The following is a 72,089-nucleotide window of genomic DNA, read 5'->3' on the forward strand; positions in this document are numbered from 1 at the left end:
TTTGTGTTGTGTTTTCTGGGTTTTCACCCACAAGTCACGGCCCAAGAATTATCAGAAACAATCCATAACTCGTCCCAGGTGGATTTGAGTTCTGCTTGCAGGTTTTGTTCTAAGAACATCAGTACCTTATCGGTAATGTGTTTCTAGTGCTGTACACTGTCCTGAGATCTTTTGATGAAGGGTGGTATATAAATTGAAATAATAATAACTAATAATAATAATAATGCCTTTGGGTTGAAGAAAGTTCACCACCCCTTACTTAAAAGGGTCAGGTAGTAGACCTTTCTTTCTGCTGGAGAGAAACAATGGGCTAAATGGCCAAGCATGTAAGGCCACTTCCTAGGCTCCTAGGATTCGACTCCAGGTTTTCTATGTTTGCAAGTGCTCAACTGTAATTGATGACTAAATTAATCATATTAATCCATTTAATCAATTAACCGATTATTCCATTCGAGCCAGGCACTGCTAATTGACTGGAAAAATCTATTGCTAGCCAAATATGTAGGCTCAGGGGAAGAAGAGGAAGGCCACACATGTTAAGCTTGTGGCGCCCCTCGGAATGTCTCATCCAGAGATTATTATCTTTTCTTTTTGAGGTAGGGTTATAAATATACTTTAAACACAGTGTTTAAAATGGTAAACAGATAAAATTCTACACTCAGATCTACAGCCTATCCCTCAGCTCCAACGGACTGTGGAATTGCATGTGGAATCTCCCATTGATGTGTGAATCTGAGAGGAGAATTTTGCCTTAGGGCTCAGTTTTCCTCTAAGATTGACATATGTATATAATCAAAAAAATTGAATAATTGAGGCTTCTGTGGCACTATCAGCATGCAAAGTTCTTTCTTTCTTTCGTCATTTTTTTTTTGTCTTCCCCGCCCTCTGGAAAAGGTTGGTCCAATGTTTTATGCTAATGCGGCATTCTTTCCAACCAAATTGGTATGTTTTATATAAAAACATTGTCCTATTCACAGCCCAATAATTTATGCCATCAAATATATGCATAATATAAGTAGCAACCCCCCCCCTCTCTGAATGTATGTGTGCATGTGTAATATTCAAATCTTTTGCTTATACATACATAGCATTTTAAATCTCCTCAAAATCTACCCTCCTTCCTATATAACAGCTTTTCAAAAATATCTCATTTCAAAACATTTGGCTAATTGGAAGTTGTCTGGCTGTACGTCATTTTCATAATAATATCAAAGATCAAAATGCAAACTCATTTGTATCACTCCTCAGAGGATTTCAGACCTATATAGAAGTGACAAAGTGAGTGGACTGCAATGAGTCATAAGAAGTTTACCCTCCCAGCTGTAACTGCTCTCATTTTGATGTAGCATTTTCTTGAGCCTTTTGAATTACACTGTACAGAGTCTTAGGACTGGACACTAAACCAAACTCATTAACCTCTTTAGTCTTCCACAGAGCAAGATCTGAATCCCCGTCTTCCCTCTTTGAATATACATTTCTAAAACAGGTCCTGGCCTTGCTTCTCTTTCTCCTTGCTCTCACTGCCTATTCACCACCCCTTTCTGAACTTGTAAGCACTAAAAAGAGTTAGGCGATAGAACAAGCACCCTTCACTTAGTTACCTTGTGCTCTCTCTCAAGTTTGTGGCGCAGACTGAGCCCAAATGGAGAGGACAAGTGAACAGGGAGCCACTGGTGTAATGTGTTGCCCTGGGCACAGACTTGTCAGAGGCGCAAAATTTAAACACCTGGTTCTGCCTTAATACAGCTGCATGCTTCTGTCACTGGGCTCCCTTGAAAACTGCTTCTCCATGCAAACCAGGAAGTGACCTCTCCAGACAGCAGAGCGACTCGTCTTTTCTTATTTTTGTGGCTGCGATCTCCTGGGGTGACATGGAGACCGTTAGGCAGCTGAATGCACATGTGTACTCCATCCATTTCACCCCTGCCTCCTACCTCTCCACGTGGCCCCGGACACTGGCAACCTCTGCTACGCCACTGCAGGGAGCAGCAACACTGGCAGGAAGGATTCATAGGAAGAATCCTGTTGCATCAGGCCAAAGGCCTGTCAAATCAAATACCATGTTCTCAAAGTGCCCCATCATTCAATTTCATTGGATAACCCCAAGTTCTCATATTATGAGAGAGCTGGAGAGGGAAATCTTCCTATCTACCTTCACCACAGCATGCACCATTTTATACACCTTTACTCACATTTCCTCTAAACTAAAAGCCACAAATGTTGTGACTGTGCCTCATGGGGAAGTTGCTCCAACCCTCAGAACATTTTGTCCCCTTTTTGGAAACCTTTTCCTGTGCCACAATATTCTTTTTGGGGTAAGGCAAGCAGAACTGTACACAGTATTCTGAATGATGTGGCATCATCGATTTGTATGATGGCATTATAATATTAGCAGTTTTATTTTCAACCCCTTTCTGAATAATCTCTAATTATTCAACTTATTATTGTTGTATTTTTACTCTCAAGGAGAGTGCTTGTGGGATTTTCTGTCTGAGGCACCAAAATAACTCAAGAGCCCTGGGTACTGTGCATCTTGGCTGGGGGTGGGTTTTTGTTGTCATTTTCTGTTCCACCTCAGGCAATGAAATGTCTTGAGCCAGTCCTGACACAAGACTGGCGTTAGCAAATTCCACAGTGAACACACTTTATTATATTGGCAGGACCAAAATTAATCTCAGTGATAGAAACACATTGAAGTGCAAGTCCTGAGCTGTAGAGCAACAAAAGTTGGGCCAAATCCCCTCTTGAGGCTCAAAAAATAATCTTCCATTCCAAAACAACGTATGAACGGCAGCTCATCATGTAGCAGGTATTCCAACATATATTTTCATTAAAACTTCATAAACCGAAGACACAGAGCTGGAAAGGTTTAAATCAGCCAGGGATAGCAAAGGAGATCCAACTTTCCAATTGTGTAAAGTTCCTTCAGGTCAGATGCAAAGTAGGTCATTGATTTGACAATCTTAGAACACTTTATCATTAAATTGACTAGTTAAGAGTTAGGGCTGCTTTTAATAATACTTTCAGTGCACTCTAATAGATATCCAAGTTCAAAACATGCGTGTCTACATCATGAATGGCACACACATGTTCAAACTGCTGTTTTCTCAGAAACACAAATATTATTGAGTCTAGTCTTTTTCTGATCATTTTTGAGTATTTTGCCATGAAATGCAGTGATTTAAAAGTGCATGTGCTGGTTCCAATATAAACAGTGTACATGCATTTTATATTCTGTCTTTTGCACTGACAATACATTGTAGGATCAGAAGCAGCTCTCACAGAACAGAGAGAACAAACTAATACCTTTCAAATGGAACTAAAATTTCATCCGATTGAAATAAATCCGGGAAGAATGTTAGCTAATCTATTCTAAAGTACTTATATAAAAATAAAAATAAAATAATTTTTTATATCTCCCTTCATCCGTAGATCTCATGGTGGTTCACAGCTTAAAAATACAAGATAAAAACACAAAACACATTTTGAGACTGTTCTGCTGTAAGGCATTTTGAGCCTCTAAGTTTGGACCTTATTGTTTTATATAAATCTGAATAGCACTGCATTAGCTTGAATGATAGATTACAGGTGAATATGTGTGTTTAAAGGAAGGCCACTATTTAACTAAGTCCTATCCCAGTATTCTTCATGAGGCTGTAACTTTACCTAACTCCACAAGCACACATTTTATCCCACAAATTCTCAAGAAAAATCAGTCGGTTTCCTCACAGTCTAAAGATAATAAAACTGTGTGGACTGGTATCCATTTTTCTTATTTACCAGTGTTAACAGACAGTAATTTCAATTCTTCAGATCCTTTTTACTGTCCATTCTCTCTTCCTCATCTTCATTTGGCTTCTCTCCTCTCTTGGGACTCAACCTTGTCAAAGGTCCAGTTTGTTCATATTTCAGACTGCTGGTCAAGGTAATGTTGCGACGTGCTGATAGATGGCCAAATTAAACTGCATTGCTACAGGCTTCCCAATCCATTGTATTTAATTAAAAATTATTAGAAAGCTCCACACACTCTAAATTGTTGTTGGAATGATTGCAATGCAAATATTATAATATTGTTTTTGTAGCGGCAGTGAAAAGTGGGGGGGGGGGGCAGCCATTGAGATGAGACAAATTACCTCACAACTTTCATTTTCCAATAGCAGAGGTGTTGAGTCTTCTGTTTGGTATTGAAAACCATTAGTTCTATTGACTATATAGTTACACTGATTCAGACCTACATGAGAATAATTAGGGATTTCAGACATGGGGGTGATTCATGAGATTCTGTTGCAAGCACATGGCTGGAACAGCAGTGTGACATGGCATTTATTAGGGTGCACCATTATAGACTGGAGGTGGGGAATCACATGTCTGAATATATTAAAAACTCTTTGTGCATAGAAAACTGATTTGACAGGGAGAAACCTAGGCTTGAAGTGAGTTCATAAAAACACCCAACAGTTAAATTCCTGCATCTCAAGTCACAGTAGGAGTATGCCTATTAATAAAGTTTAAGCTGCTTGATGGAGCTTTCCTAACTATTTGTAACCATTATAGACCCCCCCCAACCTATAAATGCCTCCAGGGATAGGGAACCAGTTGTTGGACTCCAACAGTGGCCCTTTGGATGTTGCTGGACTCCAACTCCCACCAGCCCCAGCCAGCATGATTAGTTGTCAGGGATGATGGGAGTTGTAGTCCGACAACATCTGCCATGCCATAGGTTCCCCATCCTTGCACTGAAAGTTCTTTTCATATCGTTGCTAAGGACATTTTTAATTAGGTTGTGGTAGAAGAAAATTATAGTTTATTTCAACTGGCATTGCCTTTTATGTTGCGTCATTTGCATTTATTATCTCTTCATGATGCTGTTTTTAATGCTGAGTTTTTAAAAGAGGGAATCACAGTTAATCTATTTCTTTCGTATATGGATTACAAAATACATAAAAGGGGATTAAAAGAGAATAAAAAACTACTATACCATAGGTTATTATTTTTTGTCAGCGATTGCCTTGTCCACAACTCAACCCAATGATAACGCTTCTGCTTGAGTTTTCTGTTAATTCCTGGATTGTCTATACCAAGTGATGCTTATTCACTGTAGAACTGAAAAAAAAATGTGACATGAAGAAATGGATAGTCAATGAGTTAGCTAATCAACCCTGCATAAATGAAGCCAATGATTACACTCCCAATGAAGAGAAGAATATTGGTCGCTGTAATAAACAGCTTGAGTTTATGGATTTCCTATCGCTGGCTATGAAAAAGGAAGACCCATGTTCACACAGAGTGAATGGGTGTCTTTCTGCTTTTGCAGGAAATCCATGCTTGGATTTCACTGGGAAAACTGGGTCCTATGTACCATAAATGCAGTGGCGTAGCGTGGGGGGTGCTGGGGGGGCCGGCCGCACCGGGCGCAACATCTGGGGGGGGGCGCGCTCGAACTCAGCTCTCTGCCCCTACCTGGCTCACGGGTTAGGGGGCGCAAATTACTTGCCTTGCCCCGGGTGCTGACAACCCACGCTACGCCACTGCATAAATCCAAATGTTCTGGTTGTGATTCAGCAGATAAATTTGTATTCCCAGTACTGTATCAGTAACCCAGTTTTTCAGTGAAATGTGAACCAGTTGTTTTCAGCCCTGTCAAACCACTGGAATTAGCATTAAGTTTAGGTCTTTAACAAAGAACATTAATTTAGGAGCTAAACATATATTTTCCATGGAAGGGCCATAGCTCAGTGGTCAAGTATCTGCCTTGCATGTAGAAGGCACCAAATCCAATCCTCAGCATCTCCAGGTTGGTCTCAGAATATCCCCTGCCTGAATATCCCCTGCCTGAACCCCTGAGGAGCCACTGATGGTCAGTACAAACAATACTGAACTAAATGGGCCAATGATCTGATTTGGTATATATTTACCTATTTGCCTAATGCCTCTGATTTAGCCTGCCCATCTTAAATCATAGTCCTTTGATTGAAGTGGCATATCAGATTTATTGCAACCCTATTCTCCAGACCAGATAATTTGTTTCACTTACGCAAACACGTCAAGTAAGGGCAATTAGGCATTCCCTATGTAGATTGTTGGGACGCAGGTGGCGCTGTGGGTTAAAGCCTCAGCGCCTAGGACTTGCCGATTGAAAGGTCGGCGGTTCGAATCCCTGCGGCGGGGTGCGCTCCCGCTGCTCGGTCCCAGCGCCTGCCAACCTAGCAGTTCGAAAGCACCTCCGGGTGCAAGTAGATAAATAGGGACCGCTTACCAGCGGGAAGGTAAACGGCATTTCCGTGTGCGGCTCTGGCTCGCCAGAGCAGCTTCGTCACGCTGGCCACGTGACCCGGAAGTGTCTTCGGACAGCGCTGGCCCCTGGCCTCTTGAGTGAGATGGGCGCACAACCCCAGAGTCTGTCAAGACTGGCCCGTACGGGCAGGGGTACCTTTACCTTTTATGTAGATTGTCTTATATGATTCTGAGTTTGGAGAAATCAGCAAAAAAGAAGAAGTTGCCTTTAGTAGTTTCTGTGGTTTGCAGCATGATTTGGAATACTCAGCTCACTGACAAATAAATGAGGTGGCATAGGGGAAAAACACTTAGCTTTATACAATACATCTGAGAGAACTGAAATGAAACCCAGGTGCATTCAACGTTCTGTCACCACTGTGGCGCAGGCAGAGTCCTGCTTCATCAATGATCCACTCTGTCCCTCTTCTTGCCAGCGAAAGAACGGGATGTGAAAAAATGAGAAAACCCTGCCAAATGTGGTCAGATGGACTTTCTATTTTTGTGTTAAGATACAGCAACACTATATGGAATTTACTCCCAAGTAAATGTGTTTAGGATTGTGGTGTTTAATCCAGTTGAAGGGACATGGGTGGTGCTGTGGGTTAAACCACAGAACCTAGGACTTGCCGATCAGAAGGTCGGTGGTTCGAATCCCCGCGACGGGGTGAGCTCCTGTTGCTCAGTCCCTGCTCCTGCCAACCTAGCAGTTCGAAAGCACATCAAAGTGCAAGTAGATAAAGGCAAGGCAAGGCAGGAAGGCAAACGGTATTTCCATGCGCTGCTCTGGTTTGCCAGAAGCGGCTTAGTCATGCTGGCCACATGACCCAGAAGCTGTACACCAACTCCCTCGGCCAATAAAGCGAGATGAGCGCCGCAACCCCAGAGTCGGTCACGACTGGACCTAATGGTCAGGGGTCCCTTTACCTTTACCTTTAATCCAGTTGATCTGTGATTAATGTGACTTTGTCTCAGATTTTAAGAGAAGTGTGTGACTGAAGACCACAGGGGTCATCTCTTATATATTTTGTCCCACTGAGGGCAGACTGAGATGGTGGCATAGTGGCCCTAATGGGACCAGCCTCCACCATTTAATGTTACCAATCAATGCTGTGCCTCCTGCCCTCTTCCTTCCATCCTAGGTCACGTTACATATTTTCTTCTCCATCTGCTAAAACAAGTGGGACATTACTGTTGCCTCATAGTACATAGAAGCAGATTGAAAGCAAGAAATGGGATCTGGGAAGGAAAAGTCCTGCAGCTGCTCCTGGTGCCTTGGTACCATTAAATATACAGGTATTACCCTTGCTGGTACCTTTCCTGGGAAAATCAGAGGCTCACTATGTCAGGTTCCTATTGGAAGACTGGATAAATGCTAGAACATTAGCAGTGGCAGTTTTTATCGGTGGTTGCAAGAACCAATGTTCCCTATCTTTAGGTCTGAACACAATGCTTGTTTAACCTGGAGGTAGGCTGTCTGAATTGTTCATTGCTTTGTAATGATTTGTTGGGTCTCTGGACCGTAATAAAGATTGATTGATTGATATACGGGTAGGCAGGATAGGCCCTGTTGTGTTGCAACCAGCATCAGGTGTCTACGTGATGGTAGATGAATGCAGGAACTGTTGTTGAATAGTGCGCCGAGGCTTTTAAAAGCAAAAGTGAAGAACTTCTTTCAGAGGACCAGATTCCATGGTGGGCAACCTTCTGGCAGCTGTATGTCAGCAGGGGGCAGGGCCAGAGGCATATGTGGGTGGACCCAAAGCTGCGACTCTTATCTTTCTTCAATAGGATATATTCCGGCCATATAGAATTCAGAGGTTTCTACATGTACACAGACACACACCATGCATCTCTCCATCCATGTGAACAAGAGGCATCATCTGAGGTCCAGGACACAATCTAGCTAGGCAAAGACAATCAAGGGAAGGGCTGGTGAAAGGTGCAGCTTGAGGAGAGTGGGCCTGGCTTGGGACTGGGCTTGGCTTGCATACTTACATCTCCTTGGTTCGGGGGTCACATAACTCCATACCCTCCAACATTTCTCCAATGTAAACAGGGATGTCCTAAGGAAAACCGAGACATTCCGGAATCAAATCAGAAACCATGACAGCTTCTGTAAATCTGGGCCTGTGGAGGGTCTGTGATTTTAAACATAACTTGACAGTGTTCTGGGTTTGTAATCTGGATGTCTAAAATCACCCTCCCCCCCCAAGTACTTTTTGCCTGGCCTTTTGTTAGTGTTGTATTTAAAATTCAGGAGTAGCCTGTTTATTTATATGCGTTGCTGTTAATCCAAACTGCCTGCTAAAGTAATCCCTTGTTAAAGTGAAATCAAATCAGTGATTTGAGATTACATAGCTAAAACAATAGCCCAGCCAGACATTGCACACATCTGTTTCGCTTTTCCGAACTTGCTTTGGAGTTTTCCTCTCACATTCTTTCACAGCAAAAAGTGCCACCAATTAGCTAGACTTTTCTTTTCTTTTCATTTTCCACTTTTGACCGAAGTCCTTTTGTTTTCTCAATCCTGGGTCGCCAATCACCGTGGAAACGTTCACACTTCTGATGTGTTTGTTTTCCTTTGCACTTAAGTATCCATTTTAAATGGGATAAAAATTTCACGCTTATTACTGGTTAATATGTTGTTATACTCCATTACCCAAATTTGGACCAGAGGTAATGCTGATGTGGGAAATGCCAAAATAATAAATTCTTGGAGATGAGATCTTAGACAGATATGGGGGCCCAAAGTAGGCTTTGATTTACTCATAGTCTGCAGGAAATGAAGCATTACTATGAATGTGGAACATCGAGATCCTTAGTGAGGATAACCTTATTTCCAGCTTTACCTGCTGCTTTGATTTAAAACGTTTTCACATCATCTAGTTTTTTATGAGCTTTCATGCATTTAGGTGTTTTTCCCCCTTGCCCTTTTCTGAAGTGTTTTCATTCCTCAGGGAATGAAGCCACATTGCTTTTCTCAGTTGGGTTGCCTCTACCCCCCTTGATCTTTTAAATAACAAAAGTGAAATATTTCCCTTGATGGCCCAATTCAGAAAGAGAGACATCCATGCAGAAGCAGATTCTGCACGTGGAAACTCTTATGTTCTGCTGGTGAGCCTCCCAGAGGCAACTTACTGGCTACTGTGGGGAACAGGATTCAGGACCTGGTAGGCCTCTGGTCTGATCCAACAGGCCTCTTCTTCAACCTGTGACTCTGTCAGGCCTTGAAACTAATCTGGATGAGCATCTAATGAAAGGCTGACCAAATAACCCCATGGTGCTGCATGGTGTTTTCATGGTTGATGTCATATTTATATTTGCATTGCAAATGGAAATTTTTATATGCAACACCTTCCTGAAGATCTGTCCACATGGCTACATGCAACTACATCTAGCTCAAGCCTAGATGTGTTCAATGTTTTTAAAATCTTCCAGTTACCACGAGGGCTTCAGGCATATCCAAGTAACCAATACCACAATTTTCAATTTAGGGCACTCTATAAAAATGAGACAAAACTGTACGAATCTACAGCATTCTTTGGATTTATCCTTAAATATTATTCTGCTCTATTGTAACAAGTGAGTTCTTACAGGTGCAGAAGTCCTCTGAAAATTGTCTAGCAGCGTGCAAGCTTGATGAAATAGGTGGCAGTGAAGTGGGATTGGATAGCTGTAAGGTGGTTGACATTTGGCAATGAGCTGTAGAACCCCATCTGAACCCTTCTCATCACACCTGCTGAAAACTTAGAGCAGGGTTCAAGTTATATTTGGAGTTAATTATCAACCTAATGGAGAAGAAGCACCTTCAAAAGCCTGGAAGCATATGCACATGCTTCAATATGTGGTAATAGGTGCTCACCTGAGCTCAAGGGATGCATGGGTTGGAGGTGATTCCATAGGGAGGACAGCCCTCCAGTAAAGGACCTCCCACTGATAGAACCTCCCTCAGTAGAGGCAAAACCAAGAGGACTTTATTGATCAAATAGGGCAATAAGGGAGAAGTTGCTGTTCCATGTAACCTGGTCCTAAGTTGTTTAGGGCTAAAGGTTAAGAACAGAACTTTAAACCTGAGTCAGTAACTAACTGGTAGCCAGTACAGCTCTTTTAAGGATGACATAATGCTTGTTCATTTTGCACTACCTGCAAAACATCCGGACTGAAGACCAGCTCAACATAAAACTCATTGCAGTAGTCTAATTTTGAGGTTACCAATGCCCGAGGCAGAGTGGCAAAGAATGATCACAGCTGGTATACCATGGTGCTCCTAGCCACTGGAGTCACCTGGGCTTCCAATGACAAGGATGGGTCAAAGAGCAACCCCAAGCCACATTTCAATCCTTACAGTATTATAATTCTCGATTCTTTTCGGTTTCAATGGGTCTTTCTTTCTCCTCCCAAATCTATATTAACTTTGGGTTTTTTTCTACTATGCAAACTTTGAGGGAGGGAAGCAAACTTAATAAATGGCGCTTGGGGTGGGGTGGAGGAGAGAGAAATAGAAAGTTGTACTTATTTCCTGTCTGCACTTCAAAAGGGACTCTCTTTCTCTCTCTCTCCTGCTCTCTCTCTTGCCTCTCCTCCATTATTTCCTCTCCTATTAGCTTCACTTTGTTGGCTTATGGTTCCAAAATGCACCAGGAGTCAACCTTAGTGCAAACCTGATATTAAAAACTAACAGGCTAATGCTAGGGAAAACACTCTCTTCTCCTGGTTTCAAAGAAAGGTCCCCCCCGCATAAGTGCAGCCATGCTTTTCTAATAAAAATTCATTAAACAATGGTTATGAGGGATGAAACATGGGGGTGGGGAAGGCATATAATCAAGTGAAACCCCTTTGAAGTTTTTTTTTAAAAAACCCTAAAAAAAGCAAAGGCAAACAATTTGGCTGCTAATGTTGCATGTTTCCCTTATGAAAAGAAAGGCCAGGACATTTATTCACATTTAGGAAGGGGAGAGAAGGTAGAGGCCTTCCTGAAATCTCCTGATTTTTATTTGGCACAAAAGGGTGCAGACTGCCTTTTAAGTCCTTTAGTTTACATTGCTGAGGGTATAAACGGGACTAGTCGAAAGGACCTAATTCGTTTATGTAAAGTAAAAACAAATGTAGGAGCCCTTCATTCTTTTTATTGTTAACATCCCATTGGGAGGCAGGAGAGTAAATATTTGAAAAGTTTAAAGCCATTGACTTAAGCTTAATAATAATGCTGGGTTTCGAGTAACAGAGAAGAGTACAAGTTGTTGGAAGATCAAAGATTGGATGGAGTTTTATAGCAGATCTGGGCAAAAATCTCCTGGGAGGGGTAAATCTTCTGAACTTGACTTTTTCCAGTGTTTCATTGTAATCACTTGACATCTCGGGAGCAAAAAAAGGGATGAGGAGAGAATTCAAACAGTTCTCCTGTGACCTCCCCCCCTCAACCCGAAAAAAAGGTTGGCCAGGAAAGTGAGTCAACACCGACGGCAGGTTTACAATATGAAGTGGAAGAAAGAAGCAGCACCAAGCCATCGCCCGTTCCCTCTGATCTCAGACCTGAGTATTAATTGAATGGCAAATGATCTCTCTACATCACTGACAGCTACCCTGCATGGAAACGTTAAGTGCTTGTCAGCATTTTTTATTTTTTATAAGAAAACCGTCTACCTGTTGGGAAGCACCAGCTAGACTGTCTTTACATTTCTTCTAAGCATCATTATTCCTTTCATCTGGAAAGAAAGAAAAGAAAAAGAAAGGGAGGAGGGGAAACATAGCAGGAGATGTAAAGTTTGGGCCACAGGCATAATTGCATGCATTTTGAATAAAAAGGGGGGAAACAGAGAGAGTAGGAAAAGAAGGTAAAGAACGCAAGCAGGTACCAAGTAATGATATACAACAACACTCTTGTTGTTAGTGTAGATCAATTAAGAAAGGGGAATGAACACTGAAAAGGAAATTGGGTGGGTGGTGAATCTCTATGAAAGTGAGGACAATTTTCATTGTCTAGTTTCTGATGACAACATCAACAACAATACTGGATTCATCAGCCATTGCACACAAATCTCTGTGTTACCAAATGTATATTTAAAACAACCCAATGGAGGGAGTCTTTCTTTCTTTCTTTCTTTCTTTCTTTCTTTCTTTCTTTCTTTCTTTCTTAATGATAACGATCAGCCTTTGACCAGTATGAATATCTTACAGAGGCTGCCCTCCTGTTTAGTTACACACTAATTCTATTCTCCTCTTCCAGGGTGAAAATGTAACACTTCAAGGAGGGAAAAATATCTACTTCAGCTGTTCCTGATGTGCATTTTATGGGCCTCTTTCCACATGGAACTTCCAGATGTACAACAGACCCTACTCAACGACTCTCTTTGCGGGCCTTTATAGCAGAAACACAAAAGCATCTAAGAGAGGAAAGAGCGAAGGTGGGGAGAACGGGGTGGGAGGAGGGAAGGAATTATTGAAAATCAATAGCATAATAATGGCAGAGAGTCCTGTGCTTTCACAACAGCAGCCAATTATGAGCAATTTCCTAAAGTTGTCAACTGGTGGCAAAACAAATAGTGTTAATAGCGAAGGTTTCATAAAGGTCTATTTGTCTCCCCACGACTGCACTTCATGGAGAAGAGTTGCGGCTAATGGGATCATCTGTCAGCTCATGACAAAAACTGAAATAAGATCATCATTGCCGGCTGGATTTGGGGAAAGAGGGGTTTGGTGACAATACACCATGCAGCAAGTCTAGATACCATTCTCCTAATGAAAACGCCAATATTTGACATGGACAAAGGCAGGCCTGCTTCTCCCACTCACAGGAGCTTGGCTTGCTTCTTTCTTTCTTTCTTTCTTTCTTTCTTTCTTTCTTTCTTTCTTTCTTTCTTTCTTTCTTTCCATTTATATAAAGCTTATTAGAGCAAAAGACTTCTAAGCAGGTTACAAGACAGTTTAAAATATTTATTTTAATGTCAGTAAAATACAAACATCAAAAGCAAGGGTTTTTTAAATTAAAAAAAGAAAAGAAACCAGCAATTTAAAAACACTTATATCTACCAAAATTATGTGTCAGAATTACATGCCTGGCTAGGCTTGCTGGAGCAAAAACATTTTTAGCATGAGCTGAAAACAAAACCATAAAGGTGTTTGCCTAATATCAATGCACGGAAAGATCCAAGTGTAGGAACTGCCACACTAAAAAGTTTAGTCATTGTCGTCCCCCCAAGTGTGGAATATTCTGTGGCACTTGTGATCACCTTCACAATCTCATGACCAAAGGGACAGTGTGGAGTGTGTATGCGTGTGCTCAGAGACTTTGTGAGTACCAGGGAGGGCCCTTGGTGCTATGTTGGCAACTGCTGGCATACATAATAAAGTCAGATAATATTAAAATCTGGCTCACATTAATATCGGAGACAAATTCCCAAGTTTCACCCCAGTTGCCCTCCCTGAGAAGAATTTGGGGGGCTGGTAAAGCTTATCTCTTTTTTATGGCAGTCTTTACAAGTCCCCAAATGTATTTTCCGGGCCTGGTTTTTCTGACATCTCTAGTGTATGCAAAACTGCTTGGGTTGCATCTAGAGATCTAAAGGTTCCCTTCCTCCAACAGAAGTCCTGCATTTGTGAGAACATCAAAGCATGAATATTAAAGGATCATTGTAACACCAAAGGGGGACAGTAACACTGTAATGTGTACAATCCTTATTTAAGCCACAAGATACTGTATTCACTTTGCAAATGAATTCCAGGTCTATGAATTCTCAGCCCGACACTCTCTTGCATCTTGTCAGAGTGTTTTCACACATGGGCCTGATCACTGCTTTTGGCTTCTCACACACTCTCAAGGTGCGTGTGAATGTTGTTAAACGCAGGACAGAAACTGGATGCCATTTAAAATAGAATAAAATATGTATTCTAGCCCATGAAGATTTACAGGTGTGGGAAATATAAGTAATGGGTGTAAGCATCTTGTATGAAAAGTTAGCAACCTTTAAGTAAGCAACCAATAAAACGTACAGACAGATTGAAATGTTCCCCACACACTCTGAAAATATATAACAGGTCCAAAGTGCTGTGCAAAAGGATCTTCATCAGATTCTTCTAGCACAGAACTCTTTGTTTGAGACCAGCAGATCTTCAGAATAACTGTCTGATAGTAGGAAGTTTTTAATGTTTGATGTTTTCTCATGTTTTTACTATTCTGCTGGGAGCTGCCCAGAGTAGCTTGGGAAACCCAGACAGATGGGTGATATATTATTATTATTATTATTATTATTATTATTATTATTATTATTATTCCTGAAAACAGGACCAGAAATTTCTGGCTGTCTTGGAGGGAGGTTGGCCATTCATTCTCCAGGCACATGTTCTTTCTTTGATTTTCTTTTCTAGGCCCAAACCTAGAAGAAAAAATATGTCCTCAATGGAAGTTCTCAATGGATGTTCAGTGCAGACCCTCCAAGAAGAGTATAGAAACTTCATGCGGTGCAAAATGTAATAATTCATATATTAGTTGGGGCAAACAATCAGAGCGTATTACACAGATATTATATGACTTTCAATGGTTGCTGGTGTATTTTTGGACCCAGTTTAAGGTGTTGGTGCTAACTGATAAAGCCCTAAGGTGTTAACTGATGACCAGGTTACCTAAAGGGCACCTCACCCTTTGCTTGTATTGGCCTGCATTCATTTTAAGATCAGCTTCAGGTGCCCTCCTTGTCTGCCTGTCAGTAGAGCAAGCTAGACTGGTAGGTACAAGGGGAGCATCTTTTGTGGTGGTTCCACAAATAGGGAATTTCCTCCGAGAGGTAGATGACCTTTTTCTTTGCAAGCCTCTAAAAAGAGTTCTGAGGACCCATCTTATTCAGGTGGCTTTTCACTAAAAAATACTGTGGTTGTGTAGGCCTCCTGGCTGGAGGCTTTTAAAAGTTTTTAGCTGGTTTTAACTTGGTTCAAAAGGATCAAATGTCAAGTCTGGTGAGGATATTCTGAGTGTGCCCTTGTGCACTACAATATAAGTTGTGTGTTACCGGAGCAGATTCAACATCCTTTGCCAATCCAATAGGCACCAAGTGACCCATCAGAAATTTGCCAGTGGTCCACTGAGGAAACTTGATGATCTGTTTTTGGTTTCTGATACTCTGTTAAAGTTGTTTTTCTTGCCTTATATCCATTAAAGATGAAATAAAAGTATTTATTAACAAAACACTTGCTGTTCTTTTATTTTGCCCAAACTATGGGGACCGGCAGGTGCCCTTAAGAAAAACCAACAACTTCTTTTGACCAAGATCTAGTGGATCTAGTCTCACAGGGTGGAACATTTTTAAGTACAGTACTTCCCAGAATGTTTTTTCTGTTTTATGGAGTGAACTGAATGGGTGGATATTTGTTCCTCACTCACTTAATCCACTTGGCCTTATTGTTGGCAGTGCCAACTATGATGGACCCCCCCTTTTTTGCAAGAGAACAATGGCTTTATGTGAACCTCTGCAGTGCCTGGACTATACAAATGATACTATTGATGTGCATTCTCAGTCTGAAGCTACTGAACATATTTCTCGGAACATAAGGCATTCAGGTTGCTAAGAACTGTGGCAGATGAGAATATGCAAGCTGGACGTAAGGGGCTAGTGCTGTCCCATTACCAATTCCCCAAGCTATCCGATCCCTCCAAAGAACACAGATCCACTTAATAAACAATTACAGACTAATGTAAATGACTCTCCACTGCCAAGCGAAAGAGACGTGATATCTGATAGGGTCAAGCTGAACTGTTTGAGATGGGATGAACTTGAGGTAACCTGACGCCAACCATCATGTTGTCCTAGCAATTTAGAGAAACAGACGTACGCCCCCCAAGACATCAACCCCCACTGCCCCTAAGGAGAATAAAAATGAGACCTAATACATCACTTCTCTGATGGGCCTATTTTCAATTGATCTGAGGCATCAGCATCCTGAGATATCTCCTGAGATTTATATGTACCCACCTGGCAGCTGCAACATCACAATATCAGCACTTCAGAGTGCTGCTCGATTAAGGGGCCAGATCCTTGCCTGTTTAACAAAACCTAAATCAATTGGGAACTAAATGGATTCGTATTGGGTTGTATCCAATGGTGTCGCTGTTTGAGCAGAAGGGATTTTCACCCATGCAATGGAATTTCCCTTTTCTTTATTAGTTAACCATCTATTGAATTTATATCCCACCTTTTCCTCCAAGGAGCTCAAGGTAGTAGGCTTTATTCTCCATCTCCTCATTAAATCCCCACAGCAACCCTTTGAGGTAGGTTAGACTGAGAGGTAGTGACTGGCTGAGCAGGGATTTGAACCCTAATCTCCCAGCTCCTAGTCTGACACTCTAACCAGTGCACAACACTGCGTCTCCCCTTCATGTTTACTGTGTTTACCTCATATTCGCTTCTGTTCCATGGGGCGGATAATCCTTCAGATAAGGGCTAATAATAATAATAATAATAATAATAATAATAATAGATTTTTTGGGGGTATTTAATTCACAGCATACCAAACTGTCACAAACATAATGGCAAAATTATATTCATTCTGTCTATGGCATTTATATCAAATATTGGCAAATCCTAATTAAGGTGGAATCTTTATGTAATGGCCAGAGTTTGTCCATTAAAAATGTAAAAGGAATTCAGAAAAGAAAAGAAGTCAAGAAAGAGGCAAAGCCCACTTGCATAGAATCATAGAGCTGGAAGGGACCACGAGGATCATCTAGTCCAACCCCCTACAATGCAGGAATCCTTCACCCAATGTGGGGCTTGAACCCATGGCCCTGAGACTAAGAGTCTCATGCTCCACCAATTGAGCTATCCCTCAGGGATTAAGAGGCATACTGCCTCTGACAGTGGAGCTACAGCATAGCCATTGTGGCTAGTAGCCATTGATAGCTTTATCCTCTGTGAATTGAGCTGAATCTTATCACAGAGCCATACAGTTTGATGGTCCTCACTGTGTCCTGTGGGAGGGAGTTCCATAGTTTAACTCATGCGCTGGGCTATGCAATGCAGGCTTTATATTATGTATGCCTTCTATTATGTATGGTGGCTTTACTATATACAGTGGTACCTCGGATTACAGACGTGTCAGGTTACAGACGCTTCAGGTTACAGACTCCGCTAACCCAGAAATAGTACCTCGGGTTAAGAACTTTGCTTCAGGATGAGAACAGAAATCATGCTCCGGCGGCGCGGCAGCAGCAGCGGGAGGCCCCATTAGCTAAAGTGGTGCTTCAGGTTAAGGACAGTTTCATGCTCCGGCGGCGCGGCAGCAGCGGGAGGCCCCATAAGCTAAAGTGGTGCTTCAGGTTAAGGACAGTTTCAGGTTAAGAACAGATCTCCGGAACAAATTAAGTTCTTAATCCGAGGTACCACTGTACCTTTTAATGACCTCCATGAACTCTTTTATTTTAATGCATTAATGTCTGGTAAGTCACTTGGAGACCTTTGGGTAACAAGAATCAATCAATCAATCACCCGCTAGTTGTGTGCAAACAGGTTTTGTGCAGAAGTGGTAGCCTGTGTGGCAGGGATGGGAAACCTGTGGCTTCCCAGGTGTTGCTAGACTACAACTCCCATGATCCTCGTCTATTTCCCATGCTGGCTGGGGCTGATGGGAGCTGAAGTCCAACAACATCCGGAGAACCTCAGGTCCTCCACCCCATTGTATGGCAATTTCCATCTGCCTTACAACTCCAGACAGTTGTTGAGGATCATGTCCTTGTGGATGCAAAGAGGAGATCACAGACTGGGCAGTGCTGGTGGGGATTCCATTGGCTGGATTTGGGAATCCCATCTTGCAGCTCTGATTGCTGGTTGAGGGCATATTCCTGAATTTGAACACGGGTTTCTGGTAAGAGGTGACATTTTGAGCCCCAATATCGTATGCAGTTCGGTAGAAAAGAGCTTTGTACTGTCTCCACAAGGACTTGGAGGAAGAATGCATTATTTGAAAACCAGGCTCATATGGCCATCTTTCAAGGAGTTGGGTGTTTATTTCATCAGGTAGTGCTATTACAGGTACGATGGGATAATGTTTCTCATATGTGGATCTAAACCTGCCAGGTAATAAGGTAACCTAATGAAATGAGTTTTATTCAGACCTTGTCTCACTCACAATGCTTCAGCAGAAGACAATAAATCAAAAGATTCTTTTAGCAAATGCATCACACAAAGCCCTGGCATATTGCTTATGAAGTTTAATTTTGTAATAATTCATGGGGTTTGATATAGCTGCAGCCATTTCAATGGGATGAATCCTACAGGCTCATTGCAAAAGCTGTACTATTGTCCCCATATACGGCTTTTCTTGCTGGACCGCTGCAAAGGTTCGGTGCCATTTGCATGCTTAACCTTGATGGAATTGCCAGACCCTGCTTGTTAATTTATTTTTAATTTATTGTGCTTTTATTACTGAGCGCGATTGCTTATGTCCTGAAAATGATGCCTAGTTGGGAACTCAGTGTGAACTAGTCCCTGACATCAATTGGGCAGAAAATCTAAACTTGGCATCTGTTTACTCTTGTAGAGACTCTCTCTCTCTCTCCCTCTCTCTCACACATATATAATCTCTATTTTTCAAGATAAAATAAATGCATCTAGAAATTAAGATGCCTAAAAATAGATTTAGATTTAGATTTTGACAATGGTATAGGTTCAACTAATGAAAACTATAATACTAAAACCATATAAAAATACAATAAGAATAAAAGCAGTACGAAAGTCAAAATTAACTGAGGAATCCTGGGACCTGTAGTTTGTTAAGGGTGCTTGGCATTGGAACTCTGTGAGGGATAAACCACAGTTCCCAGGATTCTTTGGGGAAGTCAAGGGCTTTCTAAATCTATGGTGTTTTTGCAGCCAAAATCCCAAATTCTCTAGATTGGATCTAGCCAGTTGGCACTTGAGGGTTAGGCGATTTTCTGGAACAATGTGGGAGGAACCACTGGGCTGCAGGGGTAAGTTTGCAAAAGCTCCTTCCATCCCCACCCCCTTTTGTCAGTGTGATGCCTCTGCTGGCATAAAAAGCCTCCCATGGATATATTGCTCCATGTGTTGCACTTCAGGCATAGTGGTGTATAAAGGTAGGAAGTAAAAGATGCTTCTTTCAATCCAGTTCTCCAGTTTTGTCAGGAGATTTAAAAATGGTTGTACAATGCTATAAATCTTGTCAAAACCTAAATTCTCTAAATATCTCCAAGTGGGCTTTGCAAAACATTATTAATGTACAAAAATGTCATGTAGTAATGAAATTCTAAGTAATTACAACTGAAATCAATATAGTGCATTTGCAATGTTGTTTACTTGCCACCCCTATCAATTTTAACTGCATCAGTGATTTCTGGCGCTTCTACATACATTTCAATTTTCCCCTTCCTTATCTATAATTATTGTTCAATTTTTATAGGGGAGATTGTTTCTTTGTAGTTCATCTTTATGTATATATGTTTTTGTAAAGCCGGTTTTCAGAAACAATTTATAATCAAAGCAATGAAAACTATAATGCCAAAACTATTTAAAAGACAATCAGCATAAAAGCCAACATTACCTGAGGGTTCATTCAAATAAGTGACTTCAGGGTTAAACTATTTTTTTATGGCTCACAAGAGACTTCATAAGTCCAACTATGCTGCTATAAAAATATTGCTTTTTATGCATCATTTGTAATCGTTTCTCACTTTGTCCTGGGTTTCTCAAATTCATTGTTTATTATTGATATTGATTTGACCTGAGCCATCCACAGAGTCAATTCACACTACGCTTTTTAAAACTCAAGTACAAAATATACTCCAGGCTGAAGGGAAATGTAATATGTACTGCTATCAGTGAATAATAGCATGCATGACATACACATTTAAAGATTTAAATTTTGTGGCAATAATCACAGAAATCGGACTTGATTGCTGCTTCTGTGCCTTCTGTGTTTAATGGGGAGGAGCTAACCATTTTAAAGAACATGCAGGCACTTAAAAAATATAAATATAAAAATCAAATCAAAAGTAAAATGGCTCTGCATCCCACAGTTAAGCGGGGATTTTAATCAAGGCTGACTAGAACCATATTCAACACTGTCCATGGCAAAATATTAAATCTGGTTATAAACTGGACACAGGCTTACTGCCCAACACGGTTGTGGTGGCTCTTCTTAAAATATTAACATGTTGGTTCAGTTGCAAGCTGGGTGTTCAGTGTGGCAACCACACTTCTACTTCACCACATGCAGAAATCCACCTACATTGTTGACTTAAGGCCCTATTCATGTCTTCCACATACGTAGCATGTGAAGCATGGATACACTCTTTGTCCCATGCCCCAAAACCTTGGGACAAGATTGTGCCTTCAGAAGGCTTCTTCCATCATCGTTGTCTGGATTGTGCCTTCAAGCCCAATGTGCTAGCTTCTTCTGGTGAGGAGGGGCACCATGTGTTCAGGACACCTAGTGGTGCAAGTGTCCCAACTGTGCAGATCATAAGAGCCTCATACAGAGTCTGCCTGTTGGTCCGTCTGGCTCAGTACGTTAACATTAACTGGCAGTAGCTCTCTGGTGTTTCAGGTGAGCAGGAGCTCGTGCTTTGGCTTTTATTGATTGTGCCACTCAAGATGCAGTTGTGGAAAAAGGAAGACACAATATTGCGAATGGGACTCAGTGGAACTATGCTCAGCGATTTACAGATTATGTTCTACATGCAAGTCATGTATGAATGGGGCTAAACGTAGGCCACATTCACTCCACACACCTAAAGTACGATAATAGCACTATAAACCTGTCATGGCTTCCCCCAAAGACTTCTGCAAGCATTTGTTAAGGGTGCTGAGAATTGTTGGGTGACCCCTGTTTCCCCTCACAGAGCTACATTTCCCAGAGTGGGTTAACAGTTAATCCCTCTGACAAAAATACAGTGGTACCTCGCAAGACGAATGCCTCATAAGATGAAAAATTTGCAAGCCGAAAGAGTTTTTCGTTTTTTGAGTTGCTTCGCAAGACGAATTTCTCTATGGGCTTGCTTTGCAAGACAATAACGTTCAATGCATTCCTATGTGAATCCGTGCTTTGCAAGATGAAAAATTCGCAAGGTGAAAAAACTCGCTGAACGAATTAATTTCGTCTTGCGAGGTACCACTGTAGAGGTTTCCTAGTAAACATTCTCAGCACCCTTAACAAACTACAGCTCCCAGAATTCTTGGGGGGTGGCCATGTCTGTTTAAAATGGTATCATTGTGCTTTTGCATATTTGAGGAGGAAGTCCAGTAGTGTGCCTCTTGTTTGTGGATGAAAATCACCTGGAACAGAGAGGGTGATGCTGGTTTCCTTTTACTTCAGGGTATGTTGCTCTCTTTCACTTCTGGACTCATGATAGAGTTGTCTCCTATTAAACCATGAGCAAGAATTCTAGGAAAATAAACAATGGAATGTGGGTGGGAAAGACAAAGGGAGAAATGGCAAAGGTTTCCAAAATGTGCTATGGACTGGACATTTCTCTGGAGTTATTATTTACTTGCGTCAACGCTTTCTATTTAGGAGCTATTTCCTCCAAAGCAATGAATATTTGAAAGCACCATATTTATTAACTGTTAATTTTACCCCTAGGCCTTTTGAGCTGCAAGTTCAAAACACAACTCTGGAAATGCACACAGGCGCCATCTGTTCATCTCCCTCTACATACTTTGAAAATGTCACCTAGTGCTTTTTTTTGATTAATAGTATGATTTTGGTTTAATTGTGTGGTTCTTTTTCTTTTTTCTTTTAAAAAAAGCTTTCTTAAAACACCCCCACTTTGGAAAGTTACCAAACCATTGTGCATCTATGCACATTCATATTGGAATAAATGTCCTTTTGAATGAAAGCCTTTATATTTGCAGGGAAACCTAATACTTGCCTCAACTTGCCTGCCACCCTCGGATAATGTTGTGCTCCCTGGGGAAAATGTAATTTAAACATGTATTTATAAGTATATAAAATATCTATATTACAATTAATCAGACTATACACTTTTCTTGCTGTAGTGGTCCCTGAAAAAGTAATGATTTTAATTAATGTTGGGTTCCGTTTCCTGACAACAGGAAACAGTTGTCTACTCAGGATACAATACATGCTGCACAGGTTATTTCACATCAAAAGTTCATGGTGATGGACCCCAAATCAGGCCACTCCACTTTTGTGGTGTATCTAAGTTGCCTTTTAATAAATTGTGCAATTGTGTGATTATCCCAGATTTGTATAGAGCAACTAATCTGCCTCATATTTATTGCAGGGCAATTGTTTTCACATACAGTGGTACCTCTGGATACAAACGGGATCCGTTCCAGGGCCCCGTTCGCATCCTGAAGTAAACGTAAGATGTGACTGCGCGTCTGCATGAGTGCGGGTCGTGTTTCGATGCTTCCGCGCATGCGTGTGACGTCATTTTGACAGTCTGCGCATGCGTGAGCGGCAAAACCCGGACGTAGCACGCAGAGCACAACCCGAAAATATTCATCCCGAAGCTACTTCAACCCGAGGTATGACTGGATACATTTTTTTATCAATAGTATATATTTTAAAATTCCCTTTAGTTCTGTTGCTGTGTGTGACTTCTGCCAAGTTGGGGTTAGGCAAGACAGAGACATGTCAGGCCAAGGGGCTGGGTTGCTGCCGTGTGTGTGTGTCTGTGTTTGCTGGGGTGCTTACCATGTTAGTGGGTGGTGGTGGAGGGCAGTAGAAAACGCACTTCAATGAGCAGAGGGTCACCTGAATCACACATTTACATTTCCCACAATGCTACAGAGTGCCTCTGACATGGCCCCATCTGCATTATACATTTATGGTCTAAGCCACTGAGTGTCTTGGGCTTACTGATAAGAAGATTGGCAGTTTGAATCCATGCAACAGTGTGAGCTCCCATTGCTCTGTCCCAGCTTCTGCCAACCTGGCAGTTCAAAAACATACCAGTTCAAGTAGAAAAATAGGTACTGCTGTGGTGGGAAGGTAAATGGCGTTTCTGTGTGCTCTGGCACTTGTCATGGTCCTCGGTGTGCCAGAAGCGGTTTAGTCATGCTAGCCATATGACCCAGAAAGCTATCTGTGGAAAAACGCTGGCTCCGTCAGCCTGAAACGAGATGAGCGATGCACTTAATCACCCAGGGGTCTTTTACCTTTACCTATACATTTAAATCAGGATCATACCACCTTGAACAGCCATGGCTTCCTTCAAAGAATCTTGGGAAATGTACTGTTAATGGTGCTGAGAATCATTAGGAGACTCCTGTTCTTCTCCAAAGCTACAATTCCCCAGACTGGTTTAACAATCAATCCTTTTTCCCAGGGAACTCTGCGAACAATAACTCTGAGGAAAATAATGGTCTCCTAACATCGTTGCTGTCCCAAAATGAACTTTATTCATGTTCAGTTTACCCAACAATTATGGGAACTACTTTCAAGGTACAGTTGAGAGATTTTAGAACAATTCAGCGAACTTTGTTAAACCAAACAAGATATCCTTATAAAAATAATTTCTGTTCCCTTTGACATTCCTCAGGTACACTGTTCAAGCCAGCACCCCAAATTCACTTCAAATGTTGCCTTAAGTCAGGCCTAGGAATCAGAATAATGCTAGACTACAGCGCCCATCATCCCATGATGCTTGGGGCTAATGCGAGTTCAAAAACATCTGGAGGGCCACAGCTCCCCCCCCCCGAGCTGTAAGTGTAATTAGATGGCACTGCTGAAGTGAATTGAGAGGATATTTGGGAAGGGGAGGAGAAAAGGGATTTGGTGTATATAACAGAGTGCATGTGAGGCCCCACACTGTATCAAATATATTTCTTCACATCACCTTGATTACTGGGGTGTGCATGTTTTAAATGTATATGGAAAACTATTCTGTTCTGCTAACTTTTATTTTTTTCCCTTTGCATCGCCAACTTTCACGAGGCTGTTTTGCTTTCCTTTTGTGAGAATGCAATTCAGGCAACTGGTTTTTTTTTTTAAAAAAAAACCCATTTGCAGTTCATGTACCAAACAGCAGCCTATTCTTTCCTCCTGCTTGTTCCTCCAATTAACTAGCTGTCCTCTATAAATTTTAGTGCCGTGTGAGTAATGAAGTCCAGGTAATGAAGGCCAAGAACACATGTTGTTCTCATTAAGGGATGGCATCAGCATAATTTGCACATCCCGCAACTATGATGCAAGCTGCTATTAATAGGGAAGAATAAATATCTTGGGTGGCAGACATTAATTATGGCTAAAGCCGAACTTCTGTCACAGATATCATAGGCACATTAGACTCCATGAAATTTGATTTCTAAGATATTAAGGAACACCCAGGATTTAAAATGTGGTGGTTTTCCCTGAAGGCTGCAAAGACTTTACAACAAGCAGTGGCTGATTTATAATCTTAAACCTAGGAATATTTTATGTTTTGAATTCTTCCGTTTCTTCTTCTTCTTCTTCTTCTTCTTCTTCTTCTTCTTCTTCTTCTTCTTCTTCTTCTTCTTCTTCCTCTTCCTCTTCCTCTTCCTCTTCCTCTTCCTCTTCTTCCTCTTCCTCTTCCTCTTCTTCCTCTTAGCGGCACTTATATCCCTTTTTTCCAAGGAACCTAAGGAGGCATACATTGTTCTGCCTTCCACACACAAGAACCACGTGAAGTAAGATTGGTTGAAAGGCGATAACTGGCCCAAGGTCACCCAGTGAACATGACGGCTCAGTAGAAATTTGAACTCTGGTCTCCCAGCTTCTAGACCAATCACTATACCATACTGGCTCTTTTTTTCCTCCCGGTTATTTTTTCTCTAAGAAATCAAAAGCAGCATTTATGCCTTATAACAACCCTGTGGGTTAAGTCAGGCTGGATAGAGGTCTGAGGCTCAACAAGATTCATAAATGAGCACTGATCTGAACCTGCGATTCTTACATCCAGGACCACTACTGTGGCTCCTGAAATATCTTCATGTACCAGAAAAGTCTGGTTAGTTTAAACCAGAAGGTTGGAGCTACAGTGCAGTCTTGCATGCCTCTGAATAGCTTCCATGATGTTTCATCAGAGCAAGTTAGGCACATCACACAGGAAGAGCCCTGCTGGATCTGGCAAAGGACCATTTAGTCTAGCATCCTTTTCTCACAGTGGCCAGCCAGATGTCTATGGGAAGCCTGCTTGTAGTTCCCAGCCTCAGCTATTTCAAGTAATGCCATCACCAGGGCAGGATTTGGGGGCAGGAGAGTCTCCAGAGCAGGAGAATCTCCAAATGCATGGCTGGTTCACCCAAAATTTAAGAAAGAGAAGTAATGCACATCATCATTTAAAAGGGGTGAAGTCTGTAAAACCAGGTTTTTCCCCAAGCTGGAACTCACTGGAACTCAGTTCCAGTGGACGCCATTGCCATTATAAGAAAACAAGGGAGGTGTTCATGGTGAGTTCTGGCACCTCTTTTTCTAGAAAAATAGCACTGTATAACACCATTAAGCCTTGAGTTTTAAATTACCTAACTGCTCCACCACACATTCTGAGTAGATTTAAGTAATCAACTTGTGCCTTGCGCAGTGCTGCTGCATGCGCCACCCCAACATTCCTGCAATGAAATTAGGAACGTCCCAGTCCATCATGATAATTTTACTATTTATACCCCATACATCTTACTGGGTAGCCCCAGCCACTCTGGGCAGTTTCCAACATATATAAAAACACAATTAAACACCTTCCCTATACAGGAATGCCTTCAGACGGTCAGATAACGCCATACCCTCCAACATTTCCCCTATGAAAATAGAGACATCCTAAGGAAAAGTGGGACATTCCGGGATCAAATCAGAAACCGGGACGGCTTCTCTAAATCAGGGACGTCCCTGGAAAATAGGGACACTGGGAGGGTCTGCTGCCGTGCCACACACAGGTGAGCTGGGAGGATGGCGGAAGCCCTGGTGGCAATTTCAGCATCAGCTCTTGTCAGGTTTAGCACTTCTCCCACAGAAGACATGACACGCTGGCAGTTCGACTAGTTGACGTTTATTCATCAATAAAGGACTTTCAGCAATTCCAGCTTCCCACAGCTCAAACCTCACTGTCGGAATCAGTTGACTCGACTGGCTTCTGGCCCCTTCCAAGGCCAGATATACTTCAAGCCTGCCCCTGCTTTCTGCTGGTCTTCCTTTGTTCTAATTGCTTGCTCCATCTCCTACTTCTTGGAGACTCAGGTGCAGCCAATTCCTCCTGCTTTGGAGTTGAATCCAGCCCCCTACCTCCACCTACCTCTACGTGCTGCTGCAAAAACTCATAGGCAGCAATCCAGAGCGAGACGGGCTTCTCTCACTTTTGTGGTATGAATGAACCAAGTTCCTGTTTTCCTCTGCCTCTTCCTTCCCTTCTGCAGAGTCCTCTCTACCGGCCATGTCTCTGACAGCTCTGGAGTTTGGTTCCACATCAGACCCAAAGGGCACATGCAGACTGCAAATGGTTTCAGATTGATGGGCCAAGCCAATCTTTTCAGCTTGATGCAGTGCTGTTTATGTATCTTCAATTCCATCCTATTTTGAGGACTCCTTCAACTGCTTTCACTTTGCAATGTATGATTGGTCCAGACACACAGATAAATCACCAACTCTAAACAAAACACATAATCTATCAAACATTAGGCGTGGGACTTAACCAGATCTAGGCTTGCCAGATGTCAGGTTTTGAGATGGAGGAGTCAAGTCTGTCCCAGCCTGCTTTCCACAACACTCTACACACAAACGGTTATTATTTGCCTTACAATGTTCCTGTATTTTGAAAAGCACTTCAGAGTCTAATAAATGAGATTCTAATAGCAACACCCATAAATGCAATAAATAAATAAAGCCATTGTCTAGAGACGCTGAACACACTTTAATTGTATCAGATCAAACTATTTTTAAAAATATGACACTATAAGTTTAAGATGGAAAATCAGCAAGGCTTTATATTATTAGCCCAAAGGGACTCGTATTGTTGTATTCCTATTTTAAAACATATGAAAAGATTATTAGCATTGCACTTGATACAGCTGTTTAGTGCTCTCTCTCACTTGGCTATGGACGATAATATAAACTGGATATTAAATATTTTGTTTGTTGCCCTCATTCTCTTTTTTTTAAAAGAAAAGAAATGTCAATTCAGATATCTTAGGAAATTGGTGATATCTTCCAGAGGTCTGCTTTACTAATGAAAGTCTGAAAATAGCTGGTGTTTCCAAGAACATGTGTTTTACATTGAACAACAAAGATACAATTTTTTTTTGCACTCATAAATAATGCTCTTTTTAAAAATGAATAGAAATAAAGGTTGTCTAAACGAGTCCCTTGAATATAAAACAATTGATAGTAAATATATACTTTGGTAGCACTTTCAATAGATTGATAAGAAGTGGCAAAAAAGAGGATTGCTGTCAGCGTTTAAGAAAAGCTTTTTTAAAAAGAGTGAGAAAAAATGTGTTTTGAGGATTACTCTCTGTTAATGATGAGGCAAATGCTATTTTATGGGCCTAATCTACTGAACATTAATAATCATACAGCTGAGGGAAATCCTTCTAGTAGAATTACTGGTGCAAGTGGTGCTCAAAATAATGTAACAAAGGAATTTTATAAAACATTTGGCTCAGCATTTAGTTGGGGTTTAAACCTTGGTTTTACACATTGCTTTGAAGAATGTAGTTGTTCTACATATAAGTCATTCCACTACATATAAGTCATTCCACACCTGCATTGTCCACAGATACATGTGTGTTTGTTGTACATTATGGTCTGAATATGCTTTCCCTACATACCGCTTAGGAAAATTATCTTGCCTGAAATAGTTCCAAAAGTGTTGGGTTGCTTGGTTCTCGATTTGCCCTTTTGTGCCTTAGTTATCCCCAGCCTACTCAGTAAAACTACAAACACACTATACATTTAAAGCACTCTTCCAAAGAGTCTTGGTTTGTTAAAGGTGCTGGGAATTACAGCTCTGTGGGGGCGAACTACACTTCCCATGATTCTATGGGGAAGCCATGTGCTTGAAATGTATGATGTGTACATAACCTAAGTTAAAATGTATTATTTTGATGCCTCTTGGTTTTATTACTGCCCATTTCAGTGCTAGTCAGGCAATGTTTTCTACAAGGAAGAAAAGTGTTTTGAATGACTGCTTGTCATTTCATGTTCAACAAACAAGGGTGCCAACCAAGTTAGGGCTGATTATATCATATGCATTCATCATACCGAAAGTTACTTTTGTATATGTGCCGTGTTACCTCTCATAAAACATACAGATATATGTCCATAGGTACTGGAACACGCCTGACAAAAACAGTCCCTCAGTCGCTGGTTTTTAGTGTAGTATTGCTAAGTTTCAGGAAACAGTCTCAAAATGGAAATAAACATGGTCCTGTCTACTAGAAGGTCCAAAATGATTGGGAAGATGAGAGCCTTGCTCCCCAGGCATCTCTTTTGTCAGAGACCAACAAATGAGAAAAAATGATCTTAACAATTATGTTAAATGAGAAACTGTTAGTGGTCTTGAAGGTGTAGAGGGGTCTTTGTATTGAGAAACAAAAGACATATAGTGTCAGAAGTGGAAAAAAGCAAGCATTTGCTAACAGGCATATAGCACGGGAATGCTAAATGAGGAATCAGAAATGGATAGATATCTATTTTCAGAGGCGACTCAAAAATACATAACATTATTCAGAGAAAATTATGAGCTCAATTGGGCATGCAATTTTATGGCTACCTATTGGAAGTGGTTGTTTACGATATGACACCATTTAATGATGAAGGAAAAACAAATCAGCTCTGTACTGGAATACAGGAAAGGTCAGATAGAAAATGCATATTTATGAGAAAAACTAAATTCAAAGGGTCAGCTTTTCTATTTTTTAAAAAATACTTTTGCTTTGCATGTCTCATGTTGCTTATTATAACTGAGTTCATGTCCTGTGGCAATTATCTGTCTTTATGTTGGTGGGTATGTGTGCCAATGGTTTAGCTTTTGAATAGATTGTAAGGAATGCACACTACTGTTGGAACAGCTCTTAGGTTTGTTCTTCATATTGAAGATATAACACAATGGCTGTAATTCTGTGCAAAACCTGTTAACCTCCTGGACACAGAGTGTGTTCAAAGAACAGAGATTGCCAATGTGGCACCTGTTACACTGGCAAGAGCTCTGAGTACCTGCCACTGCGCCCATGATCATAAGGTGATGAAAGAGGTAATCTTTTTCTACATTGAGCAGTACAAAGAGCTAAAGAAGGGAGTTGGAAAAGTGACGCTCTTTCAGCTTGATGTGCTTTTTCAAGTCTGAGATTAATTTTTCAGACTTTTCAGAGATCTGCACTCGGTCCAGTATATCTAAAGGAGCATCTCCACCCCCATCTTTCCACCCAGACACTGAGGTCCAGCGCCGAGGGCCTTCTGGCAGTTCCCTTGCTACGAGAAGTCAAGTTACAGGGAACCAGGCAGAAGGCCTTCTCGGTAGTGGCACCCGCACTGTGGAACGCCCTCCCACCAGATGTCAAAGAGAATAACAACTACCAGACTTTTAGAAGACATCTGAAGGCAGCCCTGTTTAGGGAAGCTTTTAATGTTTGATGCATTACTGTCTTTTAATATGTTGTTGGAAGCTGCCCAGAGGTATACACACCATGTGGTGCGGGGTATAAATAAATTCTTCTTCTTCTTCTTCTTCTTCTTCTTCTTCTTCTTCTTCTTCTTCTTCTTCTTCTTCTTCTTCTTCTTGCTAAATTGCTACCGAGCCAAGTTCAAGGTGTTACTATGCCAAGACCTTAACAACTTGGGATCACTTTGTCAGAGAGAACACAAAGGTGGAACAGTTTTCAAACATACAAAAGCATTAATTAAAGGCAATGGGGACAGCGGACAAGGAAAAGAAGCAATGGGTTCGCACTGCAGCAAAAGCAGACGTGCAGACTGATTTTATGCATGTTTACTCAGAGGTAAGGTCTATTGCTTCTGGTGGGCTTTACGTACAGTTTTAGGCTGTAATCCATAGCTTTCCAAACCTTTCATGTTGGCGACACACATTTTAAACCTGCATCTTTTCATGACACGGTAATTCAATTTATTAGCAAACTGGAGGTTAAACTAACCCCTTTGCAGCTGCAGGAGGAGCATTCTCATGACACACCTACAGTATATACTGCAGCTGACACTAATGTGTCACAACCAGTGCTTCCCCCCCCCCCCGGGAAAAAGTTAAAAAGTTTACCACTTACTGTAACAACTTCATGGTGATAATCCTTTGCACCCTTATCAGCAAGGGAATCTGACTGCATTTCATGCATATGTTGCTGGATTTTGAGATGGACTTCCTAGCCGTAGTTGTAACAAACTGGTGTTGTCATCTGGATAGGCAAAAATTCCGTTTAAGGAATTCGCCAATTAGAAACAGCTACGGAAATCTCCGTGAAGAGACAAAATATCTCTTTTGGAAGTAGCTTGAACACAAACTGATAAAGACAAGCAGATATCCTCTGAACAAATATATTCTGGCTGATATTTAAAAAATGTCTTTCAACACAACATTAGTGAAATGCGTCTTCATTCTTCCAACCGTCCTTTTCCATAAAGAGCTAAGCATTTCATGATGGACTTCAAAGGGTACTCACTCTTTCGTTTTGAGAAACCCGTTCCCTTAGGAAACAGTGCATTTAAGGCAGGAGTAGTGAATGTGGTGCCCTGCAGATGCTGTGGGACTACAACTTTCATCATTCCTGACCATTGGCCATGCTGGGCTGGGCGTGATTGTGTCAAATCCCTCTGTCTTGGGGTCTCATTGTTGGCCTGGGGAAGACTCAGATTCAGAAACTCTCTAATCAATCCACTGGGGGCAAGGGACTCAGCACCTGCTTCTATACTGCCATGGCCTGAGAACATGGCTTTTTCATCATGCTCATCCTGACTATGATTCCCCTTCAACATCTCCTGCTGCATAGCTTCGGAAGGGACTGCAGGATCATCAATGGTTCCTTTAAAATTGCATACAGCTCTCCCGAGGAAGTGGAGCTACTGGAAAGGAAGGTCCTGCTAGCTCTCTGAAGACTTCTGATTCTGGCATCTTTGATATCTCAGCCAGCAGGGCCTACTGGGAGCTGGCCAGAGTTCTGATCTGCCTTGGACCAGACCTGAAGTCAATTGGAAGAGGCTCACACAATTACAACCACTTCCCCTGTGGCCCCCAAGCCCCAACAGAACAGGATAGATGGGAATTGCAGTCCAACAACACCTGGATGTTGATATGTTGGGTAGACTTCATACCCAAGGGACCACATTATCCAGTCTTTATTGAATAGGTATCTCCAACCTTAGCCGCTACATGCTCTGTCTTCTTGCCTTCTTTTCATGTTTGTTGTTTTCTTGGGGTTTATATCATTGGGGGATGCAGATGGCACTGTGGTCTAAACCACTGAACCTCTTGGGCTTGCCAATCAGATGGTCGGCGGTTTGAATCCCCATGACAGAGTGAGCTCCCATTGCTCTGTTCCAGCTCCTGCCAACCTAGCAGTTCAAAAGCACATCAGTGCAGCGGGTAGGTAAACAGTGTTTTCATGCACTCGGCACTTGCCACGGTATACTGTTGCACCAGAAGCGGTTTAGTCATGCCAGCCACATGACCCCAAAAGCTGTCTGTGGACAAATGCCAGCTCCCTCCGCCTGAAAAGCGAGATGAGCGCTGCATCCCACAAGTCACCTTTGGCTGGACTTAACTGTCCAGGGACCCGGTGCTTTTTTCTGGGGGGACGCAGGGGTACGCATACCCCTAAACATTTTGTGAATCTAAATTTGGCCTCATTGAATGGGCAGTATTTCAATATGAGTAGAAAAATGAGAGTATCCCTAAAAAATTTTTTTAGAAAAAAGTACTGCCTTTACCTATATCATTATGTAGATGCACCAGTCATGCATGTTCAAACCTGCTTTCACACATCTATTTTCTTTCAAAACCTTTATAAACCGCTTACTGTTTAAAGGCTCTCAAAGTGGTGCACAACATAAAGACAACAACAACATTAAATCAAAAATAGTCCACTGGCCATTAAAACAGCTGGATGAATCTAATAAATAATGGTAATAGTAATCATAAAGGTAAAGGGACCCCTGACCATTAGGTCCAGTCATGGACGACTCTGGGGTTGTGGTGCTCATCTCGCTTTACTGGCCAAGGGAGCCAGCATACAGCTTCTGGGACATGTGGTCAGCATGACTAAGCCATTTCTGGTGAACCAGAGAAGCGCACGGAAATGACATTTACCTTCCCACCAAAGCGGTACTTATTTATCTACTTGCACTTTGATGTGCTTTCAAACTGCTAGGTTGGCAGGAGCGGGGACCGAGCAACGGGAGCTCACCCTGTTGCGGGGATTCGAACCACTGACCTTCTGATCGGCAAGCCCTAGGCTCTGTGGTTTAACCCACAGCACCACCTGCATCCCTATAGTAATCATATAAACATATAAAAACAAGAATTCTGATAAATGAAGATTGGGTCTGATCTTACGGTTCAGGGAAATCCTAGACAATAGAATGTTATCTCAAAATGTCTGAGGCAACCTGTGGTTGCTGCTTCACATATGACAGAGGAAAGAGCATTCCATAACAGAGGGGCAATAGCAGAAAATGCCCTTTTCAAGTCACCACTTTCTGTAAGGCGTGGTGCCCCTGGTGATCTAAGTGATCTTACAGGTCTGTACAGGAGCAGGCAGCCTTTCAGGTAACATGGTTCTGAGTTGTTGCACATTACATGGATCTCTGTTGTTTCGCCAGGCTGCTTGTGTTTCCCAGGGTGTGCTGTCCCTCACTTCACCATGAAAATAATCATGATTTAAAAATAATTAGAAAAGCTTAATGCAAAAAGAAAGAAGTCTGCTCTTGACACTGACTTGGCTTTCAAGGAACTCTTGGTAACCTGAGGGCACGACCTGACATGAAGAGCAAAGTATGGCCCAGAAATCGAGTACAAATCAAACAAACACTCTGACAACATCTGCAAAGAGAGGGCAGCTTAAATAATAGATGCAGAGTTTGCTGCTCTCATCAATCTTTATTCATAATCTTTATTTTTAGACAGGCAAGAAACCTAATTAAAGATGCATTTTAAAATTAAAAAGACAAAGAGCCAAAAAGTCACAAATCCATTATCATTACTGCTTAGTGCATATTAAACAGAATGTAAATTATCCATTAGTTTTCTGTGCACTGTGGGGTGTCAAAATTATATATCATGTTAATGGGTCATCATGGTTGGCCCAGGGGCTGTGTAAGTCAGTTTCTCAGAAGCACAATTGCTATCCAGGCTCAGAGTAGCTGGGAATATTTCTAAGGGCACGCGGTGCAATCCATCAACTGGAGAAATATGCTCGTGCCACTTTTTAGATAATGTCTTCAACCAACACAATGTCAGTAGGTTTCAGGGATAATTTCCACAATGCTGAAAGTGGACTGAAAGGTGGATTGTACACATAGGGTCTGGATTTGGCTGCCTTGGTCAAGGAGTTGCGTGATGGTTTTCCACATGTCTCGCCCACCAGGGTGGGAAACTCTTTTAAAAAGTAGGCAGTGCAACAGATGCAACTCTTATGCATTGCCTCTCCCAATATGAACCAACCCGGACCCTGCGATAATCATCTGAGGCCCTTCTTCATGTGCCTCCTCCATGAGAAGTCTGGAGGGTGGCAAAATGAGAACTGGCCTTTTCTGCAGTGGCTCCCCCTCGTGGAATCCTCTACCCAGAAAGGCTCGCCTGGAACCTTCATTACATATATTTAGGCCCCAGGCAAAGCATTCCTCTTTCCCCAGGCCCTTGGCTAAGTAAACAATCTCTGGCCTTTTAAACTGGGGGGGTGTATTATTATTGTTTGTTACGAGGTTATGTATTTTTGTGTTTTTATATTGTAAATAATCCTGTGATCCTCAGGGTGGTATATACATTTTAAAAATCAGAAGAATACCTTCATATCGTAGATGATATTCCAGCCATGCAAGAGCCGGGGATTTGTATGCAGACCCCCCCCCTCCGCCTACCAAGTAAAAGACATTCTCACAGTTCAAGGAATCATTATAGCCAGGCAAATATACCCAAGGAGTGCACAATGTAGGACTGGTGAAGTGTGACCAAGGGAGAGTGTCTGGGGAGTGGTCTACAGAGAGTAATGGGAGTTGGATAGAAAGGCCCGTGTGCCTGAGATTCATCACCTCATATGAGCTCATGAGCTAGTAAATCTAGTCTACCTCATTTCCTCCTTTTAAGAAATCTGCATGAAACATCTACATGTTTTCATTTACATTTTTTATTCTGCTTTCTCTCAAAATGCTCATTTCTTTTTCACAGTACATCCAAATGAAATGTATTTTGATAGGTTTCTGGAGCCAATAGCTACAGTACACCAGAAAAATCTGTGAGGTGCAGAAGTGAATAAATAAGTTTTGATAAGCAGTTAGGCCCGGAAATGTAGATCTGGTCAGCTCAAACTGGAGTTCATAAAGCTCTGGTTTTTCCAGGTAGGTCAATTTCAATATGGACTGGTCTTTTACAGTAGAGATAGCCAGCTTCTATATTCTCTGTTCTCCAGGTGGCCCTTCAGATGAGACAAGACTCTCTACCAAAGTCTCTGGGTAAAAGAAAAGGACAGGCAAAATGGATCAAGGGGTTGGCACAAGTCCCCTACAAGGAGAGTCTATACCACCTGGAGCTTTGTAGCTTAGAAAAATGATTAGTGAGGGTCACATGACAGAGTATGGATTCTGTGAAGGAAGAGATGTTTTTGTACCACTATCACAACAGCAGAACTCACAGTCATCCAGTGAAGCTGAATGATGAGAGAACTACTTCCAGTCTCAGAGGTGCTATGCCTTTGGGTACCAAAGAACACAACTGGGGGAGAGAACAGTGGTGCTCATTTCTTGCTTGTGGACTTAAGTGCTGTAGATAATTGGTCGGCCTTCATGAGAACAGAATGCTAGGCTAGATGAGTCTATGGCCAGATCCCATGGGGCTGTTCCTAAGTAGCTATCAGAGATCTCATAGTATTTGTTTTCTTATAAATGAAACTGTGGACAAATATTTTAGCATGCACTTGACTCAAACTTGGTGGAAGCATGGGATCAGATTGCATGCATAGAACTATGTGACCTTACTTGTAGAAGTTCTTGCTGAGGATGAAGACACAAACAGTCGTGGAACAATAGGGGAACAACTTTTTAAAATAAAAATAACTTGATTAAAACTTATGCACTGTTGGAAATACGGATTTTGAACTCAAAACAGCAGCAGCAGCAACAACAACACACAATTAAAACGGTTTGTGGCTCTACACAAGGGTTTAGAGTAGCATGTAGCCTATTGGTTTTTTTGAACTGGGAGACCCATTTAAGTTCCTCCAGGAAGCTTAGTTGTGTCTTATCTTACTTGACAGGATGATTATAAGGCAGAGAAAGGTGACAATGAGAAAGCATTTGCATAAGGGCAGCACACTTTGGGATTTGTTGGTTTAGGTAATTAGTGAGCACTTTAAAAAAAGAGAGAAACTTATCCTGTGTATAATCTGGAAATGATTCATTTTACTATTAGAAAGGATGGAACATCAGAGCGGACAATACACACATTCATTCTGTTAAGACAAAAGACGGCGGCATGATTTCAGTTTCTATCCTTTTCTCCTTCCATACTTTTTTGCTTCCCCGTGGGCTACTTACGCTATTGTCATGAATACATTAGGCATTATGCATAATATCAGATGATTTGAAGAACTCTCAGGCAGATGTAGATTAATTGGTTTCTAATGGGAAAATGCATGTGTGGTGCACTCAGAAACTATTTTTATTGCAAGGCATTCTTTCCCTCCCATGTGTTGGATCACAACCATGTATGCATCTGGAGATTAAGCTTTAATGAAACTTTTGTCCTCGTTGGTATAAGAAGGGGGGTGGGAGATAATACAGCTTCCTTTTTGCTTTAATACAGGACAGCATTTCTGAAACACTTACTCTGGTCTGTGATGGATATGCTGCTGTAATGATATTTGGATTAAGGATGAATGGATTTCCCCCATTCCATTCTTTATTGTTCCATGGGTTCACTCGGCCCTGCATCCACTCCTCCTAAATTCTGGTTTAACAAGGAGGATTTCTGAAATTAATTTTAAAAGAAACAGGAGGGGAATACCTTTATTAGAAGCAATGCAAATGTCACAAATTGGTAAGCAAGTTATCAAGCATCCAAGAACTCTTCTTTGGGGTAGGGTGATTTGAAAGCTTGTTCACTATTTTTTGTTTTTTTCATTGGCCTTAAGAAAATGTATTCCCCCAGTTTCCATTTTTTTATATACTTATGGCCCTCAACACCAACATGGTTACCTAGAATTTTTGTAAAATTACTTCTACACATTTTTTGCACAGTACCTTAGGAGTGGGTAGCTTGTGGTTCTACAGATGTAGACCCTCCATGTGTCCCTATTTTCCAGGGACACTCCTGGATTTACAGAAGCCATCCCGGCTTCTGATTTGACCCCCGAATGCCCCACTTTTCCTTAGGATACCCCTATTTTTATCAGATAAATATTAGAGAATATGGACTTATGTGACCCCTGACCCAAGGAGATAACTATACAACATTTAGAAGACATCTGAAGGCAGACCTTTTTAGGAAAGTTTAAAAATTTTTAAAATGTTTTTATATATGTTGGAAGCCACCCAAAGTGGCTGGGTCAACCAACTCAGATGGGTGGGGTACAAATAATAAAATTATTATTATTATTATTGAGAAAAAGTTGGAGAAAAGTTGGAGGGTAGCTCAGCACTACTGTCTACACTGACTGACAGTGTCTCTTCAGGGTTTTAGGCAGGGTTCTCTCCCAGCTACACCTGGAGAAGACAAGGGGTTGAACCAGAGACCTTCTGTATCCAAAGCGGATGCTCTTTCACTGAGCTACAGCCCTTTCCCTTTGTAAGACTCCCATCAGTGCCAACCATCATGACCAATGGCCATTGATGATGGAAGCTGTAGCCCAGCAGCATCTAGAGATCCAGAGGTTCCCCACCACTGATATATTTTATTTATTTATAATTTCATTCATCAACACCTTAAGGTCACTTTTTCAGGCAGTGCCCACACAGGCTTCTTACAACCATAAAACCATCAAGAAAGGGGGAAAATAGTAACAGAAAAGATTTTAAATGAAATCAACTCATCCAAATTTCTCACAAGAATAAGAAAGCTAGAGGAAAAGCAATTAACCCAATCTCTACTGAGTGGTACATAAGATTCCAGGGGTCTTGGCGCTTAACCAGGTTTTGTGTTTCCTTTGGAAAATTAAGGCTATAGTGTCATTATGAAATATTGTTTATTTACACATATTTACAGCCTGAATCCTTCAGTGGAGGGGGTGCAGAATATTACACTCCGACAGTGTTTTTTGATGCTTCTCTAATAACTTCAGCAAGCTTGGGTCCGGACTCCTGCCTACTTCCTGCTCCTTCTTTCCAGGACCCCTTGCAAAACTCAACTTCCATTTACATTACCCCCTGTCCCACTGGCAACCTCCATTTCAAGAGCCTCCTGCAAAAGGCACTTTTTCCTGTGGGGACATCATGCCCTGTAACCCTGGCCACCTCCCCCTTCTTCCTTCTGTCTCTGTCCACTAAGTATCTGCATTGTCAATTACCCTTCATGGCCTGGTACTTGGATTTCTTTCTCTCCTAATGGCACTTCGGTCAGCTGATCTCCTGAACAGGAAAACTGGTATAGCCTGCATTTTTGCAGTGTGCCTGGCATCTTCCCTTAATACTCCAAATGTTAGCTCAGTTATAACATTTGCTAATTTAAGAATTTGGGGAACCTGCCCCCTGCAATTCATAACAATATGTAGCCGCCGTCCAACCAGTAGACTGGAAGGTCAAATGTAAGGATGAGCCTTCAGGGCTGAGCTTGAAAACCCTTCAAAATGGTAATTCTGCACAGGCTGAAAGAAGAGAATTCTATTTATCTGTTTTCTCCCCACTGCATTGCTGATACACATGTGCAAACACTATTAAAACAACCAGCACCAATGCTTTGCTATCAGCTCTTACAGAAGGCCTCTTTATCTTAGCATTTGTACTTGCAAAGTAGCTCAGTTGAAATATTATGGCAGGCTCTTCTATACTGAACTGTACTTTTTTACAGGGATCCAAATTTATCTCTCCAGTACTTTCTTTGCACTTGGGGGACTCAGGTGAATTTTATGTTTCAATTTCAATGGCAGACTTCTGTAAGATTACGGGGGGGGGGGAATAGTCAAGGTCCTGACTGTAGCCATCGAAACTAGCACACAATTGTTAAAGGGAATATGAGTTTTGAAGCAAAATTGCCTGCATTTTTGAACCAGCTTTGAGTGTGGATTTTGTTATGCTTTTATTTTAAAAGGTGCTATCTGTAAACAAGTATATTGCGTTCTGCCCTCTGCTGTGGTTGTCTTAATAACCCTATACTGTATTTGATGTTTATGGTCTGCAGACCAAGTACCGGTAATCTACTACTAATTTTGATGCAATCATATGTATAATTGCCTCAAGATTGTTTTCGTGCAATGTTTTAGTGATCCACATGTGCATTCCTACATAATGTAAAAGACCACACAAAAGGTATCTTGGTTGAATTACATGTATGATCAATGTTGTTTGCAGTGTTTTATCGATGCGGACATGTGCATCAGTGATGCGGCTGCCCCAATATGGCTGCTCCATGTTTGATAGACCACATACCTTCTCATACAGGATCTGAATCTTCATTGAAATAGCACGTAGGCATGAAACCAGTTTTAGTGTCAAGTTCAGTCTCTGGAGACTTGAAGTAACAGAACACCTTTGAATATGCAGAGCTAGCCACAACCAAACCCCACACATCTGGAATGAGGGAGAAAAGGCTTCCATGTAAAGAGGCATGAATTTGAAACAGACTTGGGTCCTGGTACATCTCATTTTAACAATTCCACACCATCATTCTTTAAAAAAATGAAATAAAAATCTTATTGCCACAGTTGATCCTCATATTGTCCTTATAATATACCAGGTGATAAGTCCTGTTGCTAAATCTTTGATGTACCTAATTCCAAAATAAATGGTGTGCGCTCGATACCTAGGTAGACTACAGAATCAGGCTACTGATTCATGGCTTTATACTTCAGTGAATAAGCTACAGAGCTAGGGTACCATTAGAAAACACTAAGGACACATTATAGGAAGATAAAGTAGTGTAAATGTTCAGGTTTCAGGAGGGCTGGATTCAGAGATGCGGCCACCTGAGGTACTGTGAAAATGGTGATCTCTTATAGGATGTTCATGTTACAGCTAACAACATGACATAGTGGTGTGCAAAGGTCGCAGCACTGAGCTTTCTCCTTTAAAAAATAAGTTTCCAGCCCTTTTAGAAGGAAAGTTATGAAACAAAATGTGCAGACCACCTTCTAAGAGCTGCAATTTCCCCCTCTGATCCTAAACCTCCACTGCCTTGAAGGAAAAATCCATACCCGCTGCATTGTGGGACATCTTCAAGAGAAGAAAAAGCTAAAGAGTAAACCCTGCAGAAATCCAGAATGGAGGGCATAGGATTGCAGCCTTGGCTTGCTTGTGGGCAGACAGGCTCATGATGAGGAGGTCAGTATCAATGCAAAACAAACAGAACTTAAATATATTCAGCACATTGGGCATAAAATAAAATAATAACACCTGCGTGATTATATTAATAAAATAAAACAATCCCATCACACTTTAAAATCCTGTTGCATATATATTGGAATGGACAAACTCCCTCCTTAGAAACTTCTTGAAACCTGAGCATCTTTTGCATGTGTTAGAATACTTTTCAATTGAGGCAGGCTTTGGTGGGTGACAGGTAGAAACAGCTAAGCATTTGTGATGTTTGCAAGTTGCTTCATTGGAATCTAATGGATTTTTAATGTGAGCATTTCCTAATTTTCTGTGACCTACCCTGAGGCTTTAGTTGAATTAATCAAATATTATTAGGGAGTTTTGCATGAAGCCACCATGCATTGAAAGAAAGTGGGTTTTCCCCTGATGGGGGAGAGTCATCAGGCAGCATAAATTACGTAGCTCCACCACAGTGACCATGCCTCCTCACAATCTGTAGTTATGGTAGATATGCAAAAGGGGTGAGGTAAAAACTAAAAAAACAACCAACAATTGTCTTCAAATATACTATTTGCAAATACGTTTTACACATTTCCCCAAGAAAATTCATTTCTGTTCAACTAAGAATCTTGCTCTTTCCCTGTAAGATCCCAAAGTGGTGTTAATAACCTTATTTCAGAACAACAACGCACAAACTTACCAGTATGGGAATCCACAGACAGAATTTGTGGATTAAGCTATCAAGAAGCAAAAGAATTTAAGCTTGCATGATGCACTGCCTAATCTAGCATTGGTTGCCTGGCTATCCACTCTGGCCTGCTATGACTCATTGCCTGGGTTGGAGCCACACACTGGGAATCCCTACTTGAAAGTATCCTCTGTCTTTCCAAGATGGTTTGTCTCCCACTGCTAGGTTCATCATCATAACACAACTAGGGCAGCTCCATCCCATGGTGCCTCTTCCTTAGCAAGGCACACTCCAGCCCCCTTTTATAAGTGGATTGGCGTTAACAAGCTGCCCCTGCCCCTGCGACTCAGAGACATAATTACCCATCATCTCTAGGCAGATCTCAAGCATCTGACATCGGGATGTCAAGACAGGAAAAGCCCTTCAGGATCCAAGACCTTGGCTAGAACCTGCATGATGCTTCTCTGTGACTTTACAAAGCTGGTATAGCCTTATCTTTAGGGTACATACCAATTTGTTTCCCATTAATGTATTCTTTTTGTGACCTCCTAATTAATAATATTAAGGGAATTTAGCCTGGGAATCCAAGAAAAGGCAGTATTCTAGGACCCTTATTGAATATTAATATCCATCTTGTAGCAAAAGCTGAACACTTGTTTATGTATATTGGAGCCCCACTGGCTTAGGTCTTTACCAGGAAAACAACAAAGATCGGAAGGGGGGCATGCGAAATAACAAATTACAGCTGAAACAAATCATCAGCACCACTGTTTTCAAATTATTATATTTCTGGGGGATTTCAGTCAGTTACATGAAAAAGACACCAGATTCAATAGAGCTTTGATAGTCAGGTTATGTTAATAATGGGGACTCATGTAAAATGCATTAGGTATACCTTACAGATGAAGAAGATTGCCGATAATTATTCTGTATGCTAAGAGTGTAGCTCTTTCTGAACTGATATATAAAGACTCCTTTACATCCCAGCCTAATTACTTATAGACAGTTGAGCACAAAATTACTTTCATCTGTTTGAACATGTGGAAGGAAAGAGATTAGAGATGTAGGTTTCAAAACAGCTGGTTGGCGTGTTAAAGAAGAAAACCTACTGGTACTTTGGTACTGATTGAAAAAGTGCATTTCTTTATAATTAGACCTATTAAAGTGAATATCGTGTGTGTGTGTGTGTTCAAAGAGGGCATCTGGGGCGTGCAGCAGGAAAGCCAAGGATTTGCTTTCTAGTGAAAGAATTCGAGAAAAAGAGAAAAGGAAATGTTAGCGGTTGGGATGATTTTCTCTCCCTTAGCCATCCAAGTTGTGGTGTGTGTGTGTTCTTTCCTTTTCTTCTCTTCTACTGTGATGGGAGTTGAGATTACTTTCCAGGCTATTCTCACTTTGCTTCTCTTATTCCTGAGTAAATTTTTTATAGAGCATACAAAATTGCCTTAACTTTGATGTAGGTAGACATATTTGGGTGAGATACATTTGGTGAACCAGTTTCTCTTGAAAATTCAGAACCAAATGGTCAACTGAATCCATAGGAACATAGGAAGATAAGAAGCTGTACCAGTTCAGACCAACGATGCATCTAGCTCAGTATTGTCTAGGCCAGGGTTTCCCAAACTTGGGTCTCCAGCTGTTGTTGGACTACAGCTCCCAGCATCCTTAGCTAGCAGGACCAGTGGTCAGGGATGATGGGAAACCCGGGTCTAGACTGAGTGGCAGTAGCTCTCCAGTTCTCTTATAGCCCTACCACAAGATGTCCAGGATTGAACTTGGGGCCTTCTGCATGCAAAAAAATAAAAAAATAAAAAATATTGTTTAATGCTTTGGGGGTCTTTGGGCCAAAAGTGGTATATAAATAAAGCACAACATAATATTACATAACAGTTTTTGAAGAATGTTTGGGGGACGTTTGAGGCAAAAGAAGGTTTTTGAAAAGTTTTTGCACAGTTATGTAGGCAGTCAGTGCCATCTGCAAGGTTAAAAGCTTTCTTTTTGTACTCGCTTAAATCTTTTAGCATTCCAACATTCAAATTCTGTTTCAAAGTCCTGGAAACACCTACCTCTCCGAAACAATTCTGCAGGAGCGGCAGCTCTTTGAAAACCTGAAAACAGCTGTTTATTCTGCCTCCGCGTGCTGTTTGAAATGAGTTCCCAATTCCTACAGTAAGTTTTGTCATGGTAAAACTATAAGATTTTCCCGTCATCTGTGTGGAGCAAATCTTAAAAGGCTCCATGGATTGATCATGTTATTATAGATTCAAGGGAACTTCAAGGCTGCCCAAGTGCAGAATCTGCCATGCTAGATGAAGGTATGCCTTTGCTAATTGATGGCTGTCAGGTCTGTGCTTAAATATTCCCAGTGAAGGAGTGTCCACCACCCAGTGCTTAGAGCAGGGTATCAGCAAACTTTTTCAAAAGGGGGCCGTCCACTGTCCCTCAGACCTTGTGGGGGGCCAGACTATATTTTGAAAATATATATATAAATGAATGAATTCCTATGCCCCACAAATAACCCAGAGATGCATTTTAAATAAAAGGACACATTCTACTCATGTAAAAACACGCTGATTCCCAGACCATCCACGGGCCGGATTTAGAAGGCGTTTGGGCCGGATCCGGTCCCCTTAGTTTGCCTACCCATGTCCTAGAGAGTTCATTTAAAAAAGGAACTAGTTCTACTCTAAGTTCATCCTGTCCATCATGCAACTAGTTCTAGCTCATGTTCATCCCAGTGAACTTTTTGGTTCATAAAAAGTTCAGCCTTGGAGATTTCTTTTTCAGCTTCTTGCTGCAAGCTGCTTCTATTGGAAGGGAGTGAATCTCTTCAGCAGGGAAGACTAGAAAAATCTGTTTTATTTAACAAAATGGATATACCACTGGCCTGTAAAACTCCTACTGCTTTAAGTGGTTTACAAAAATATGAAATAAAATATCAACATGGTTGGTAAAAACTGTTAAAAACAAGTATATAAAAGCATTCAGTGCCTTACATTCCTTCTTTTGCTTGTTTAGCAACATGAAGTGTCCTTCAAACCGGCAGTGCCTCCACTTTTGTGTCTGCCCAATGAGCCTTAGAACATTGCCTCCAGGTTTTGCTTTCTAAGGAAGGAATTCAATGTAGTACTTAGGCAATCATTTCACCAGTTGGTGGAACCATCTTGTGTTTCCTCTCTTTATGCACTGCTCTGAGAGCCAGAGTGGTATAGTGATTAGAGTGTTGGATGACCAGGACCTAGGAGACGCAGGTTCAAATCTGCACATGGCCATGAACCTCACTGGGTGATCTTGGGCCAGTCACTGCCCCTCAGCCTAACCTACCTCACGGAGTTGTTGTGGGGATTCAATGAGGAGAGGGAGAACCATAAGCACCACCTTGCCCTCCTTGGAGATAAAGGTGAGATATAAATGCAACAAACAAACAAACAACATTTAACCCAGAGCATCTGCATGCAAATGCTCTACCAATTTGTACCAATGACGAGACCAGCTATACCCTCTGCCCCCAACCTAGTGGGCGCTACTGGCAGGTCTGTGAGTTGGGCCTCCATGGCCAGTCTCAAGAATCATACTTTTTGTAAATTTTAGAACAGGCATGCCCAAACTCAGTCATCCAGATGTTTTGGGACTACAACTCCCATCGTCCCTCGCTAACAGGACCAGTGGTCAGGGATGATGGAAATTGTAGTCCCAAAACATCTGGAGGGCCGAGTTTGGGGATGCCTGTTTTAGAATTTAGTGCAGATGTTTTCTTGTGTCTCTGGATGCATTAAATTCTCCTCTCAAAAGGGTGTTCTTTCCCCCCTTTCTCTAAAACCAGCTTGAATTATGCCAGCTGTGAAGTCTTTATAAATAGGAGATACTTCTGATTAAAAGATACATCTTGATTTAAGGGACAGGTACAGTGCCAAGCACATAATACATGGCTATCAAGAACCCCACTGATTGCTAATAATTTAATTCCTATAACAGACTAGGAAAAACCTTATTACCTGGCAGCTGGTATTCAATCACTCTTCCCCAAAATAAATAGCCAATTGGGCCAGTAATGATAAAAAACTAGACAGCAACGGCCTCAATTTCGTGTTTAAAAATGTAATATGCTGGGTTAACACAGGCCCTCTCCATGTTAATCCTCCTCAATAGCTATTTCTTGTTCTCACAGAATGCCCATTCAGGTAAACAATATTGTTACATTTATTTAAAACCTGACTTGCGGGCTGAGAAGTTTTAGTGCTTTGGGGCATAAAACACAATAAGGAGCATTCAGCGTGTGCATGGGTGGTTTGTAAAGAAACAAAGCCGTTGAGTTCTTTATTGCTTATTTTTTAAATAGCAAACAAACCCAGAAGCAAAACAGGCTAAGAAAACTCATTATCCTAAATTCTTCTCGTTTTACTCCTGTATCAGTTATTTAACCTATTTGCTTTGCATTTCAGGATAAAAAATATTTGTGTTCACTGGGCTCTTATTTAACAGGATATTCAGAGGTATTCTTGGGGCTGCAGGCGGCAACTGACTGAATTGCTAGATTAATCAGGGTACGTTTCAGTCTTCCAGTGTGAGCCCTGTTGAAATGAATTGGAGTTGCACCATAGAGGTGAAGTTTTTGGATGATACTTCTGTAGTCAGGAATATAGTTTTTCAATAAATTTCAGCCATGAGCTACATGCCCAGGGCACCCTAATCTGTGGCTGGGTTTTGATGCAGTTGAGCAGAGCAATTAGAAAAGCAAAGTATACAGATTCTGTCCAGGGCCTTTTAAAAATTGCTGTTTTGTTCCAGGCACAGCGACCTACAGAAAGAGATAGACGAAGAAGGAGAAGAAGAGAGACAATATGGACAATATGCATGGCAATGCAAGTCACGGATAAATATGATATCTAAGGATTCACGAAGAAACAGTCCATCATCTCTAATGTGTGTGTAAATTTTAATTGGTAAGGGCCGGGAGATAACACAAAGGATGCACTGTTGATGTGTTACTGAAACATACTCTCTAGCATTCCTCTCATGAAAATCAGGATATGAGAGCATGACACCAAAATGTGTGGTGCCACATTCTCACCTAAGTTTGCTGATTTGCACAAGAGCGTGGCACCACTTCAAGAGCCAGCACCAGCTATAAGCAACGGCTCGTCCCCGGGACTTCCCAGGATCAAATCAGAAGCTGTGTGGCCTCTGCAATTCTGGGAATGTCCTGTTAAAATAGGGATGGTTGAAGGGGATGTTGTAATAGGGAACAACAGCAACAATTGGAAAGATGGTTCATCCTTCCAATAATGAGTGATAGCTTTTCATTTACGAAATTTCATTAAAATACCATCAATTGCTACTAGTCATGAAGCCTGAATGCTGCATCCCAGATCACTGCATCACAACACTTCCAACAAGAAATACACAACAGTTTTTGATGTTATGTAAAGCCTTCTTCTGAAGCCATCCTAGGTGGTCATTTAATGCATCCTGAACAACCTCTGGGTTTGTACGTTGTTCAGGATGTGGTAAATATCAGGTATTTTCTTTATTGTCCTTCTTTCTTGTGCCTAATTCATATCCTCTTTACCAGAGAAACCAGGGAAGTTACCAACACCCATAATCTATTTTATTTTTATTTTATTTCCCTCTCTGCATCTTTAACAGATAAAACAGAAATGGCCTGCCAGATGTTGTTGGCCTACAACCTCCAGTTGGAGCCCAACTATATTAGGAGGGTCATGGGTTCCCCACCCTTGAGCTAAACCATAGTTCAGGAGTTCAGCTTCTGTCGTTTCACGATTTTGTACTCCAATAAAAAGCCCTTCTGACTTTTGGTGTTTTTGATTAATTCTGGTAAGACGCTTCTGTACTGCGGTGGCTTACAATTTCTCCTGTTAACTTCTAGACTGTGGCGTCATGTCCCAAGACCTTCAGAGCTGTTTCCTTATCTGGAGCCATGAAGGTGGCCTGAAGAAAGAGGTGGAGAATAGCTCCTCTGAGGACTTGTCTTCAGTGGGCAGGATGGAGGGAGTTAACCCAACTATTATTTCTTTTCTATCTCTAGCCCCCTTAATTCTGGGATTAAGGATTCCTTTGGTTATGGGCCTCACAGTTATATAAAAATATTGTCCTTTCAGCTTACAGTTTATGATGTCCTTGAAGTCAAGTCTTGCAAACAGGATTTCTCTTTAAATTAGAAATACAGTAAAGGGATGGAGAAACTGCCTTCTTGTGTGCTCCAAACGACAGCCAAAATAAATAACCAATGGAAGATTTTTATATGCAAAAGACCCTCAAGGACTTAAATAGGTACTTTCTTCGATGCCTAATATTTAGCTTAATCCCTTTTTATGTTGCCATTAGCTGCTACACTTTTATTGAATGTGTTTTATAAGAATACACTTTTTGTATAGAGTGCTCAGCAATACTTTTCAATTGCCACATGAAAGCCCTAACCATAAGAAGGGGAGAATGGTTGAATTGTTGATGGAGGCTGGTTGTCTATATGGAATGGCTGCCCAACAGCTGATGGACAGAGCTTGTTTCTTCCATTCATTTTAAACTGGAGTCAGTTTTAAGTAGATTGGTCTGAAAATAAGTGGCAGAGATTTGTGTACACACATCCAATTATAGCTCTGTGCCGACATAAATTCCCTCCTCCTCACTCTTTCGGTGTGGGGAGGGTTGTACCAGCTGGTCCTGTCCCCCCCCCCCCCCGGGCTGTTCAACCTCCTCATGTTGGAGATCACGTTTGCACTGGGGGCCATGTATGAAGGTGGAAGATGATGAGAAAAACCTCAAATCTCAGAAAAAGTTTCAGAAAAGCCAGAGATCCCCCAAAAGGTGAAAAACAATCAGAAACCCCCTAAAACCCACAAATAGTGAAAAATTGTCAGAAAAACCATAAAGTCCCAGAAATGGTGCAAAATGGCCAGAAAGACCCAGAGTCCCAGAAATGTGGAAGATGGTAATCATCATCATCATATTTTATTTATATCCCGCCCTCCCCAGCCAAAGCCGGGCTCAGAGCGGCTAACAACAGTAAAATAACACAACATTCTAAAATCATTTCATTATAAAATCAGTTCAAATCAAATTAATGGCAACCATTGGGCTAGAGTTCTGTGTGGATGTGCCCTGGCCAAAGGCCTGGTGGAACAGCTCTGTCTTGCAGGCTCTGTGGAAAGATGTCAAGTCCTGCAGGGCCCTAGTCTCTTGTGACAGAGCGTTCCACCAGATTGGAGCCACAGCCGAAAAAGCCCTGGCTCTGGTTGAGGCCAGGGTACATGAAAGGAGATTCTGACAAAACATTAGGAAGCACTGTCTGATAGTAAGAGTGGTTCGGCAGTGGAAAGGACTTCCTTGGAAGGTGATGAACTCTCCAGTCCTTCCTTTGAGGTTTTTAAGCAGAAGTGGAAAGGCCGTCTGTCATGAATGCCTTGGTTGAAATTCTTGCATTGCAGGAGCTTGGACTAGATGACGCTCAGGGTCTCTTCCAGTTCTACAATTCTATAATTCTATGTGCAGAAGACAGCAAACTTGTAGATCAATGTTATGGAAGTAAGCCACATGCACTTGTGGTATTCAGTGTACGGATGCTGAAGATGCAAAACTGTAGATGGAAGGCTGAGAGGAACATGGACCTCCTGCTATCACGTACATACTGGAAACCAGCATCTGCAAAATGTTCAGTGCTTTCCCCCCCAGCCAGAGCACACAGTTCCAGCACTTCTCAGGCGGGCACCATTGTAGGTGGCACCCCCCCCCGCCTGCTTCTTGCCTTAGGTACTTCTGAGAAGCCCAAAATGAACATTTCAAGTCAAAATGGAAGCTGGCCAGCATATGTGAGTCTACACATTTTTTTAGGTCTATGACTCCACCTAGCTCCTAGCCACTCCTAGGTGTGATTGGCCAATTTGCATTTCCTTTCCTTTAATCCATTTCCTGTGTAGTGGCAGCAGGCTTTAAGCTCTCCAAAGGGTCCTTCCGAGCTGCCCTAGAACGAGGGAGGCAGAGGTGCATTTATTTGATCTGCATCAAAACCAGGGGCGACCTCCAAACCAGCTAGGGAGGCAGCTTGCAATAGTTTTTAGCACCTCTGCAGGTTGACAAACTGGCATCACCCAGTGACTTACTGTAAGAACTTCATGGTGAGTTCTGGCACCTATTTTTCTTGGGGGGGAAAGCACTGATAATGCTTAATAGTAAAAAAAAGTTGCTTAAAGATGCCAGACTGTGATGCTTGGCAGCTTACGCCTCAAAGCGAGAACTATGCCACTCCAGGCTCCCTACATGCAAGGGGAAGGGCTGTAGCTCAGTGGCAGAGAATCTGTCTTGTGTGCAGAAGGATGCAGGTTCAATCCTTGGCATCTCCAGGTCGGAAATGGACAGACCCATCTGAAATCCTGGACAGGCAGACAGTGCAGACCAGGGTTAGGCAACCTAAGGCCTGTGGGCCGGATGCGACCCAATTGCCTTCTCAATCCGGCCAGCGGATGGTTCGGGAATCAGCGTGTTCTTACATGAGTAGAATGTGTCCTTTTATTTAAAATGCATCTCTGGGTTATTTGTGGGGCCTGCCTGGTATTTTTACATGAGTAGAATGTGTGCTTTTATTTAAAATGCATCTCTGGGTTACTTGTGGGGCATAGGAATTTGTTCATATTTTTTTTCAAAATATAGTCCAGCCCACCACATGGTCTGAGAGATGGTGGACTGGCCCATGGCTGAAAAAGGTTGCTGACCCCTGGTGTAGACAATAGTTTTCTCTGTTTTCCTACGGAAGTACAAGATCTACCTACTACTATCACCTTGAAGCAGAAATGTGGTTTGGAATATAATCCATACAGTATTTAGATATTTTCGGATATAGAAGACAAATGGTCATGGGGTCAGGTAAGAAATTTAAGAGGGCAGAAATACAGTTCCTTGCTTCGTTTCTACAGAACCTTCAAATCTAATGCCGTTGGCAAGGCCGTGCATCACCAACTGATCCTTGAGATGAAAGATTTTCCGTTTACACAATATTTAAGGTAAAGGGACCCCTGACAGTTAAGTTCAGTCACGAACGACTCTGGGGTTGTGGTGCTCATCTCTCTTTACAGGCCAAGGGAGCTGGCTTTTGTCCGCTCCGCAGACAGTTTTTCCGGGTCATGTGGCCAGCATGACTAGGTGACTTTTGGCGCAACGGAACACCAACACCAGAGTAGTGTACGGAAATGCCATTTACCTTCCCGCCGGTGTGGTACCTATTAATCTACTTGCACTTTTTGGCATGCTTTCAAACTGCTAGGTTGGCAGGAGCTGGGACCGAGCAACAGGAGCTCACCCCATTGCGGGGATTTGAACCGCCAACCTTTTGATTGGCAAGCCCAAGGCTCAGTGTTTTAGACCACAGTGCCACCCACATCCCACAATATTTACATCCATATAAATCACTCAGCATATGAATGGAAGGAGTTCCATAATCTAGAACTCATCACCCTAAACTAAACATTTAGACTAAACATTTAGAAGTGAGCTCAAGGAACTAAAGCCTAAACATGAACCCCAGCAATGAAGTTTGAGATGATGGTGGAGCGGGTGAGGCAGGGAGAGAAGAGAAGTTTGGCATGCTAAGCTGACAATTCACACCACTTCTTCATGCATTGCATGCACCCACTGTGATTCTTATTTATGCTACCTGCTACCCAATTAGCACCCTGTTAAGCTGCACACCTGCAAAGGTTTTATCCTTCACCTCCTGCCTAGTATGTCTCGACTGACCCCTCTACCCCTTTGACATTATAGGATGATGGATTCTGCTTTAAACCACATTGTCACCTGCTGCCATTTGCAGAGTAGGCTAATTGTCCAGAGCCCTTTAATCTTTATTGCCCTGAAAATCCTCCAGCACCAGGCCAGAACAAGTCAATTAGAGCAGCCCATTTGCAGAATCAAATGTTGGAGGAAGGGATGGGGAAACCCCTCTCACATTGTGAAGCATAGGGGCTGGGAGAGAGTGGGCTGACAGCTAAGTTTGCGTTTTAAGAAATCCATGCTTTCCAAAGGCAAAATGTCCAGCAGTCATCTGGTGGAAATTCAAACAGTTGTTCAAATGTAAGTTTCTACGCATTTCGGTAGTGTACACTGAGTTCAAGAGTGAGTTAAAAACCGTAGGAAGATCTTCATTGTACATAACTTGCAGTTGTCTTTCCAAAGCGCCTAGATATGGCAGTCACTTGCAGTCACAGTTATCTCACTGGGGAATGACATCTGATTCAGCATGCTGCGTCCCAAGACTGGTGTATTTCCTTTCCTGCTTGCCCATCTTCCCAAACTGCTTTCAGTAGGTTGTCATCAGTCTTTCCAATGCAAACAATGTAATTGACAGAGAGGGAAGACAACTTCCCCCAAATTTCTAATCCAGCACAGTCTTGCTACAGTTCACGCCAGCTCATATTAAGTTACATTTACTGACGCAACAGGAGAACAGCACAGTGAAAAGCAAAATTACAAGCACTCTCTCTCTTTAAAAAAGGGACAGTTCTGGGGATTAGTTTTCAAACTGTTTTGATGCTTCTGCACTTCTGGATCACTTCTCAACCAACAGGGGACCCTAAAATCACATGTTTCTCTTCTGGTTGCTCAGATTCCCGTTGACTGGATCCAATTGTTAGACATTATAGAGTAAATGAATACATCTTCTAAATAGTGATAGTGCATTATGAGACTCACATCCATGGTGGGAAACAGTTGTTTGGCAGCATTTAAGTAAACTACTTGCCTCGGAAATTCTCAAATGTCTGAATTCTCATGGCTTTAATAAATACATTTTTAAAAGAAATGAATCCAAAAATCTGGATATGATTGAAATATCTGATATCAAGCTTCCATCCTTCTACCACTATTTACTATTACTGCCTTTTAATATAAATCCTACGTATAATTAAAATTGGATACATGTGTAGAATAAGATGTGCTAACAACAGCGTTGACTCAATGATGGTAACGAAACATGCCAACTCAGGGCTACTAGAATTGTGAAGGGATATTCCTTTTGCTTCTCTCTCTCTCTCTCACACTTGAGATCAGTTCCCCGGAACTCCCTCACCCTTTTCTTCTTTTAACTCAGCAGAATTGAAAAATTTGGGAGATCAAGTATTAGACTAGTAAAAAGTTTTGAAAGAAGGAGAAAGAAGAAAAGAAAAGAAAAGAAAAGAAAAGAAAAGAAAAGAAAAGAAAAGAAAAGAAAAGAAAGAGACGTACATATGGATAGATAGATGAATACAGAAGCAGGAGGAGGGATTGCAAAAATTACTGTTGACAGATGGTGGTTTAGTCTACTGAAACCCAGTGACAACTGTAAGGAAGTTAAGAGGGTCCCTTAACCATGCCCGACACATGGGAAACTGCATGACAGGAACATTAGTAGAAAAATCTAATGTACAGTACTTTGCACTGGAAGGAAAGAATGCTGATTTGCTCATTCATTTGTAAGGCTTTCGTCTTAACACTAGCGATACTATTGGGAGCGCCAGAGAGAGAAATCTACCAGCTATCATTACTTTTATCAAAGTCTTCCTTTGGTCTTGCTTTTCTCTCTTTTTTTCCTCTTTAAGGTTACGGCTCCCCCACACTTGCCATTTGATTTCGTTTCATGTCTTCAGCGCTGCCGATCTTCTCTGTACTTCCCCTGTTATCACAGCTTTTAACTGGTTTCCTTTGCCATCCTATTAGGATCTAAGGATGGATGTGGGAGTCATAAAAAGAGAGGCCGTTTCAATTGCTGTGTGATTACTTAGGTGCTGAGGAGTGCATCACGGGATGCAATAGATTGGACTCAGATCATTACTTGGGGCCATTTGTCCTTCTTTATTGACATTTAGGGTAAGGACCAATGCGCAATTTTCCTTGAGACTTCATTTTATTTGATATTAAATTTATTCACAGACTGTGTTTATAATGTGTATATATCTGGGGTGGGTTGGTGGGGGGGTATAGAACCCTCAGGGCCAAATGTGGACCTTCAGGCCTCTCTATCTGGCTCTTGGGGATCTCTCGCTGGCTCTCACTAGCTGCCCTTTGCACCCTTCCTTGGGTGTTTTTGCCTGGCTGCAATGTTAACTTCAACTCTGTTAATGGTCTTTTGTTTGCCTAGGTGGAGGATATAGAGGGATGTGTGAATGTGTGCAGAAATAAGGCTACTGTGCAAATAATAAATAAATAAATAAATTTGTATACTGCCCTATACCCACAGGTATCAGGCTGGTTCTCAACATAAAATCTTAATATTGAAACACAAAATAAACATTACAGTGGTACCTCAGGTTAAGAACTTAATTCGTTCTGGAGGTCTGTTCTTAACCTGAAACTTTTCTTAACCTGAGGTACCACTTTAGCTAATGGGGCCTCCTGCTGCTGCCACGCCGCCGCTACATGATTTCTGTTCTCATCCTGAAGCAAAGTTCTTAACCCGACGAACTATTTCTGGGTTAGCGGAGTCTGTAACCTGAAGCGTCTGTAACTCGAGGTACCACTGTAATAATAAAAACAGGTACAACCCAATAATCCCTCTCTTCCATGACACATTTTAAAAGGGCATTGGATGTCAACCAGCCCAAGGCCTGGTTGAAGAGGAATGTTTTTGCCTGGAGCCTTAAGGTGTATAATGAAGGCGCCAACCAAACCTCCCGGGGGAGAGCATTCCACAAACAGGAAGTCCCTGCAGAAAAGACCTGTTCTCATGTTGCCGCCCTCCAGACCTCTCATGGAGGAAGCACATGAAAAAGGGCCTCAGAAGATGACCTCAGGGTCTGGGAAGGTTCATATGGAGAGAGATGGTCCTTGAGGTATTGTGGTCCTGAGCTGTTTAAATTTGCATTTGTTGCTCTGCTGCCATTTGCCTCATGGGCATGAGGTGGACTCTGGAAGGTGGCTTCAAGCAAGCAGCTTCAAGAAATCTCTCTTGAGAAGAAGCAGCTGCTTGTGAAGGAAGTCTAGATCCTGCAGGATCTGGCCTTGTGCGGTGCTGGCTGTTGCTCTTTTGCAAGCGGCTTCCTGGCAGAGAAGTGATTGACAACATGTAGGATCAGCTTCTCCTGGGAAAACGTAGAGAAATGAATTGAAGAGTGGAAAAATGAAAAACCCAGAGGACTGGAATCCACAGGTTAGCCAATCCCCAAAGAACAGTTAAATGTTTGCTGCATTGGGGGGCAACTCAAACCCTGGCTGCAAACTGGCGGGGCCACCATTGCTCCATTAGGACCAATTTGCAGAGGAGTTCTCCAGAATTTGGAGCAGAGGTCTTTCCCATCCTTGATGCTTATGATTATTGGTGAAAAGAAGTGAGCGGAGATACTACTGGCAGAAGCTGGACCCTTTCACCATGCAAAAAATGCAGTCTCCCTTTTCAATAGCAGATGTATTCCCATTAAACACCATATGCATTGTGAGGTATGGTCCTAATCCTAGTGGAGTCATTAAAAAAAAAAAAGAGAGAAAAACTTTCCTCCATAGGAGTTAGTTGGATCAAAGGCTGCTTTTCCACTGCAGGTTTTGCTTAGCAAAGCTGTTTTATCTCTCATGGAGCAGGGCAGTGTTCCCTTTTACTGCTCCCCGTTTCTTTCCTTTAATTCTGTTATTAATCACAATTTAACTTCTTTTGAAATAAGAACAGAGCTTTTACTATTTTGGAGGGTGGGGTGGGGGGGAGGATTATCCTTTTTTTTTAACAAAAAACCCCCACAGCACTAAAGTTGGGCTGTTTGTTATTCTTTCTACATAGTAAGAACTGACACATTCTTGTTGTTACTAATTGCTACAGGTTGTTTCGAGTTCCTTTCCCCACCAAGTTAAAGATTTCATTAAGTTGGAGCGTATCGCTTTCAGAAACGAAGTACTGTTCCTCAGTCATGTGAACGCTATTAAAATGGCCTCTTTTGATGTGCGACCCCCTTTAAATCTCTATAGATGGGAAGCCTGTCTGGGTCTGAAGCAGGGGCACTTATTTGGCCTGCTTCCCCCCCCCCTCTCTCTCTCTTTTTTACAACTTGGCATAAAGCTAATAATTATTTCACGTTCTTCAAAGATTGATTTATTATCAGTTCCCCAAATATGCCTTTTCATTGGGAAAGCTATTTGCTCACTTATTATGGCAAATAAATAGCTGCTAAGGGTCAGTGTGGGCCTCAGTGCTTGTTACTGCCTGTTCACCTTCTGATTTGAGCTCAGTGTGACTAGTATGGGTGTCCTGGGATTCCAAAGTCTGTACTGATTACCAACAAAAGCCTCTTTAAAATCAGCAGAAACAGTCTAGGGACTAATGGTGCCAAGGCAGTCTGAGGCAGTGTAGCAATGCCTGAGGTCATAAAATGAGCAATGACAATGGTCCTGTCCTTGCCGATTTTATCACTCGGAAACTTGTTTCTTTCTTTTTTTTAAGGCATCACACAGACGACAAAAGGAGTCTTTAGGCCTCTCTTGCGCTCTCACCTGAGAAGAGCTCTCCGAAAGATAGTTGGCATGCCTTTTAGTTATAATGAAGGGGGAGATTTTTGCTCTGCAGCACTGCACTTCTAGCGATTCTTACGATGTGCAAGCTTTTGAAGCGTTTTGCCCATGGAAGGAAGTGTCAGAACTGGAGGCTGAGCTAGAGATGTGAGGGATGTGTCAGGCAGAGAGAGAGAGAGAGAGAGATTCAGATTATACTCCACTCGCTGGCTAAAGGAGGGAACTGCAAGACTTACCAGCACCAACCAAGAAAGTCTCTCTGCATTGATAGGCCACAGTGGGTCAGGTGATACTCCCTGACATTTGATACATTTATTTATTTTTAAATCCAGGGCTGGTTGGATCACTGGTCTATCTCCCAATGAGTCTTGTTCTTGTTGGCTGTACACTGCTTTTGCCTTGTCGCAAACTGAGCTAACCAGGAGCTCAGATATGATTAGCAGTCAAGGCTCAAAGCACAATAATTTAGATTTTTGAGTGCGAGAATTCCATGGAATATTCCTGGAGTGAGTCCGTTGTGGAATGAGAATGTCTACGTTACCAAAACTGAGTTTCTTATATGCAAAATACCAATTCTGGTACCAGATTTTAGGAAAGTGGCAAAAAATCTGTTGAGTTTTATGTGGTCTAAACAAGTGAACAAATAAACCCAAGTAAGTCAGAAGGTAGCAGAAGTTAATTGGGAGAAAGGTAGCTAATTATTTGTACCCATGTTTACTTATTTACATCCTACCTTTCCTCTAAGGATCTCTGGGCATTGTACATGTTATTATCCTGCTGAAGTAGTATACTTTCTTGATGTGCTACAAAGAACTACAAGTTAGCAACTGGTATACCTTTTCTTTCTTCCATGACGAAGTATTTAATCTAGGATCTAGATCAACAGTTCAAGCTTTTCATTTATTGGGGAGTAAGATATATTGGTATAGAAATATATGTATTAAAGTAAAGTAAAGGACCCCTGGACGGTTAACTCCAGTCCAGCTTGATTATGGGGGTACAGCACTCATCTCGCTTTCAGGCCAAGGGAGCCAGCGTTTGTCCACAGACAGCTTTCTGGGTCATGTGGCCAGCATGACTAAACCACTTCTGGTGCAACAGGACACTGTGATGGAAGCCAGAGCACATGGAAACACCGATTCAGCTTCTGCAGCAACGGTACCTATTTATCTACTTGCACTGATATGCTTTCGAGCTGCTAGGTTAGCAGGAGCTGGGACAGAGCAATGGGAGCTCACCCCGTCATGGGAATTCAAACTGCTGACATTCCAATGTACTGACACCTTAAGTTGTTGCTAAGCAGGACATTGTATGCCATTTTATCTGGACTTTCATGTTTAACTTTTCTCTATGCATAGTAAAGAAATCTAACGTCTTTAGAGTGGCAATAGATATATAAAAAACCAGTTATGTGCTTGGATTTTACAGAAAAATTTATTATATTTTATGTGGAACAAAACGTGTAAGTCCCAAACACATATGGGAAAGTGGAGAAAGGATTTACAACAAATGATGCTGAAGGAAGTATTCTTTTATTTTCTTTTATTTAGGATATTGATTTGCAATAAGCTTAAACTGAGAACAACTAAAATTGTCACACAATGGTATCTCGTGCTCTGGATAATTTTGACCACATATAATTTGGATACAAGAAATTTTAGCAGAATAAGGGTAACTTTTATCATATATGACAGTCTAGCATAGGAGTAGCTCATAATTTTTGAAGAATGTCTCTCTCTGTGTGTGTGGGGGGGTGTTATCCAATAAGCAATAAAGAGTTGGTATTGGTCCCACTGATAACGTCTTTTGAATTTTCTAAAAATATCCAGTAAGCTCTCAAGAGTTCATTTTAAATTTACTAGCTACTGCAAGGATGACTTTTATGCTAGGTATTAGAAATTTCAAACTGCGCCAGCCAAGTGTGGGATTTAATGCATCTTGTAAAATTAAGAACTTATAAAAGATCAGTGGTTCATTTTTACTCCTTGAGGGAACTTTGGTCTTGCTGCATTATATATAATGAACCAACTCTCAATATCAGAATGCTTGGATTTGATTCTAATTATTGCTATGAATTATAAGGGGGCTCCTGCCCTCATTAAGCAAACATGATGCACTTACGATTGCCTTGTAAGTGGAAAAACTGATTGTTTTTCCTTTATCATTTCTTTGTTTTTGAAAGCTATCATTGCAATTTTTTATATTTTTTTAAGCTAAGTAGCTGAAGTCTTCCATGCAGTGCCAGATTTATGTACAGTGGTGCCTCGCAAGACGAAATTAATTCGTTCCGCAAGTCTCTTCGTCTTGTGAGTTTTTCGTCTTGCGATGCACGGTTTTCCATAGGAATGCATTGAAAATCAATTAATGCGTTCCTATGGAAACCGCCTTCCCCCGACCTCTTCTGGCGGGCGGCATTTTAAAATCGCCCGGGACAGCGGAGGACTTCTCCGCTGTCCGGGGCGATTTAAAAGCCCCTGGGAAGGCAGGCAGGGGGGACAAAGACTTTTGCCCTCCCCCGCCTGCCTTCAGAAAAGGTCCAGGACAGGCGCGGACCTCTCCGCAAGCAGCGCGCTCCTTGCGGAGAGTTGCAAGCACGCCCAGGCTTTCCCGCCCCGCCGCCGGGCTTCGGGACATCGTTCCGATGCCGGGCAGCGGGGGGAGGCTTTCCCGCCCCGCCGCCCGGCATCGGGACGATGCCCCGAAGCCGGGCGGCGGGGGGAGGCTTTCCCGCCCCGCCGCCCAGCATCGGGACGATGCCCCGAAGCCGGGTGGCGGGGGGAGGCTTTCCCGCCCCGAAGCCGGGCGGCGGGGGGAGGCTTTCCCGCCCCGCCGCCCGGCTTCGGGACATGGTTCCGATGCCAGGCGGCGGGGGGAGGCTTTCTCGCCCCGCCGCCCGGCATCGGGACGATGCCCCGAAGCCGGGCGGCGGGGGGAGGCGTTCCTGCCCCGCCGCCTGGCATCGGGACGATGCCCCGATGCCGGGCGGCGGGGGGAGGCTTCAAAAGCCGTCCGGGGGCTTTTAAATCGCCCCGGACTGTCCCGGGGCGATTTAAAAGCCCCCGGTTAGGCAGGCAGGGGGGGCAAAGACTTTCCCTGCTATCCCGCTTCCCTGCTATCCCGGACCGCTTTTAAAATGCTGGCGGTGGGGAGCAAAGCCTTTCGCCCCCGCCGGCCTTCCTGGACCTCTTCTGAAGTCCGGAGGGGGGGAAAAGGCTTTGCTCCCCACCGCCAGCATTTTAAAAAAGGTCCCCGAGATTTCCCTATGGGCTTTCGTCTTGCGATGCAAGCCCATAGGGAAAATCGTCTAGCGAAGCGTCGCAAAACCCGAAAAACCCTTTCGTCTTGCGGGTTTTTCGTCTTGCGAGGCATTCGTCTTGCGGGGCACCACTGTATAGGCTAAGTAGGCCGAAGCATAGGGTCTCTAAATCTAGGAGGCCTCGCCAGCCCACCCGCTCCCCAGTGGGCAGTCTCCACTCTCCCAAAATTGCAAACCTAAGACTTCATGCGAGGGCAGGGCAACTTGGGCCTCTAAATCTAGGAGGCCTCACCAGCCCACCCGCTCCCCAGCAAGCAACCTCCTCTCTCCCAAAATTGCAAACCCAAGACTTTATACGAGGGCAGGGCAACTTGGGCCTCTAAATCTAGTGGGCCTTGCCAGCCTGCCCTTTCCCCACTGCTGCAGTCTCCCCTCCCAAAATTGCTGTCAGGGAAGCCATAAACCTGTAAATATGTAACAATGGAGATTTATGTTACTGCTTTATGAATGAACACTGTGTTTTATTAATGGACTCTGTATTTTGTGAATTACCTAAGAGCCACCAACAGGGAGCTCTAGAATCTGACAGCTAACCAATTGGGTACTACCAAACTGCGACCCCTATTGCTGAAAGCAGGAAACCAGCAGGGAACACTTCAGCTCAGCCTTTGCACTGTTAACTGAACACCCCCTGCTGTGCAGATAATGGAGAAAGCTCATAAATTGTATCCCTTCTGGCATCCTGGCCAACTCTTTTACACTGGTGCACCAGAAGCCCAGAATACCAGCAAATAAAATCCGCTCATACATCAGTGACTGATAAGACTTGTCAACCAGTTCTTCCAAAGTCTTCCTAAATTATAAAGCTCCAAAATACAGGCCAAAAGAGAATAGGTCACAGAAGAGCAAGGCATACAATGGGCACCACCAGTGAAGAGGCCCTGCTCTGTGTAGCTCTTGCCCTGTCATTTGATAGGGTGCCCACTTGCCCTCCTTCTTGACATGGAATGCTCTCTATTGGAGTCTCCAGGTCCAGTACAAATACCATAAGAAGGGAGAGCAGGAACATTGAAGTTCCCAACAGCTGTTAATCAAGCAAGCACACGGGTCACCTTTGTCACAGTCAGGACACCTATGTCCTGGCCAGGCCTGCACCCAATCTTGTTTTTGTACAATCTTGTTTGTTCTCAGTAACCAAAATTATATTATCAACATATACAAGCAGAAAAGTTGTTTTCCTTCATTTGCAAGGAATCATACAAAACAAAGTGGCACTAATAAAGAAAAGTTTCAGGGCGGCAGCAGAAAGCAAACTAAAAATGCTTTTGCAGTTCATCAAAAATATCCAGCAGTATCAAGTTATAGGAAAACTGGTGCTATTAACACTAATCCTTCTACTTGGTTAATTTCTTCGGTGACTTCCATGCACATGATGTGTATTGCTAATTATTTCCCCAAAGAGTTAAATGATAACTAATCAGAGGCAGCTACAGTTGCAAACGGCAACAAAATATCTGTGAAAGGAAGAGGAGTAGGATTGCTCAAGTGTGTTGCAGGTAGAAATACTGTTTTTAATGAAGTGAGAACAGTAGTTTACTTGCTCGAATTAACAAATAAGAAAGCTACCGCTTGGCCATTGGCCATCTGTACACATCCATCATTCTCCATGTACAGTGGTACCTCAGGTTAAGTACTTAATTCATCCCGGAGGTCCGTGCTTAACCTGAAACTGTTCTTAACCTGAAGCACCACTTTAGCTAATGGAGCCTTCTGCTGCAGCTGCGCTGCTGGAGCATGATTTCTGTTCTCATCCTGAAGCAAAGTTCTTAACCTGAAGCACTATTTCTGGGTTCGCGGAGTTTGTAACCTGAAGCGTATGTAACCTGAAGCGTATGTAACCCGAGGTACCACTGTATAGTGTTGTCTGGACCCAGTAATATCGGACATGTGGGATGAGTGCAATGTTCAGTATGTTGGTGTTCTTTCTTGTGTTGCCTTCGCATGACCTTGCTATGGCACACCCTCCAAGAGTCCCTATTTACAGAAGACATCCCAGTTTCTGATTTGATCCCAGAATGTCCCGCTTTTCCTTAAAAGGTAAAGGTAAAGGTACCCCTGCCCGTACAGGCCAGTCTTGACAGACTCTGGGGTTGTGCGCCCATCTCACTTAAGAGGCCAGGGGCCAGCGCTGTCCGGAGACACTTCCGGGTCACGTGGCCAGCGTGACATCGCTGCTCTGGCGAGCCAGAGCTGCACACGGAAACGGCGTTTACCTTCCCGCTGGTAAGCGGTCCCTATTTATCTACTTGCACCCAGAGGTGCTTTCGAACTGCTAGGTTGGCAGGCGCTGGGACCGAGCAGCGGGAGCGCACCCCGCCGCAGGGATTCGAACCGCCGACCTTTCGATCGGCAAGTCCTAGGCGCTGAGGCTTTAACCCACAGCGCCACCTGCGTCCCTCGCTTTTCCTTAGGACACCTTTATTTTTATCAGAGAAATGTTGGAGGGTATAGTAGGATGTTCCTATTTTCATCGGAGAAGTGTTGGATGGTATGGAGTTATGCAACCCCTGATCCAAAGAGATAAGAAATTATACAACCTTTAGAAGACATCTGAAGGCAGCCTTTATAGGGAAGCTTTTTAATGTTTAATGTTTTATTACGTTTTTATATATGTTGGAAGCTGCCTAGAGTGGCTGGGACAACCCAGTCAGATGGGTGGGGTATAATAATAATAATAATAATAATAATAATAATATATAATATAATTAATAATTAATTATAATTGAATAGAACATCCCTATTTTCATTGGAGAAATTTTGATGGGTATGCTATGGTTGGTTATTGAATAGGCAGTTTTTAAAAGTTGTGGTGTGCGTGTATGTGTGTAGATCCATGCATTCACAGCCTAACTATGCTTCTCAGAACAGGGGCTTTATTTAGAGTAAATAGAGTAAATAGACCTGGAAAGACAAAATTGGACCCCCAAAATTGAATATACTTGGCAGGGAGTATATCAGAACTCAGCAGCCCTATAATGCAGAAAGAGCAATGTGATATGATGATCTACAGACAGGCAATGTGTCCTGCTATTATGATTGAAAACATTAGACGATCAAATACCCTTGGAATGCAAATATGAATCAATGGTCCACCACAGTGGAACATAATGGTTTAAATTATCAAACTGACTTCCCTAGAAAACTGTTTAAAGAGAAAAAGCTCGTTTAAAATAGTTCTACTTTTTATTCCCTCCCCCCCTTCTAGTCTGATCTAAACTTCAAATTAATGGAAATATGCACATATATATATGTATGTAGGAAAACAATGAATATGATCCCCATGAAACAGCCTTAGCTCTTATGATTTCTTGTTGTGGTTAGTGGTTGTTGAGGGTATCATGTTTTTGCAGTATTATGTACCTAAGAAAATGTAATTTTTCCGTCTCCCTTTTAAAATCAAATTACAATGTGACATTCAATAAAATATCTTTTGTGCAGCTAATAAAAATGATATCCCATCTCATGTCCTTGACAAATAAACCAAGCAAGTCAAAATCCTACCTCTGATACAGTTTATAGCTTCAGCTTTCATGTCAGCCTTTCCCTTTAAATAATAATAATAATAAAAAGCCCCATTATTTATTAATAGCCTTCTGTGTTTTAAAAGTTTCTTTTGCTTGAGTGGAGAAAAAATCATTTGCCTTTTAATGGGGTGTCAGATTTGTTTTCCAAACCTACTAAAAGGTTATCGTTGTTACATATGGACAAGTGGTTCGCCCTGTCCAGAATCAATGTAAACTCTCTTACTAGGGTAATTTACTGCTGTCCCCTGGTAGCTGTACGGAAAATTTAATTTCACCATTTTGCAAAGTGGAGAGGTGGAACCTTTTCTCTATGGTTAACTATTTTCACATGGAGTGAAGAAAAGAACTGGGGTGGGGGTGGAAGGAAAGGAAAATACCAACTTCTAGCACATACTAAATAACCAGTAGGCTATTGGCCTTGTGTTTGAGTTCAGGGCCTATCAGCTGTCTGGTAGGGTTCATAGCACAGAAAGATGACTGAACCAATTAGATGTATCATAAAACCTTTTGGCAATTAACCCCAAACTAGCCCAGGAGATCCGGCTTAATGCTAATGGCAAGAGGATAAAAGCTTATTAAATTTTAGACCAATGCGTATCAATATCTGAGTGATATTTATGATATCTGGGAAAACTGTAATTGAGAAGGTGGGAAAGAATTATTCTATGATCGACTCAACCATGTTAGGTTTAGGTCTGGAGCACAAAAGGCAAACATCACCTTTTATTTTTTTAATTGTTATTAAAAAAGCAAAATCAGCTGCATGTATTAAATTAGAGCTTGCTTCAGCCACAAGACAATTGCCGTTTCCAACATGTTATAGAGCTCTATGTTTGCTGCCAATTTCCCCCCACCCTTTCCAAATGCAAGCAAGGATTATTCTTAATTACAAATTACAGGTGCAGCTTATCCTCCTGATACATATTTGGTCCAATCCAGCAATGGAAACCCAGGAGCAGAAAAGCCAGAGCCGCCATCTGACGACACTTGTTGTATGGAAGGGATAAGGCCTGGAGTAATGTATGAGAATAAGCTGTAGCATCTTGGGGAGTACTTTTCAATATTATTTCTTCCATAGGACCGTGTCATTTGAAACCCACTTAATGGCAACAGTGGGGTAATCTGTGCTGCTTATTCCAGAACAATTTGTTAGTGCAATAGCACTAACAAACAGAAAAACGAGGAGACCTGGCACGTCTTTTTAAAAGAAGAAATCTGGCAGTGTGCGCTGCCAAATGGTTCACTAACAAAAACAACAACAACCCCAAGCCCCAAGCATTTTAAACATGGAAACACTGGCACATTCCCTACAAATAACCATATACAGTGGTACCTCAGGTTACATATGCTTCAGGTTACATACGCTTCAGGTTACAGACTCCGCTAACCCAGAAATAGTGCTTCAGGTTAAGAACTTCGCTTCAGGATGAGAACAGAAATCGTGCTCTGGCTGCGTGATGGTAGCAGGAGGCCCCATTAGATAAAGTGGTGCTTCAGGTTAAGAACAGTTTCAGGTTAAGAACGGACCTCCGGAACGAATTAAGTACTTAACCCGAGGTACCACTGTACAGCCATTTGCATGCGCTAGAAGGGACTAGAAAGTGCATACGTTGATAAATATATATTTTTTAAATAATTTTTTATTGGTTTTCAACACAAATAAGAGACAAAACAACACACTCACATAAACAAACGAAAACATATAAACATGTATAATTTCAAAGACCTTTTTTTCATAACCTTACTTCTCGGACTTCCCCTTACCTCCCCTTTTCTGCATCCTTGTTTTAAAATTTCTTCAGCAACTCTTCAGACCAATTAATTAATTACTTATTTTCTTTTTAAACTTCTTCTAACACTTAATCAGTTACAGCTGTAATTCCATATTTTCCTTTTCCCTGACATTTTAGCATTCTTCAATTTTACAACAATTTTTAAGATATACTTTAAATTTCTTCCAATCTTCTTCCACCGTCTCTTTTTCTTGGTCACGGATTCTGCCGGTCATCTCCGCTAGTCCTATGTAGTCAATCACCTTTGTCTGCCATTCTTCCAGTGTGGGTAGTTCTTGTGTCTTCCAATACTTTGCTAAGAGGATCCTTGCTGCTGTGGTAGCATACATAAAAAACGTCCTATCCTTCCTTGACACCAATTGGCCAACCATGCCCAGGAGAAATGCCTCTGGTTTCTTATGAAAAGTACATTTAAGTACCTTCTTAATTTCATTCATACATTGATAAATAGGCCTCATGCTCAGTTCCTTATATTTTAAAAGGACCTTGGAAAGTCACTGCCAGTTGGAGAAGGCAATATATTACCAGATGCTTCAATAGTCTGCTCTAGTGAGGTAGGTTCTGATTTCCATTCAGTATAAATGCCTATGATCTGTACACTACCTGCAACCTACTGGGTTGGTGTTCTGCCCTGCGGGTCAAAATACAGACTGGGGCAAAGGATTGGCTGATGCCCCAAAGGACCAGGTGCAGAGATTCCAAAGAGAGATGCACAAAATACAGAGCGATCAGTTCTAGTCCTTTATTATAGAGATATAGCAAGAGATCTATGTACAGCAATGCAGTGCAAGATTCCTTGCTGCCACACGTCAGGACAGACCCTGAAGTGACCATGGTTTTGTCTGTGACTAACTGAACCAAACTTAAGGTTTCAAAGCCTCTAAACAAGCAGATAAGCACATGTGATTTTATTTTACAGCTCGCACCGATGAGTCCCTGGGTTATCTTGATTCCCAAGATGGTGTTTACAGGCCTTCTGGGACATATGCACTGTTTGGTTCTACACAATTGGTTATAGATGGATGCTAAGGTTGTTTCATAGTTTAAACATCTTCTGGATATACAAGTATTACTGAAACTCCTATTTATCTACTTGCACTTTGACGTGCTTTTGAACTGCTAGGTTGGCAGGTGCGGGACCGAGCAACGGGAGCTCACCCCGTCACGGGGATTTGAACTGCTAACCTTCTGATCGGCAAGTCCTAGGCACTGTGGTTTAATCCAGAGTGCCACCCGAGTCCCTGTGTTCCAGCTTAGAGGTCTGCAATTCATTGTGCTAGGAAACGTCCCTTGAAGGTTGCTGGGAAACTGCCATTTGTCTCCAAATGCTGTCACCGGCTGCTAACTGGGGCTAGTTTGCTTATGTATGAGAAAAAGAAGGTTTCTGCCCCAAAGATAATACAATATTAATGTAGATGCAAGGGAGAGAGAGAAGGACAACAGAGAGAGAAGCAAAAGTAATGAGAAGTGAATGTGAACAAATACAGTTATAAACAAAAGGGCACTCTCTGTCCAAAATAATAAGGAACAAAATTATTTATCCCCACAGCCTCCAAATCGCCAAACCTCAAGCAGCAGCAGTCTATTAGATACTCAGCCACACAACAGATGTGGTTGCAACTCCTCCCAGAGGGAGAGAGAAGAAATCCAGCCTGTTGCTGATTTGCACATGGTAACATTCAAATTAATAATGCACATTAGGAATTATTTGTCCCAAAATTTGAAATCATACCAAAAATAACTTAGAAACAGAGCCAGTGAGAGTTTGCCAGAAACAATATTTTTTAAAGTTGATTTCAAAAAACCCAAATAAACAGGGAGAGAGTCTGTCAGATCTGGAACTTGTAGTATTGAGGAAAATGGTAGCATTCATCCTTCATTTTTGTGCTCTCAATACATTTTGCTGCCTTCCCTGCCTGCCCATCCCTCCAATTCCACATACAGAAGCTCAGCTGGATTGGCAATAAAATCTTAATGCAATACTGGTAATGGGACATGGCCTCCCAATACACCAGGAGGCAGCAGAGTAGCTTAGGAGATACAAGGCAAGCTGCCTTGCACACCAAGTGTGTCCTCTAATACGTCCCAACACCTGTGGCAGTTAGTGGCCTCATTTTGCCTAATGATAGAGCCGGCTCTGTGAACCAGCACTGAGATAGCCATTTGCTTTTGCAGCCCACCTGTGGCAGACTGGGCTGTACCACAGACCATCACAAAATGTATCAGGAGGGGCATGCGCACAGAAGCTTCCTCTGTCTATGCTTAAGCTGATAGAGGCAGAAGGAGAATGCAAGATGTTCTTCCTCTACGGTAAAGAACAATTTGACATGGGGAGTAAAGCTATTACTGGCAACATAGCCATGGTGGCTGTGCACTGCCTCCACTTGCCTCTGAATACCAGTTGCTGTAAATCACAGGTGGGGAGAGCTCTGTGGCACTTAGGTGCTGTTTGCAGTCTTCCCAGAGGCATCTGGTTGGCTATCGTGCAACCAAAATGCACTATATAGCCCTTTTGGTCTAATCCCATTGGGTTCTTCTTACTGCAATGGTGGCCTTGCTGGGTTGCACCCAATGCTGCTGTTTCACTTGCACAACAGACTCCGTGTGTACAACGGAGCTCCCCTTCGTCTCCCCTGCGGCCAACCGTGCACCCTCAAAAAGGTCAGTGGACCTCCCAGGAGCAGATTTTGAAAGGAGAGATGGCAAGAGGAGAAGAAAGTCCCACTATGTGAGCAGAATGACACTAGTGCAGCGTTGATCGCAACCCCATGCCCACAACTTTCCAAATCCTTTAAAGTATATGGAAACTCAAAGCAGGGTCTCCTCAGTGGCTGCCTCTAGGCTCTGGAACTCCCTGCCAAGGGAACTCTGTATAGCTCCACCCCTGGAGACCTTCCATTCCCAGGCAAAAGCATTTCTGTTTAGTCAAGTATTTGACTCTTCAGCTGATTTTCAGATTGTATTTGGTTTGAACTGGCTGTTTTTGTCTGATTTTCTTTTTCTTTTGGTTTTAATTTATTGCTTGCTTCTTATTTGTGTGTCAAGGCCCCCAAGCCACCCCCAAGGAGAATAAAGACACAAGAACCGTGGCAGCAAGGACAAACAAGATCTGAGCGTGCAGGAAGATCTGCCATGCGAGGCTGAAAGAGGAAGCCTCAGAATCTTGCCGTGGCTTAAATCGTCCCCAGCCATGCCCCCAAGCAACCTGATTGGCTGCCTGGCAACCTGATGTGGCCAGGGTCTCCCCCAGTGGGACGCCGCCCCGCCCCGATGCTGAGGAGAGTGGCTAGGTAGCCAGACCGCAACCTGGCCCCACCAGGAAGTGGACCCGATTTCCCCTCCGCCCTTGTTATCTGTCTTATTTTGTTAGCCACCTTGAGCGCTACTTGTAGAGAGGCAGGATACAATTATAGCAAATAATGAAGCATAGGAAACAGCTCAGTGTTCACAAAAGAGACAGTGTTACAAATGTTCGTTTTTTGGTGTAGAGGTGGAGCAACAAGGGCAGATGTTTAAAAATTATGTTTTAAAAGGGACTCTTCCTCAAACCAGTACTTTGTGAATAGCCACTGATAGTGTTCAAATGGTTTGCCTATTTGGTAAACAGAGAAAATATAGGATAACAGCAAGTTATAAGGGAGTGTCATTAAAATGTAAGAATCATAGCATCTCGACACACATCCTGTTCTCACGGGCCCAACTGGATGCCAATGGGAAGTCCACAAATATAATAGCATACTCTCCTACTTATGATCTCCTGAAAACTGGTATTCAGGGACTCTGGTCCTGATACTGGAGGTAGTATAACCATCGTGACTAGCAGCTGCTGATAGCTTTATCCTCCATGATTTTCTAATCCTCTTTTAAATCTGTCAGAGTCGGCCATCAGTTTCCACAATAAAGTTTGGTGCTGATGGTAGGCCTTGACCTAACCATAACAAAACCCCCACATCACCTCATTATTGTGTACAGTAAAATAAAATGTTTAGCATTTTACCTCCCTAGCGAACCATTTTTTTGTCAGTCATGTCATGTTTTATGATTTATGTGCATGCAGTTTTGTAACCAGAAGATAAAAAGATATTTAAGAACTAAAAAGAAAGAAAAACTCTCGTGAGGCCTACTTTGAGTATGAGCCTAACCATGTTTACACAGAAGGAAGTCCTGTTGAGTGGTATCCAGCTAAATGGTTCAGGTAGTGGAAGGAGTTTTAGCTGCCCAATGGAACTTCCTTATCCTTTCCCGTCCCAATTTGCTCCACGGTGTTGGGGGAATCCTGGGAACATATTCAGAGGCCATGTGGGCAGGACGCAGGGAGAGGAGAGGATGGGGAAAATGCCATTGTGCATCTAAGCCCTTGTGCTAGCACAACTGTTCAGTTGAATGCCACCAACTGAATTCAATGGGATTTTCTCCCAGGTAAATGGGATTAGGATTGCAGCTTTAGATACACATTTGTCTCAGTGCAATTCGCTGCAGATACATATACTCTGTATGTAATTAATTACTTCTAATATCAGGTTTAATTATCTTAGTTTTGCGATTATCCGTAACATGTATGCTTTAATTTGCATCTTGTATTCAGGAGGAAATTACCTATTTCAATCCAAAGCAAATAAGTAGCCTCTGCAGAAATGGTGCATGTGGAGGCTCACATTGCATACACTCAGATGGTAAAGTGTAAATTAGATACTCTCAATCACAGTAAATTAAGAGAACAAATAAGGAAATGAAGAAATACCACATTGGAGTGATATTTTATCCTCACATAAAGAAACTACAAGATAGGAGAGAGAAATTCAAGCAGTTGGTGTTTTTTTTTAATGTAGAAGCACCTTGACATGCAGCTTAATGGTTGGTAAAGATCATTTTGATGGTGTCCAAAATATAGTTTTTGCTCATTAAGCTGTGGATGTATTTGCCCAAGAGAGCGCTGGTTATTGCATTTTCCTTGCACTCTGATTTCATTTTCCCATTAATAAAAGAAGAGCACTCTCCAACAGATGAACATTGTTACAGCAGGGACTCTCCAGAGTTCCGGATGGTGGACATTCCCAACCCTACCTGAAGATGCCAGGGCTGAATATGGGACCTTTGGAATTGCAAGTCCAATTTCTGAATCACCACCAAGCTATGGCCTCAGGAAACTCCCAGGGATTCTATCAAAGAATTCTCAGCATCCTCACCAAACCTAAATTCTGAGGATATCTCATGAGGCAGCCATGATTGTCAAATGGATATTAAATCCAAATAAATTTATAGTGTTGACATGACCATATTATTGGTAGTTGGCATCAGGACTGGGCCTAAGAACAAAAGTTTCCGAAGTGTTTGGCTGTAGTTAAAATGTAGGTCCCTGCGATTTTCAACAGTTCTCTTTTTAAGCTTGATTTTCACTGTACTCCTGCCCTCTTCATTATCTATTTCCTGCTATGCCACTGGTCCATATGGCCCCCTTCCTTTGTTGATGAAATTTAAACAGCAACATCTGTTTGGTGTCATATTGGCTCCTCTGGAAAAGTCTCTTATTCATTCTCCCTCTCTCCCTCACTCCCTCTCTTCCTCCCCCCGCCTCTCTCTCCTTCTCCTACAGCCTTTAGCAAACTCCCTATTTTTGTAGTAGACAGACACCCAAAGGGTGCTTCATCTTCTAGACATTTGTCCTCCTGTCACTAGGGGGTTGCCATATTGACCAAAGTTATCGGAGGTCTTTCAGGACTTCCGCAGTCCCCGAATTGCTGCTTTGATGGGGCTGTCATCAGCCATCTGAAGCCAGACTTCAGGGAATGTCATCGGAGTATGGCAGTTTGGCAGATGTTCAGAGGGTCACAGGAGTACCTAGAGATGATCCATTTGCATGGCAGATAATAATACCTTCACATTTTAATCATCAGAAGCTTGGGTTCCATGGAGAATTTGAAGAGCATTTCTTTTGTTTAAAGCAGCCTGATATCTCTGCTATTTCACACTGCTGCACTCGCCTCTTGTTTGGAGCTGCATATTGATCCACTGCCACACACGCCTTCTTTTCAAAGATGAATCTAATGTTTGCCCCTTATTATGGAAGATGTTCCTTAATAACAGTATGATCCATGTACAATTGAAGTCCATGACAAAATTCCCAATGGTTTCAACTGGGCTGCATTGTTCAGAGTGACAGTCCCTTATTTCAGAATACAGCCACTTCGTTGAACCCTGTGCAATAGATGTTAGGTGCTGTGTCCCTTTATTTTAAAATGTTTGATCTGGCAGCCTCATCTCTAGGGTGTGTATTTTTCTACGTGTCTTTCTATACTGCATCAAGACTGTGTCATGTAATTACAGATTTATCCATGTTCTTCACCTCAAAGAACCTTTATAGAAAGCATTTAAATCTAATACTTATCTATTTGAAAGCCACACATAGCATCTTAATGAGCTGGACAACAGATGGAATTGACAGTTTTAATAGGGAGCAACTAACATCATCTCCCAATCTACACCTCTGTATTGGATTTCAAAGAACTGATATCAGTTTGGACATGTGTAGATATGGGGCCTGCATTTAAAGCCAGAAATTCAATCAATAGCCTGTCTCTCAACAGAATTTACAAGATTAGATCAGTTAGAAGTGACCATCTGGCCTAATCTTGGGAGTTCTGAAGTCTCATGTAGATCTTTTTCACTAATGTCATTTTTATTTGGTTAACATTAATAAACTGTAGCAAACATTGCAGATCTTGCACTCTGGAGCTGTAACTCAATTTTTGCCTTTCACATGAGTCAAGTCAAACATCTGCTTCTCTGGAGGGAGTGTGCATGCATGCATGCTTAGAGAGAGGAAGAGAGTGCTACATGCACAGCGCATAATCATTCTGAAAGCATTACTAACTTTCTTACATTGAAAGCTAATAGAAAGCCTCAGGTTTGGCTTGGTTTTTTCCCTAAAGAACACTTGATTAAAGAACATTCTCTATGCTGGCATTGGAACTGGGAGATGAAGCAAGTAAAAATATTTGGAAGAATATATTTCTTCCTGTAACCCATGCTATTACTTTTGTTAAAAAGAAAAGTTGTTATTTATCTATTAGGTTTATGTTTGGAATGAATGATCACACACCAGGGGCTGGCAATTCAGCTATTATAGATGATCTTGTTTATAGCATGGCTGGTTTACATGGTTCTGTGATTGTATTTTGCTTTTGTTTGCTGTTGTATGATGGCTTTTGTGATCAGTTTGTTGTTATGATGGTTTGTGTTGAGATGGTGATACCCTAAATGGTCACTTATCCATCTTTTAAACAAACACATGTGTAAACAAAATAGCTGAAAATGGCTATTTACTGTTAAACATTCCCCCTGTATCTCTTATGAGGGAAAGTAATAAAGCTTATTATTAAAGGTAAAGGTAAAGGGACCCCTGACTGTTAGGTCTAGTCACAGACGACTCTGGGGTTGCAGTGTTCATCTTGCTTTACTGGCCGAGGGAGCTGCCGTACAGCTTCTAGGTCATGTTGCCAGCATGACTAAGCTGCTTCTGGTGAACCAGAGCAGCACATAGAAACACCGTTTGCCTTCCCACCGGAGTCGTACCTATTTATCTACTTGCACTTTGACGTGCTTTCAAACGTTGGCAGGAGCAGGAACTGAGCAACGGGAGCTCACCCCGTCACAGGGATTTAAACCACTGACCTTCTGATCGGCAAGCCCTAGGCTCTGTGGTTTAGACCACAGAGCCATCTGCGTCCCTATAAGCTTATTATTAGGTGAACCCAAAGGTCTTGCACATGTATTATTATTATTATTATTATTAATTATAAGTAGAAGTAGTAGTATGTTAATGCATACTTAATATTATGTGAACCCAAAACCCTTTACTCAGTTTATAGGGATTTGTTACTCGGTTGCACAGGATCCAAATGCGCTTTTCTAAGATGGTGCTCAAACTACTATTGTGACATCAGCCCTTTCCCCCTCAACAATGCTATCCCTGCTTTATAAAAGTAAGCGTCCCTTTCTCATACCAAGGCTTCCATAGGCTAGCAACTGTACAAAAATATTTTAAGTTGATTTATTGCCTTCTCATTTGCAAAGGTCAATTAAAAAAATCCCCTATGATTGTGGAAGTTTTTAATTGTTGCATTAACCCAACTGCAATTCTATGCCCACAGATCTGTGGAGTCCTATGTCTGGTTTTGGGGGAAATCTATTTTATACTGAAAACATTATACAAGTATAAACGTTATTTCCCACACTGAAATGGTATTTGACAGCACAATCATATGCATGTCTACTCAAAAGTAAATCCCATGAACAATCATTAAAGGGAACACTTTAAAAAGTCATCTTGCTGGTCCCACCAACCACTGCAATTTCCTAGGTCCAAATAAAACAACTGCATTGCTTGCATAAAATGTTCTGGACAAAGTTTTATTGGA

The sequence above is a fragment of the Podarcis melisellensis genome, assembly GCF_964234715.1.
Source record: "Podarcis melisellensis genome assembly, chromosome: 4".
Taxonomy (NCBI): domain Eukaryota; kingdom Metazoa; phylum Chordata; class Lepidosauria; order Squamata; family Lacertidae; genus Podarcis; species Podarcis melisellensis.